The 72,089-nt window shown below is 47.2% G+C and overlaps 1 long non-coding RNA gene and 1 pseudogene across 1 annotated transcript; both read right to left on the bottom strand.

Annotated features, from left to right (window-relative positions):
- Window positions 1-25,870: 25,870 nt before the first annotated feature.
- On the bottom strand, window positions 25,871-26,050 carry LOC126518780 (U2 spliceosomal RNA; annotated as a pseudogene).
- A 4,534-nt stretch (window positions 26,051-30,584) lies between these two features.
- LOC129381761 (uncharacterized) lies at window positions 30,585-37,263 on the bottom strand. The gene is made up of 2 exons (XR_008609880.1): window positions 36,764-37,263; window positions 30,585-31,108 (listed from the first exon to the last, which is right to left on the bottom strand). It is a non-coding gene; the product is annotated as an uncharacterized lncRNA (long non-coding RNA).
- Window positions 37,264-72,089: the final 34,826 nt, after the last annotated feature.

Below are 72,089 nucleotides of genomic sequence, written 5' to 3'. Positions count from 1 at the left end.
TGTTACTGCGATAGCTGTGTTGCGCCCAATCTTGATATATATGGGAGGTGGTTGAAATCATGAAGGTGGAAGAGTTGGAAATTCTGTTGATGCTGATATTCAGCGTAAACTTCTTACAATTTTTGTAAAGTAACTGATGCGTCTGGAATACTAACCCTAAGAAGCAACTTAGAAATAATGCGCGCTAATAACGGTCCACCAGACGGGGATGCCCCGGTCTTGGATATCTGCGAAATGTTTCTAGAACATGTGTTTCCAAACAACGTCCACCTCCACACGCGCTGGGGATTGCAATATTGACGCGTGTACTTATCTTTATCGGGCGACCACGTTTCGCCGCCTAACAAGTGTTATCGCAGAGCGCGGGACGCGCCTGCATGTATCCGAAGTTCCTGGAAAGTTATCGATGCTTCTATTCGCTGTCTGTTGTCGCCGAACCTCATGTTATCTGATTTCATCGCCTGCCGCGAATGGTGTAGAACTTTGTGGAAGGCACGCGGGTCCGAACGATTAGTCTGGAACATTCGACGACTGCTGTATAAAAGCCGACGCGCTTGACCCGCTGATCAGATTTTCGACGATCGCCGACCGTGTTCGCCGCTATCGTTGTGCTATAAGTGTAGCCTGTTTTTGTGGGCACAGGTTCGCCCAATAAACGCTAGTTTTGTATTCCACCGTATTGCTGCTTTCTTCACCGTCACTGCCACGTGACAATATTAACGTCCTGGTGCAGAACAGTCGAGGAGGTGTGTGTTGTATTTACGACAGCGTCAGACGAATTATTTGAAGCCGTCGAAATAGTGACGCATTGGGCCGTTTTTCGCGTGTCCATCACAAACGAGAATTCTATCACATACACGTGCGTTCTGAGCCCGACACATGTTCAGGGCTCGTGAAATGAAGTGTCCGATCGGCGCACCGAACGAACGCGAGATGTGTGTGTTCCGTGTATGTGCTTCGTTGCGACGAAATGGTGAACTCCAGTCCTTTCACAACGTTAAGAAGGGATGACACGATCAGTAGCGATGAGCCGTATGACCTCTTCATCGGTTTTGCCGGCTGCGATGCGCCGTGGGGACCGCGACGTTCGAGCGGCGTTCTTGCTGTTACGAAGACTGTTCACAAGATACAAATTCTAATATACAGGGTGTTTCAGCGAACACTTTCAAAAATATTTTAAGGTACCCTGTGGCAGGTAATACAATTCTAGTGCGTGAGCTTGACTCGTAGAGCGTGGCATTATTTGCAGAAAAAATAAAATCCGTAATCGAATAATTAAGAAAAATTCATTAAGTTTTAAGTAATTACCTCATGGAACCTATTGCAGTTTTCCAATACGAGCGGTTGAGACTGCAAGGCATATGCACTTGAATATAACTGTGCGGATGACACAATTTATGAGAAATGAGTCATTAAGGTAGCGGTAAAAATGCACTGCCGTTCCACTTGCTTTGTGAACATAATGTCGTTTTATGCACCGACGGACAAAACTAACTGGACCACCAATGCATTTCTCCGCGAAGTTCGCGAATTACTATCTCGAAACTGGAGGGAGGGATATTCTGTAAGAGTCCATCTAGTGGACTGGCCATTTCGGCCGCTGCTGATTGGTTAGGCCGGCTCGTCTCCTCCTCTCTCGCACAGCTGCATCCAATCAGCAGCTGCTGAAATGGACAGTCAACTAGGTGGACTCCTACAGAATGCACTCCCCCCCCCCCCGTGGTGTCATTCTGGGAATTCGTTCCATGTGAATCCGCCTTGAGAAGTCACCGGCTAGAATTTATAAATTGCAATATGTGCCGTAAGGTTTTGGTGGAAACTTGATTAGGGCATTTTTATTAATTAGTCAACTATGCATTTTATTTTCTGTGCAGGTAATGTCCCCCTCTTTAGTTAGACCAGCTCATGGACTAGAAATGTGCTATCTGCCGAAGGAAATAACAAAAATTGAAATTGTTCTCTGAAACATTCGGTATATTGACACGTGTACTTATCTTTATCGGGCGACCACGTTTCGCCGCCCAACAAATGTTACCGCGCAGCGCAGGACGCGCCTGCATGTAAAAGAAGTTTCTGGAATGTTATCGATGGTTCCTTCCACTGTCTTTCACCGCAACTTGTGTAATCTGATTGCATGTATGCGCGACGCGAATAGTCTAGAACATTGTGGAAGACACGCGGGTCCCATCGGTTAATCTTGAACATTCGACGACTGCTGTATAAAAGCCGACGCGCTTGACCCGCTGATCAGATTTTTCGACGATCGCCGACTGTGTTCGCCGCTTTCGTTGTACAATAAGTGTAGCCTGTTTTGTGGGCACAGGTTCGCCCAATAATATCTAGTTTTACCTTTCACAGTATTGCTACTCTGTTCTTAACGTGACCACCACGTGACATCTGGTGGAGGTGCTTTACGTTCATGTACCGGACGCCCCCGACAAGCCGTAATTCAAGCCCGGACCGCAAAGAAAACACCAACGTAGTCTCGGACCATCGAGCAAGCCGCCGTCTTCAACAGCTGCCCCCGGAGCACGGACTTCTACCTCAGAAGACCAAGAAGATCGTGGCCAAGGCAACCGCAATGGCAGCCCCAGCGTCCCCCATCGTGCTGCAGCAGCCCAAGGAACCACCGACGTTCCGCGGTTCCACTTTTGAGGACCCGGAAAGCTGGCTGGAAACGTATAAGAGGGTCGCTACGTTTAACAGCTGGGCAAGCAACGACAAGCAGCGACATGTCTATTTCGCATTGGAGGACGCCACCAGAACGGGGTTCGAGAATCGAGAAGCCACCTTGACGACGTGGGACCTGTTCCGAAGCGGCTTCCTGCAAACATTTACAAGCGTCGTGCGAAAAGAGCGAGCCCAAGCTCTACTGAAGACCAGAGCGCAGCTACCGAATGAGACGATCGCTACCTTCACTGAGGAAATGAGCCGTCTGTTCCGCCACGCCGACCCGGAAATGTCAGAGGAGAAGAAAGTCCGCCTGCTGATGCGTGGTGTAAAGGAGGAACTTTTCGCCGGAATGGTAAGAAGTCCACCGAAGACCGTCGACGAGTTTCTTCGGGATGCGACGAACATCAAGAAGACACTGGAATTGCGGAACCGGCAATTCCACCAACGCACCAAGCCAACAAGCTACGCCGGCGTTCAATCAGTGGCCACCGACGACCTGCGCGAAACCATCCGGGCAGTCGTACGAGAGGAGCTTCAGAAGATCTTCCCTTCATCGCAACCTCAAGTGGCCTCAATCGCCGAAGCTGTCAAAGAAGAAGTCCAACAACAACTCGGAGTAGCCCCTGAATCCCCGCAGCCTCAGCCGCAAGCGATGAACTACGCCGCCGTCACCCGCCGTCAAAGTCCGCCTCCACGACCGCGCCAGGGCCCCGTAACGCCGCAATTCCGTTGACCGCCGCCGCCAGCACGCCCACCCGTCGCCCAGCGCAGCTACCCGAGGAAGACAGACGTTTGGCGCCCTCCTGACCACCGCCCTCTCTGCTACCACTGCGGAGAAGCGGGTCACGTCTACCGACGATGCCCATACCGGGAGATGGGACTGCGGGGTTTCGCCGTCAACGCTCCGCGCCCGCAGCAAGGTGAACGCCCTCGCGATATCGCCGACTACCTCGCCGCTACTCAGTGGAGCTCTCGACGACCGTCGCGTTCGCCATCAACAGGCCGCTACCTGTCGCCGCAGCGCCGACCATACACTGGCCCAGCCCGGGGCCGGTCAGCGAGCCCATATCCGGAAAACTAAAAGCAGCAACCCATGGAGCTGCGGTTGCTGTTCGTCGAACTGACGAAGATCCTCCGCCGCCGAAGAAGACGCCGAAGAAACTACCTCGACGACATAACGACATTCTCTGGGACGACTCCTATGCCTCGCCACGCCAGCTCATCTGTGAGACTCCACCAACAAAGATGCCGCGGAGGCACGTGCAGGTCAGAGGCAAGAAGCAGTGGCACTGGTGTCGACATTCACCCAATTACTTGCTTTTTCTTACACCGAGGCAGCCAGCACACCTCGAACAGCCACCTTGACTGCGGGTGTGTCAGCAGATTCCTGTTGTACATATGCTCATAATAAACTTCAGTAAACTTGAACTTGATAATAAACTTGAAGGCAAATGGGACATTGATGCATAGCTTCCCTCTATATTTTGCACCTTTAATTACGTATGTGTTGTGTGGCCCTCAATGTAGTTCATGTTGTAGCAGCTGCTTTGTCTGTGTGTAGCACATCGGCTTAAGCTTGCGATATCCACATACTTCTCTCACATATACAAAATAAGGTTCTATGTAGTCCTCAGTGTTACAATAAAAACTGAAAGTAAACAATCTGATCGTGGAATTGTGTTTATTACAGTGATTCCTATGACAGTTACTGACAAGTTGACATCTTGAGCTGGTCAATTCGTCATGGTAAAGAATTGTATGTATACACATAGGAAAAAAGGGGGTATGTGTGTGTCTGTAGGGGGGGGGGGGTATAGGATTAGGGCGGTACGAAAAAACGAACCTGCACCGTCCTTTAGACCCATTCCTTTAAGGTACCCTAACAAAGCGTATTACGCATGAAGTTCATACATAACTCTGATATTACTACACACGCCAGGCGACGCGAGCTACATTTGGCATGACTCGCATTCGCGACTGCGCCGGATGCCCTCCATATTATTCTGGTTAATCCTGCTCACTGCACCACGGCAAATGGAAGATCATGGGCGCAGGTGCCTTTAATGTATATCGACCTTGCGAGGCACCGCTACGCGTGCCAGGGGAGCTGTCCGTGCGAACACTCCCTGGTACACACCTGCCTCGGCGGACCCAACCTACGTACCGTTCTGCTTCGAGCTTTGATACCCCCACGGTCCCTTGGGTGCCCGGGAGTTCCTGCGCCGCCTGCTTTATTACAATCTTAGGTGCTCTCCTGAGAATTCCGTCTTTCGGTTACGTGTGCCCTACAGCTGGATCACTACTTGTAATAAAGAAAAACGATCTATCGTCGCGACGATAGATCGCGACAGCAGCTTCTGCAACAGACCGCGCCCGTGCGAAGAGAATTACAGAACTCCAACGAGAAATCTGACCACAGCTTCGAGCTCCTAACTCGTAACCTTGTCGAGTGACACTCCTGCAACAGATGTGACCGCTGAAAACCGCATACCACCGGAAACTTCAACAGGATAATCCTTCGCTTGCATAACTGCCACCTGCACGATCAACATGGACCACACCCACACCATCCCCCAGCATAGAATTCAGAACCAACTTAAAAAGCTCCAAACACAAGGCTGCACTCACACCACATACCACACTACAACCGCTGCTACGGTTGCCAGATAAAAACTGACTACTGTCACCAAGTGTAGCAAGCGTCTCAGGAACTGGCAACCTCGGCGCGTAGCAACATGGCGGCGCTCTTGCGGTTTCCGATTTCAATGCATGTGCCCTATGGGTAGCTTGTTCTCTAGAGTCAGTATAGTAACTCTATGGTGCCAACTATAAAGGAGCAGCGACCGTCCACCGCACTCTGTGGGCTCGGTGGCTGTGCCACAACACGGTTGCATGATACACTTGTCTTCGCCATGCAGGTGTACTCGCCCTCGATCATCTGCGTCATGCTCCCTGCTGTCTTTTGCGCTACCTGGGCGACCGCGATTGAGCGTGCGCCGTTGCGCGGCGCGGCTGACGGAAGGACATTGTGCGCAGCAACTCCCAACCTGCCGACTCAAGTCTACTTGACACTCGGCGCAGACTGGGAGGCCCCATCTTCAGCAACAACACTCACCGTGCCAACTATAAAGGAGCAGCGACCGTCCACCGCACCCTGTGGGCTCGGTGTCTGTGCCACAACACGGTTGCATAATCCACTTGTCTTCGCCATGCAGGTGTACTCGCCCTCGATCATCTGCGTCATGCTCCCTGCTGTCTTTTGCGCTACCTGGGTGACCGCGATTGAGCGTGCGCCGTTGCGCGGCGCGGCTGACGGAAGGACATTGTGCGCAGCAACTCCCAACCTGCCGACTCAAGTCTACTTGACACTCGGCGCAGACTGGGAGGCCCCATCGTCAGCAACAACACTCACCGTGCCAACTATAAAGGAGCAGCGACCGTCCACCGCACCCTGTGGGCTCGGTGTCTGTGCCACAACACGGTTGCATAATCCACTTGTCTTCGCCATGCAGGTTGGTAACCATCGAATTCTATTCACAAAAAAAACCAGCAACTACTTTTTGGTACAGCTTCCGAGCCCCCAGTGTTGCCTTGCTACCTGTATCCAGTGCTTTCATGTTGTTCGGTCCCTATTACTGATGTGCGGTGACATTGAGAGCAACCCCGGTCCCTACAAGCTAGACGTAGTCCTTGGCGAACTAAAAAAGATGTCTACTGGCCAGACAGAATTGGTTAAGGAAGTGCAAGAGCTTAAGAGCCAACTGCTGTCAATGTACCAGAAAATGACTAATCTAACTACGCGTCTCAGCGCCTCAGAAACTCACTGCGAAAGTCTATCTACACTCCGCAGGGATCTGGAGGAGATTCAGGCCACTTCGGCTGCAACGTCTCGTTTAGTTGGTGTGCTGGAAGCTCGTCTAGATGACGCAGAGAATCGCTCTCGGCGCAATAACCCACTTTTCTATGGTTTACCCGATACCAACCCCACTGAAACGTATTCTTTTACAGAAGACTTGATCATTCGCCACTGCTCTGACCACCTGGACACCCAGTTGAGCCCTAACGACATTGAACGCGCCCAGCGCCTCGGACGACACTCTAAGGACAGCAAACGCCCAATTATCGTTAAGTGTACATCCTTTAAAACTAAAGAATCAATTCTTTCTAAAGGTTCAAAATTCAAAGGTAAAGACTACAGCGTAGGTGAAGACTTTTCGCGCCGCGTTCAAAAGTGCCGGAAACATCTTGTCGCTTTTGCCAGGGCGAAGTCCGTGCCTTCTTCCCTGAGATTTAAAACTTTGCATATTGGCCCCAAACGTTACGTTTTTGATGAACTTTCAGAATCTGTAAAAGGAGTATCTTAACAATCAACTCATCCTTGCCGGTCATCGCGCTATCCCCCACTTACGCCATGTGCCAACGTTTCACTATCAGTAATCTGTACTAACATTCGCAGCTTCCTGCCGAAACGCGATATCGTATCAAACCTTGTAACTTCGTCAGGCCGCAATCTACTTATATTAACCGAAACGTGGCTGCACGACGATATCAATGACTCAGAAATTCTGTTTGACCTGCCCAACTTTAATCTTTTTCGCGCTTATCGCAAGTATTCTCGTGGGAGAGGAGTCCTAATTGCAGTTAGCGAACAATTGTCTTGTTCTGCCATTAATGTCGCGTCAGATTTAGAAATGTTGTGGATTATGTGCCGCGCCTCACCTCTGACGTTATTAATTGGTGTGTGTTATAGGCCACCTCGCAAAAGTCCCGACTTTCCCCGCAAGCTTCACAATGTTCTAAATAAACTAGTATCAAAGCACCCTAAAGCACACATCCTACTATTTGCGGACTTCAATTACCCCAATATCGACTGGAGTAACCAACCTCTGCCCATAGTTAGTCAAGAAGAGCCGAATGACTTCATTGACGTTTGCCTTAATTTTAACTTGACCCAAGTTGTATCCGAACCGACACGCGTCGCAGGGGAAGCGGCGAACACTCTGGATCTCATACTGACCACTCATCCAGACAGTCTTAATTTCATTACAGGCCTCCGAGAAATCAGCGACCATAAAGTAATCCATGCCAACTTTAACTTCTCACCTGAATTAAAACAAACTTGCCAGGAAACTATTAGGCTCTACGATAAGGGAAACTAGGAAGCAATCAACTCTGAAATAACGAACTTTCTGTCGGTTTACGAAAGAGTAATCGAAAGAGTAATCAAAAACCCTGATTCACAAAGACACTGAAAAGGCTCGAAAACAAGAAAAAACGTGCATTTCGTACAGCTAAACGCCACGCAAACCACCAGGCATGGGAAAGATATTATGAAGCTGAGAACGCATACTTGGCCGAGATTGGAAGTGCTAAGCACTCATTTTACGAAGTTGTACTACCAAAAGTGATAGTTGATAACCCCAAGAAATTCTGGAAGGTGATAAACCCGAAGGAAGCGCGCGCTATCACCCTCACTAACAATGCTGGTAAAATCATGGCTGATGCCGACTGTGCAGACATCTTTAACACTGCATTTTCATCTGTTTTTACCGACAAATCCGAAGCACCATGTTTTTTATTACCACTTATTATTACTACAGCCATGGACGCCATAACTTTCAGCAGTAGTGGAATTTCGTGCATAATAGATAAAATAAAAAATTCATCTGCCGCCGGCATAGATGACATCAATCAAAATATTTTAAAAAACGCTAACCCAGCCTGTTCCAGTATTTTCTGTTTATAGTTTTCACAATCGCTCTCCGAAGGAACCATTCCAGACGACTGGAAAGTGGGGAAGGTCGTTCCCGTGCACAAAACAGGTAATACTGATTCACCTCTTAATTATCGGCCCATTTCATTAACAAGTATTCCCTGCAAAATCATGGAACACGTCACTTACTCCCAAATCATGCAATTCTTAGATTCCAATAACTTCTTTCATCGGTCACAGCATGGTTTTCGTAAGGGTTTTTCGTGCGAGATTCAACCAGCCATTTTTCTTCATGACATTCGCGCCAACCTTGATATTAATCTACAAATTCACGCCATCTTCTTAGACTTCGCTAAGGCGTTCGATAAAGTACCTCACCAACGCTTGCTTCTTAAACTTTTCCAGTTAAACCTACATCCAAACATCATCGCGTGGATTAACGAATTCCTCACGCATCGCTCTGTCTGTCTTCATTAAAAACCAATCCTCCAACCCGCTCCCAGTCACCTCTGGAGTCCCGCAGGGTTTTGTCCTCGGTCCCTTGTTATTCCTCATTTACATTAACGACTTACCCCAGCGCGTATCTTGTCATATCCGCTTGTTCACTGATGATTGCGTTATTTATCGTTCGGTAACTAACCCTTCTGACCAAGAATCCCTTCAGGCAAACCTAACCTCGTGCTAAACTGGTGTTCGCAGTGGATGATGACATTCAACCCTAACAAATGTAAGTACATGTCTTTTCACCGCCGTCGCAACCCTTTTGTTTTTGAATATACCGTTTCTAACTCCCCTGTTGACCTCGTCCAGTCTTACAAATACTTAGGTATCACCATTTCTGATGACTTATCTTGGCGACTGCACGTAACTAAGCTAATATCATCAGCTAATAAAACATTAGGTTTCTTAAAACGTCACCTGAGGGAAGCCCCTCAACACGTCAGACTACAAGCATACATCTCACTTATCAGAACTAAACTGGAATACGCATCGCCCATCTGGAACCTTCATCAAGCATATTTAACAAATGCCATCGAAGCTGTAGAAAACCGAGCTACCAGATTTATTCACTCTTCATACTGATTCGACGTTAGCATATCATGTCTAAAATTAGTCAGGTTTGTGTGATCTTTCTACTCGCCGTCGCATTGCCAGTCTTGTTTTGTATCAAGTTTTTTTATTCGCCCCTAAGACAAGAACCATACATCTGCGCACGCCCACCACGCAGATCCCATCGCATCGGTCACCCTCTTCAAGTTTTGCGTCCACGAGCCCGTACTACTACCTTCATGAACTCATTTTTTTCACGAACAGCAACTGAGTGGAACGGCCTTCCCCACCATGTCGCTGCCATAACCTGTCCATCCACATTTTCGACTTCTGTGAACGCCTGCATCTTGTAAACCCCACCCCTTATGTAACACCCCAAAAGGGGTCTTTAAGGAAAATAAAGTGATGTGATGTGATGGAACGGTCGCAAACAGCCGATCAGCCCAAACCTCTGGCGCCACTGCTTCTTTCTTTTGCACGCCCTTTCAGTACGGCGTTACATTTTCCTGCTGGGCAGACGAAGCTCACCGACCGAGTCAAAGTGCGCGTTGATGGTACGGCTTCAATCGTGTGACGTGCACAACTTGCGTCTTGCGTGAACGGCGCTTATCAGCCGTCACTTTAGCGATGACATAGGTCACGTCACTCAAGCATTTGAGAATGATGAACGGGCCCGAATACTTGGAGAGATGCTGTTGGCATAGTCGCCTTTTCCGCACCGGTGTCAACAGCCACACGAAGTCACTGGTGGCGAATCTGACAGGCAGATGCGCGGCGTAGCGAGCCTTAGCACGAACATGCGGCAATAGGGTTCTGAGCCGGGCAAGTCTACGTGCTTCTTCGGCACAACAAAATATCTGCGCGACAGAAGCATCGTCGTTAGAGGAAAGAGGAAGTATGGTGTCGAGAAACCTTTGAAGATGGCGAGCGTAGAGGAGAAAGAAAGGTGCGCATTCTGTAGTAATACGGCATCTTAGTTCTTATGGTCCGCTGAGACATACATTGAAAGCATTTTGACGAGGGTACGATTGGTTCGCTCGGTTAAAGCGTTAGTTGGCGGACGGTAAGGCGTATAATTACGATATTGAGTTCCACAAAGGCATAGCAACTCTTCCACGACTTCAGCGGTGAACTGGCGGCCGCGATCACTTATCACCACACCAGAAGCTCCATGGCGGAGGATAATCGAATACAGAAAAAAAAAACGAAACATCGCACGCTGTAGTTGAGACAAGTGTCATTGTTTGAGTATAACCTGCTAAATAATCGACACACACGATTATCCAGCGGCAGCCAGTGGAAGACTTTGGGAAGGGACCGAGCAAATCTATACACACTTTTTGAAAAGATTACGTTGCTGGTCTAACCGGTTGCACAGTTCCTGCAGGACCTGCAGTCGGTTGTTTGTGGCGTTGACAGATATCACAGCTGGCGACATACTGTCCACGATTGAGGCCAACAGAAACGTTGTCGGAGGCGGTGGAGTATTAGAGCGAATCCAATGTGACCAGATGTAAGGTCGTCGTGCATGGCCCGAAGTACAGCAAGACGCAGGAATTTTGGGGCGACAAGCCGCAGTGGAGCACCGTTCTTTGAATAATTGTTGCGGTAAAGCGTCACGAATCACAAATGGCGTATCGCGTACACATGTGTGGGTTGCGCATCAATAATTCGCTTTAGTGAAGGGTCGCGCTGTTGTTCGTTCTTGAACACGGCAAAGTCAGGAAGGTTGCAATGTGGGCATGTTGGTAATGCATCTTCAAGGGGTGTACGGTAGCGCGATTAAAAGACGGGACAAAAGAAGACACACAGGGACGCACACAGCGCTGTGTGTGTCCCTGTGGTTCTTCTTTGTCCCCGTATTTTAATCGCGCTACCATACACCCCTAAAACTCAGGAAAGTCCGACGTGATTGTAGTTGAGTAGTCGTCGAAATCGTCACATCAGTACCCTCGCTCTGAGAGGGAAGACCAGATAAGCAGTCGGCATACGTGCGGCCCCGACCGCTTTTATAAGCAACACGACAGCCGTGGGTCACGCAGTCCAATACATATAAGATCTGAACTTGTGGATGGCCAAAAGAACAGCAAGACATTCCAGTTCCGTGACTGTATAAGTGTTCTCTGTTTCGTGAAAGCACGACTTGCGTACGCAACGACGTGTTGGCGTTCGTCATGAAACTGGACGAGCACAGCACTAACGCCCACACCAGTTGCATCAGTATGCACTGCAGTGAACGCCTCCGGATCTAAATAGCGGAGAAGTGGCCCGGAAGTGAGCAAAAACTTCAGCTGCTGGAAAGCAGTCTCGCACTGAGCAGATTATATGTAGGGAGTGTCCTTGCGGAGCACGTCAGCCAGTGGACAAGCAAGCTGGTCCAAGGTGAATCCAAGGTCACCTTTAATAAAGTTTTGAATAAACCTGCAGAAATAACAACAAAGGCCCCGAAAGCTTCTGAAGTCTTTCACTGTGCTCGTCTGCTTAAATTTGCGAACAGTAGAAATCTTTTGGGGATCTGGCCATATACCGTCCTTGTCGACGAGATATCCCAGCACAAGGGCTTCATGCTCACCAAAACGACACTTTAATTTAGAGCTTAAAATGAGACCAGGTGTTGGATGCAGTTCAAAACAACGCCGAGCCGCTGGTTGTGCCCGTGGAAAGTTCGGGCGAAAATAATCACGTCATCTACATATCACATACAAATCTCCCATTTGAGACCATGGAGGATGAAGTCCATAAATCACTCGAAGGTTGCTTGGGCATTACATAAGCAAAACGGCATGATCTTATATTTATAGCATCCGTCAGACACAACAACAGCGGCCTTTTCCATGTCAGACGGGTGCATCGGTATCTGCCACTACCCGGACCAAAGGTCAACCGACGAAACGTACTAGGCGGAGTGAAGGAAGTTAACAGCATCGTCAAAGCGTGGTAAGGGATACACGTCTTTGTTTGTGACGGCATTCAGGCGGTGGTAGTCGGCCCAAGATCTCCACGAGTTGCCTTTATTTTTCACTAGTATAACAGGACTTGCCCAAGGACTGCAAGACTCCTGAATAACGCCTTTCTGCAGCATGTCGTCGATCTGTTCGGCCATCACTTAAACTTGCGTGGGAGATACGCGATAGGGTTTCTGACGTATCGGAGTCGCTTGCCCTGCGTTGGTGCGGTTTTGCGTGCGGCATTCCGGCAACACCCGAGAACACTGGCGTTGAGCAAAATCAAATACCGACGTGTAACAGGCGAGCACCTGTTGGAGCACTTCCTGCTCGGAAGACAACAACGACTTGTTTATCATACGTTAGAAGCGATCAGAATAGTTTGGCAATGGTCGACTGATGTCTGAAGAAGCTGCCACTGTTCGTACATTAATTGTGGCTAGCTCCTCAAATGTTGCCAATTTACGTCCGACTGGCAAGGTAACAGACTCTGAAGAAGCGTTCACTGTACACAAGAAAGCCCGCCCGTCGATGGCGTGAACGAGGGACCAACACATACTTCTTAATCGCCTTGTTATGATCTGGCTCGACAAGAGCGCTGCATGATAACATCCGGACACGTGAAGAAGTCACGGGAGTAAACATGATTGTCCGACCAGGCAGAAACACACCTTGAGACAGCGGAAAGACGTCGGATCGATTGGTCTGGAATACAAGTATGGCAATGGGCAATGTGTTTCTTAGTAAAATCTCTTTAGTTCCACAGTCAAGAGAAGCGCTGCATTCATGTAAGAAATCTATACCTAAAATAACATCATGAGTTGCGTCAACCAATAAAGTGAACTCGGCTCTCAAACTCTGTCCTCCGATCGCAACGAAAACTAAACAAACACCAACTGGGCGCAACGTTTCACCTCCAACTCCGCGAAAAGTTTCTTCGCGATTACACACGAACCCAACTTTCTGTCTTAAGCGATTTTGGAAGCGAACGCTCATAACGGAAACAGCGGCACCCGTATGGACGAGAGCAGTAGTTTTCCTAGGTATACTTTGTGGCGCAAAATACATTTCTGGAAAAGGGACAGAAGAAAGGGAGACAGTGAAGCGCCAAACTACCAACTGTTTAATGACAGCCTGAACAAACGTATAGAAGAAAATACAACTTCCGCTCATGCGCAGGGAGCCAAGGTGTGACAGAACAACGTGGTCATGATAACATACTTTGTATGAAGCACATTTCTGCGGAATATAATACGATAGATGTATCGCTGACACAATCAGACCCTTTCTTTTTAATATAAAACGCTTCCAACAACTCCCTTGCAGTTTGGTCCCTACTTCTGCCAAGAATCAATACGCGCATCTTCCTGTGCACTGTAAAGCCTGTCGTTGTAGACCATGCTTTGAACGAGTATTGATTCTTGGCAGAAGTAGGGACCAAACTGCAAGGGAGTTGTTGGAAGCGTTTTATATTAAAAAGAAAGGGTCTGATTGGGTCAGCGATACATCTATCGTATTATATTCCGCAGAAATGTGCTTCATACAAAGTATGTTATCATGACCACGTTGTTCTGTCACACCTTGGCTCCCTGCGCATGAGCGGAAGTTGTATTTTCTTCTATACGTTTGTTCAGGCTGTCATTAAACAGTTGGTAGTTTGGCGCTTCACTGTCTCCCTTTCTTCTGTCCCTTTTCCAGAAATGTATTTTGCGCCACAAAGTATACCTAGGAAATCTAAGCACCAACTTGCCCAAGAAGTCCTTTTGAGAGCAGTAGTATTTACACCGATTATATACACAGACACCTTGTACTTCAGCATAACAACAGACGCAGCAACTGGTGAGTCTGACCGTCTCACGACTGCACCTCCGTTGGCCGCACCAGATTGTTTCCCAGCTGCGGCGGGGAAGGCAACCGACGACGGCGCGGGGATGGCGAACGGCGCAATCGGGTCGGTGGCGGTGTAAGGCTGCTGCGCTCGGAGGCAGGGGACTAATCGCGGAATTAGTACGACCACTGTTACCGCAGAGGATGGACTCCAAATGGCGCGGGCGCGTCTCGTGCACACGGGCTGTGTAGGCAGAAAAACGTGGCGCTCGCTGCGGGCCACGACGTCAAAAGCGCGCAATATACCCTCAGGAACCGCAAGCGTAGCAGACGGGTATGCCATGGTTGAAAGTAAATGGAGCAGGTACGCGTGACGCTGGGTATGATTCCGCAGGAGCATGTCGTGGCATCGGATTTCCCGCGGCAACACGTCGTGTTGTTGGGTAGTATTCTGTAGTGTCACGACGGACTGGTGAGGACTGGCGGCGACTGAGATTCGCCGGGAGAGACAGATAGCTCGTGCTATTTAAGTGTGGTCCTTCAGAAGGCGTACGGCGCTCGATGCGACGTTCTCGCGACCAGGACGGTGGTTCGCGAAGGCCCTCATCAAACGCGCCACTGATAACCAGGAAGTACTCCCTGAAGTCGTGCTCGCTCATCTTGATGCACTCGACGCACTATCGAAGCGATGTCATCGTAGGCTGCGACGTCCATACTTGCAACTGTAGTGACGTTGCCCAAGCGCCCGAACTTCCAATTCTGCTTGATTTCGGAAGGACTGTTCAGGTTTTCTTTCGTTATTAAAAAATTGTAGACGGCTTCAGCAATGCCTTTTAACAGATGTCCTACTTTGTCTTCATCCGGCGTATTCGCGTTTACAATTCCACATAGCTGCAATATTCCTTCGATATACGTTGTACACGCTTCACCAGGCAATTGGGCTCTGCGCGAAAGCGTTTGTTCCGCTTTCTTTTTGGAAGTCGTGTCGCCAAAGCAGGCTTTCAATTCGTGGACAAAAGTTTCCCAAGTGGTCAGCACGCGCTATGATTGTCTAACCAAAGTAGAGTGGTACCGGCGGGAAAAAATGCAACGTTCACAAGCCACACTGACGTACTCCACCCGTTATTGGCGGCTTACTCTTTCGTAGTGTCTCAGCCACTCATCCACGTCTTCATCTGTTTTACCTGAAAATATGCGTGGTTCCGGCGTCCACTAGCTAGTTTGCCTTGGTCACTGGCTGGCTTGAACGATGCCTTCTTCGATAGCGTTCGTTGACCGGCCTGCTTGGGCGTCGGCCATGCTTGTTGGCTCTGGCGGTAGTGCAGCCAGGCGTCTGCTTCTTCGAGGATCTCGTAGGAGTGAGTTGTCCAGGGCGTCCAATACCCAGCACGTCCACCACTTGTTACAATGTAGAATTGATTTATTTACAGTGAAAAGGGCACAGAAGACATGGGACAATCCGTAACAGCCAGTCACCCCAAATCCCTCGCGGCGTTTCTTCTTACTTTTCCACGCTCTTTCAGTGTGGTGTTACAATACTATAAAACGTACTGGAGCGCATTGAAACGCAGTTTTGCAGCGGGGAGAGGACACATCCGACGCGTATACGTACATTAGGGGCCCAGGTAAAAGGCGCAGCAGCGCCACCTGTGCGTTTCTGGGAAAACTGCTTCACCGCGGAGCTTTCCCACGGCCCACTAGCCCTAGTCTAGTACAACAAGCGTTCATGCGCCCGCTCCAAGACCGGTTTCGCATGGCTTGTCTGGTGGATTGGATTGGATCGAAGCGGCAGCTCTGCCTACGGAATGGTACGTTCGGATCCAATTCGCAGTCTTTCCACAAAATGGCGCTTGCAATGGGAGCTTCGGTTATTGCGTTGGCGTTGCTTGAGAAGGAGGCATAGCTGTTAGAGGTGTGAAATGCGTTTGAAGAGATGGCAGAAAGCGAATTCCGGTGCGTCGTCCTCAATTTAAGTAGAACCCTTTTCGTAAGCCTCCAAGTTTCTGCCCCGTACGTGAGTACTGGTAAGACACAGCTGTTATACACTTTTCTCTTGAGGGATAATGGCAACCTGCTGTTCCTGATCTGAGAATGCCTGCCAAACGCACCCCAGCCCATTCCTATTCTTCTGATTATTTCAGTCTCATGATCCGGATCAGCAGTCACTACCTGTCCTAAGTAGATGTATTCCCTTACAACTTCCAGTGCCTCGCTACCTATCGTAAACTGCTGTTCCCGTCCGAGACTGTTAAACATTACTTTAGTTTGCTGCAGATTAATTTTTAGTCCCACCCTTCTGCTCTGCCTCTCCAGGTCAGTGAGCATGCATTGCAGTTGGTCCCCTGAGTTACTAAGCAAGGCAATATCATCAGCGAAGCGCAAGTTACTAAGGTATTCTCCATTTACTCTTATCCCCAATTCTTCCCAATCCAGGTGTCTGAATACCTCCTGTAAACACGTTGTGAATAGCATTGGAGAGATCGTATCTCCCTGCCTGACGCCTTTCTTTATTCGGATTTTGTTGCTTTCTTTATGGAGGACTACGGTGGCTGTGGAGCCGCTATAGATATCTTTCAGTATTTTTACATACGGCTCGTCTACACCCTGATTCCGCAATGCCTCCATGACTGCTGAGGTTTCGACTGAATCAAACGCTTTCTCATAATCAATGAAAGCTATATATAATGGTTGGTTATATTCCGCACATTTCTCTATCACCTGATCGATAGTGTGAATATGATCTATTGTTGAGTAGCCTTTACGGAATCCTGCCTGGTCCTTTGGTTGACAGAAGTCTAAGGTGTTCCTGATTCTATTTGCAATTACCTTAGTAAATACTTTGTAGGCAACGGACAGTAAGCTGATCGGTCTATAATTTTTCAAGTCTTTGGCGTCCCCTTTCTTATGCATTAGGATTATGTTAGCGTTCTTCCAAGATTCCGGTACGCTCGAGGTCATGAGGCATTGTGTATACAGGGTGGCCAGTTTTTCTAGAACAGTCTGCCCACCGTCCTTCAACAAATCTGCTGTTACCTGATCCTCCCCAGCTGCCTTCCCCCTTTGCATAGTTCCCAAGGCTTTCCTTACTTCTTCCGGCGTTACGTGTGGGATTTCGAATTCCTCTAGACTATTCTCTCTTCCATTATCATTGTGGGTGCCACTCGTACTGTATAAATCTCTATAGAACTCCTCAGCCACTTGAACTATCTCATCCATATTAGTAATGATATTGCCGGCTTTGTCTCTTAACGCATACATCTGATTCTTGCCAATTCCTAGTTTCTTCTTCACTGCTTTTAGGCTTCCTCCGTTCCTGAGAGCTTGTTCAATTCCATCCCTATTATACTTCCTTATGTCAGCTGTCTTACGCTTGTTGATTAACTTCGAAAGTTCTGCCAGTTCTATTCTAGCTGTAGGGTTAGAGGCTTTCATACATTGGCGTTTCTTGATCAGGTCTTTCGTCTCCTGCGATAGCTTACTGGTATCCTGCCTAACGGAGTTACCGCCGACTTATATTGCACTCTGCTTAATGATGCCCACAAGATTGTCGTTCATTGCTTCAACACTAAGGTCATCTTCCTGAGTTAAAGCCGAATACCTGTTCTGTAGCTTGATCTGGAATTCCTCTATTTTCCCTCTTAACGCTAACTCATTGATCGGCTTCTTATGTTTCAGTTTTTTCCGTTCCCTCCTCAGGTCTAGGCTAATTCGAGTTCTTACCATCCTGTGGTCACTGCAGCGCACCTTACCGAGCACGTCCACATCTTGTATGATGCCAGGGTTAGCGGAGAGTATGAAGTCTATTTCATTTCTAGTCTCGCCGTTCGGGCTCCTCCACGTCCACTTTCGGCTATCCCGCTCGCGGAAGGAGGTATTCATTATCCGCATATTATTCTGTTCCGCAAACTCTACTAATAACTGTCCCCTGCTATTCCTAGTGCCTATGCCATATTCCCCCACTGCCTTGTCTCCAGCCTGTTTCTTGCCTACCTTGGCATTGAAATCGCCCATCAGTATAGTGTATTTTGTTTTCACTCTACCCATCGCCTATTCCACGTCTTCATAGAAGCTTTCGACTTCCTGGTCATAATGACTGGATGTAGGGGCGTACACCTGTACAACCCTCATTTTGTACCTCTTATTAAGTTTCAGAACAAGACTTGCCACCCTCTCGTTAATTCTATAGAATTCCTGTATGTTACCAGCTATATTCTTATTAATCAGGAATCCTACTCCTAGTTCTCGTCTATCCGCTAAGCTCCGGTAGCACAGGACGTGCCCGCTTCTGAATAGTGTATATGCTTCTTTTGGCCTCCTAATTTCGCTGAGCCTTATTATATCCTATTTGCTGCCCTCTAGTTCTTCCAATAGCACTGCTACACTCGCCTCACTAGATAATGTTCTAGCGTTAGACGTTGCCAGGTTCATATTCCAATGGCGGCCTGTCCGGAGCCAGGGATTCTTAGCACCCTCTGCAGCGTCGCAGGTCTGACCGCCGCCGTGGCCAGTTGCTTCGCAGCTGCTGGGGACTGAGGGCCGGGGTTTGATTGTTGTGTTCATATAGGAGGTTGTGGCCAAGTACTACACCAGGGTGGCCAATCCTGCTCGGGTGAGGGAGTGCGTAACCGGTTCTGGTCACCGGGGTCAGGCCGCACTCCAGGCCTGTTTATGCAATTCTATGAACACGCGGATTTTTTTTTTAATCCGGTGGAAAATTGCGCGGCACCGGGATTCGAACCATGGACCTCTTGCATGCGAGGTGGGTGCTCTACCTCTACGCCACCGCTGCACCCTTCCGGTGAGCATTCCTCGTGATCATCGGCTTGTCTCTCCTGCAAAGACGGAGGCCCTACTGATACACCGAAGGGCCGTCTCCCACCTCAGCTTCCACTAGCTTAGAATCGGCACCGACCCCCTTTCGTGGAAGCACACGCTGACCTACCTTGGTCTCACCATAGACAACCAGCTATCGTATATCCAGGCTATTAAAGCCTTCAGCGCTAAGGCGCGCCGAGTACATGGAGCTGTGGGCCGACTACTCCAACGAGATCGAGTATATTATACCAAGTATGCCCTACGCCTGAACAACTATGCAGCAACATCATCCTTGTTGTATGACACTCAAGGCACTCCAAGGTCGCCAGAACAGTGGCAGAGGCCGGTGAATGGCCACTGTCACTGCTCATGTTGCAGCCCATACTGGGGCACATTGACAGGCTACACCGGGCACCAGGCATATGGCCAAGCTCTCCTAGCCTGGCTGCGGAGCCTACCGTCTTCACAGATGGGCAGGCTGTGCCGCCTCTATGAGGCGACAGTTCCCCACCTACCTATGCCAGCGGCTCTTCCACCTCCCCATCACCGACCTCCGGGCGTGCACCTCTCCCTCAAGGGGATACCCAAGCGGAGCGCACCAGCCGCATTCCTGCAGCAAGCGGCAGCCTGAAAGCTCCAGAAAGAGTTGGAAGGACACCTGCTTGTGGTGTTCACGGATAATTCAGTCTCCCCCAGCAGGTCCGCTGCAGCGGCGTGCACAGTTACAGCCCTCTCCTGTGACAGGCAGTGCCGGCTCCCCTTTACAGTGAGTTCTACTGCAGCTGAGCTCGCGGAGGTGACCATGCTACCGACCTCCTTGCTGAGCATCCTCCCCTGCAGACGGTGGCTGTAGTGTGCAACTCTAAGCCAGCGCTCCAGGCCCTCGCCAACCCACGGCGGGCAGGACTTAAGGGGTGCTGCTGCTTATCAAGCTCACAGCTCTTGCCACCACCGGAATCTCACTATTGTAATGTAATTACTGTAACTGAATTTACAAAACAAACAGCTTTTTTATACCTGTCTGTGTTATGCTTTGGTCAAATATACCACACAGTTATGTAAGCAACGATCACGGCACCGTCATTTTTCTCAGAAAACAAGGTGCCTCGAAGACATTGAGGAGACATTCCCACAAGCGGCGAGCTGTATGCCTGCAGCCTCGCCGCAGCTCCCGGTTCGACGCCTCTCGCTGACCGCAGGCATCTCCCTCCGCCTCGATTCCCGCGTCTAACGACCCCGGCGGTGTACAGTAGCCAGTGTCGTTGAGAGAGTAAAATTGCCTTTCAAGGAGAAAGGCTGTGTGTCCGTTTGCTCCCCCAAGTTCGCGAAGTGCCCTCTATGCGTGGGCGCCGCTTGGGGCTAGTGTGCGCCTGTGCATTACTTTGCGTCGCGTTTTATGTTCCACAGTGGCACATTCGCGGGCCGCTGCCGACCAGAGCTACTTTTTTAACCAAGTGCGCGGTTAGGTAGCTGAGTCCGCGGTCGAGAATTTTTTTACAGTGATGTACTTAAGTTTGCCATTTTTTATCGCGTTACGGAAGTGTGTTGTCATTCTGTATTGTCGTCATAAAGTCGGCCAATATTATTGTACTTCGTTAGCATTTGGACCCATCACTAGCCCAGAAGGCTATGGGTCCGACGAACTGCGTGGGTACCGGCTTTCAGAACTGATAGTAAAGAGTATCTCGTAAAAAAACAAAAAATAGCCTTCCACTGGCTGCCCTCACGCGTCGGGATAGCCGGTAACGAGGAGACGGATACCTATGCCAAAGCTGCCCACCACGATGCAGTCCCGGTTACCAGAGTGGTAGCAGTTTCCAACTACACGAGATACTGGCTACGGTGCCTGCTCACCTCCATTCACCCGGACGCCCGACTGGCTGGTGCCAAGGGCTCCAAGCCGCTTACATAGAAAGTCCTATCCAGAGGAGGCCGTTCCACGCTCCTGCGCTTACGGTAGGCTTCACCTGAACTGCGGCCTGACTGTTCGCCAAGGGCCGCACCACGTCACCTGACTGCAAGAAATAAAACCCCCGAGACTCTGGAGCATCTTCTCTGTACTTGCCCATCCTTGGCGCAGGTACGCTTGATAGTCATCACCATTTACAGGCGTCACGGCCTTCCAGCGGCCACAGAGACTAACCTGCTATTCCCGGTGTATCCCTGGCTCCCTGCGCTCCGAATTTATACATTCCACTGGAATCGCCACCCTTTGAAGGCCCGCTGCAACCCTGACCATTTTGCTGAGGACGACCACCTGCTGGGCATAGAGGAGTCTATAAGGCCTCATCCCCCATCTTTCTGTGTCATCGTTCACTTCCCAGTCCCTTTCCCCTGATGACGCTTCTCCGTGGTCCCTAATGGGTTGCAGAATCAAGAATCTTTCCCTTCTTTAGATCGCTATGTCTAGTGTCTAGCTAGAGTCTCGGATGCGGTTTGGCTGGAAACACTCCAAGGGACAAACGCGCCTTTCTAACACTTTCAAGGCGCTCCCCATAAGGTTTAGCGCCCTTCGATTTATTCAGCCGCGTTGCCTTCTCTGCCGCATTCCTGACTCTTAGCATGCTTTCTGGTGCTCATTTCCGAGCCTTACACTCGAATTTCAGGCTTAACGGCACTCATATCGTCAATCGCGATTGTCATCTAAACCACGTAGTCTGAATTATTTTCGGGCAAATGACCCCTATCGTTGCCACCATCCCCTGACAGAGCTTAAAACACTTCGAGACAATGCAGGTATTTTCTTTGGCGGAACGTAGCTCGCTAACTTGGGAGCTGTTCACAACTGCACTGCCATGCCTACGTTGTGCTTTAGAGTACTTTTCTGACCGATTGAACTCTGTCCTGGTGCTCTTGTCTAATGAGTCGAGGTAACTTTGGACTTCTGCAAGAGCTACCTTGGCAACGTACTCCTTTGATAATGGTGCCAAATTGTCACAGCTGGCCTAGCTGCTTTTCTGGCGTTTCATTGGCACAATATCTCGTCGTGCTAAATCCGGTTGTCATAAACTGCCTCCTCAGCAACTACGCCACTGTAGGCATCTGGCATCACCCCTGAACGTGCATCTAAGGTAACAGGGATTAGCGTCTCTTTCTACCATCGGTAGAACCGTTTGTGCTACTTCTCCGCACCTTCTGTGCGCCACTTCTACGGGCACTTGACATTTCTGCTGCTTTGCCTGTTGCATTCCTTCAATCTCTTCATTGAGAACTGCCTTTTTTGCTTACCTGACTACTTGTTTACTGCCTAATGTCGTGTTTTTTCTTGCCGAATTCGTTCATGCTCCTGCCTTTCGTGCACTTCGTGTGCCATATTTTTTTTTTTTCAGTTTAGAATTCAGTTGTCGAAATATTCCATGTACTCCTCATTACTATTGCTTTCTGAAATAGCCTTAAGAATTTTTGCTTCTGACCTGTCATCATCTACCTTTACGTCGACCTCCTCACAGAAACTTAACAAGCTACCCCTCGTCAAACTCATGAGACTCATGGCCACTACTTTATGCTTTGGCTCAGCTGTCCCGCAATATGTACTTGCTGCGAAATCCGCAGAATTCACAATGCAAATACACAATGCCTGTGGTTTAGTCCTGTTTTCCCAAGAAAATTTGAAGCGTTGGCTGCAGGTTTCACCACTGCCATCCAGTGGTTGCGACTCCGCGTAGCGTTTTTTCCAGGAATTCTCCAGGCAGATGAATTAGTACGTCAGAAAAAAAGGAGCGAAAGAAAACGGGTTTACTTTACATATTTGAAATGGCTCCAGATATGGAAACCCACTCGATCTGGGAGCACTTAAACATCCGAGCACACACCAGGACAGCCTCAAGGCACCAAAGGTGTAACGTCTCCACACGGTCAAGGGCATTAACTAGACCTACCACGAGGCAACCCCCATTGATCAGCACCCATCCTGAACTCAATGCAGCGTTGAAGCCGAAAATTGACGGGTCAACAAAAGACCCCTTCACCAGCACCTGACAGCCTGAACTAATGATGAAAAAGGGTCAACATCGAATGCTACCGTGGCAACGGCATCGACATCGGATTCCCAGATTGCTATGTGCTTGCTAAATATGCGGGGGCGTATGTACAACAAGCGGAATGGTGCCGTATTGTGGGCTGGATATAGCGACTAATTTGACGACTGTGATTGGCCGCGATAGAGTCGTCAGATTCCCTATTCTAGTCACCTGTAGAAGACAACGGTATTAAAAGCAGATAATTTTGGTGCAATGAGGTGGGGACGACGTGTGCTGGTGTGAACTGAGACCCTTAACATTGTTTTCGAGGATCATAGCAGCAGACCCTAAAGAACACGGACACAGAAAGAACGAATAGACGTGGACGCAACTGCATAGCGTTCGTTGCGCAGTTGCGTCTATGTCTATTCGTTCTTTCGGTATCCGTGTTCCTCAAGTTATGCTACTAGAATCCTCGAAGAATGAACCAACTAGCTCAGTTAAACACCCTTTTGATGCTTAATGTGCTCCTGCATGAAGTGGACTTCCGTATCTGGAGCCAGTGTAAATTATGGAAAATAAACCCTTTTTCATTCATCACTACTACCAGACACGCTCGTTGATGGGCTTAGTGAATTCCTGGCCCAAACACTACCTCGAAACGCAGAAAACTGGTTGGAAATGGTGAGATTAAGAACGCAGTCCTCACGATCGAGGATCGACATACCTGGGAACCTTCGCAAGCACGAAGTAAACTGCGGACGGAAGCGGGACTTCTGTGGATACAGGATCTGCAGAGCTCCTCTTCAGGGCTCAGGGAGGCACAACCGTCGCAGTAAATGCGTCAACTCTTTGGCGACTCGAGGAAATTTCAAAGAAGACCAGCAGAAAGCAGTCCTCGCGATCTCGGATCGGCGGACCTGGGAACATGGCTCCGGCAGGCACGACTTTCGGAAGCTCGCGGTTGGGTGAGTGCTTGAGTGACTACGTTTTGCAGGACAATAAGGAGTTAGTTCTGTCGAGAAATTAGCTGTTATCGATCGGCTGCGGTGGTGCGGTCAATACAGGGAAAGTTGTAGTCAGCTCTCGGAAAAGCATGGATATCACAGTGTTAAAGAAAAAGCAGCTGTTGCTATCGACAGTAGAGCTCGATATGGATATTAACCGTAAGTTTTGGAAGCCCGAAATTCGTACAGCGGTTCGCGAAGTGGGTTCGAGAAGGACGAGCTCACGGATGCCTGGGAAAAGATATGTCGCGAGAAGGAAGAGAAGGAGAGCTAGTGGCAAGAAATAGTGGAAGAGAAGGATCACGAGACTAAAGAGAGAAAGAGAAGGAGCACAAAAGGAAAGAAAGAGAGGAAGAAAAGGAAGGCGAGAGGAAAGAAAGAGCGTAAGAGAACGAGGGGCAGGAAGAGATGGAACAAGCGCAGGACGACATTGAGCTCGCGAAAATAAAACTAGAGCAAGCGAGATTAGTGCGTGGCGCGGATGCAGCGCCGGCACAACCGGAATGCCTGAAAATGCCGAGTTCTCTTCAGCCGTACAATACAGGCGATGACGTCGGTCTCCATTTGATTAATGAACGGATTTCTGAGAAGCAATCATTTCACCAAGACACATGACCGGAGCGGTTGCTTGCGTTGCTGCCGGGAGAAGCCTAGCAGCCCGTAGCCCCATTGAGCGCAATCTATTGAGGCGTGTTCAGTTCAGTGAAGGAGAGTTTGTTCGCAAAATACAAGCTTTCCACAGAGGGACCTTGCGGAGATGTCGAGGCAGTAGCAGCAGTCTTCAATGGGCTACAGGAAGGCTATTCTTTTTTTCTCGAGAAAGAGAGAATAAAATTTATTCAAAAACTTTTTCTCTGCAGCTGTTCGCGTGTGACTTGCGTTTGCAACCACACGTTCTTAGGAATTTGGTTACGTTGCACAATAACAGCACCGATACCGTGGCTGCTGGGCACGGTATCGAGGTATATCATGGTATATGATGATGTGCTAAAAAGTAAAAACAACTTTCACTGTACACGTTTTTTTCTTGCACAGGAAGAAACACTGCGCATATTGGTTATCCACCTACGAAACCTGCACGGCATTACACTTTTGGTATCGTGCAGTCATCTTCTGTATCCCGGTCGCGGGATGGTCTTGGTTACTGAAGAAGCCATGCACGTACCGATTTCTGGACCTCATCATTTCATTGGAACCGACGACCACGCAGCGCCTCCTTCGAAGGACCAAAGATGTGATAATCCGATGACACAGCATCAGGGCTGTAAGCAGCATGGAGGAACCGCTAACGGTTCACAGCGCATGTCCGCCAGCTTGACGCCCTCCGACCGCAGCTAGCGCAATGCGGCACGTCATTCCTCGTGGTTTCAATCATGAAGTGTTACGTCCATATGGGCCACCTGTTTTCCTCGCGACACTCAACTGTGCAGGGCTGTGATGCATACTCATGCTTCCACATCACACCAAGTACACAGCTGGTGACGTCGGACGCACCCAGTCTTCGTCTGTTTTCGCAAAAATATGAAATTGCTTCGCCTTTTTTATTTACCCTCGTGTGCCGCGGGCGGTAGGTGCGCCACAACATAGCCTGTATGCGCGCTGAATGCTACTAGCAGCAAACGGGCATATACCATGTGTCACACATAATGTTAGCCAAGCTGTTCACCGAAAAAAAAAAGATTAAGAAAACACTGCGCAACATGCGATTATAAGACGAATGGTGTTCAGTCGTCAGGGGTCGGATGATCGACCATCGCAGTTCTTAAAATCGTATCTTCCACTTGTATTTTATATGCTTGATTTTCAGCGATGCTGCATATGGTTAGGTTCTGGAAAAAATTGCGTGTGTCTATCGAGACGTGTAGATCGAGAATTTCTCCGCATAAGTAGGCCGATCCTGAAGATAGTGCAATACCGGCCGACCCACGGCGGAGGTGAGGGAACGTTTTAAGCACTCTGCCGACTTGCAAAAGTAAATTTGATATCTTAGTTACAAACACAACTAGTATCGGATATTAAGCTGATAAGAACACATGCAGCCCTTTGGCCCGCGTCGGCCATGTCCACGTTTGCACCGCCCTCTCTTTGTCGGCGTTCCAAGCGTGCGTGTCACCTTTCCTTCCCCTCTCCCATGGTGGTGGTCCCGTAAGCCTGCTGCCCGCCAGCACCGTGAGGCGGGAAGAAGTGCGAACCATCCATGTTCCCCCGATCCCGTAAAGTTGGAACGTTTCACCGGAGCAACGGCCAGGTTTCAGAGCGAGTTTGTGGGGACCCAATTTTGTGCGGAATGTGTTGTGAGTGACCGCTGGTAGTTTTAGCCTGACCTCACAACCATTACTGCACTACGGAACGTCGACCAACGCACGACCGCCTTGGATACGGAGAAGCAGAGTGTGTCCTCGGAGTGTGGCGAGGTGCGTGTCTCTTCTACGAGCCCGGATTCGTTAGTAAAAGGTGTCGTGCCGCATTTCCCAACAGGTGATGTATAACTCCTGGTGCCTCACCATCTTCGAGGCTAAAGTCGCGCTTCGCTTACGATTTTATGTGCATACGGCGTTTGACGCACGGCAATGGCCAGTTCGCCATTAAGGGCGCACATACACACCGTCGCTTGTCATTCACCTTCACGGAGTGGAATGGCACAGAATTCTTTTCAGCAGCTTGCCTAACGTTAGCCGCGACGGCCTGTGAAGTAATGCCCAAGTGCGCATTTCTGCGCAGTAAAAATTAATTAGCTCGATTAAAGTGCAAGCATACACTGTCGATTAATTCGTATCTGTGAAGCGCAAGTATACCGCAAGGTATAAGATAGCCTTCGTTTGACTTGATTTTCGTCTATTTAGCCATTAGGTATGTACCACTGATGAAGACGTGGAATCGGTGATGGGTAAAGTGAAAACAAAATACACTGTACTGATGGGCGACTTTAATGCCAAGGTAGGCAAGAAGCAGGCTGGTGGCAAGTCAGTGGGGGAATATGGAATATGCACTAGGAATAGCAGGGGAGAGCTTTTAGTAGACTTCGCGGAACAGAGTAATATGGGGATAATGAATACCTTCTTCCGCAAGCGGGATAGCCGAAAGTGGACGTGGAGGAGCCCGAAAGGCGAGACTAGAAATGAAATAGACTTTATTCTCTGCGCTAACCCTGGCATCACACAAGATGTGGACGTTGGACGTGCTCGGCAAGGTGCGCTCCAGTGACCATAGGATGGTAAGAACTCGAATTAGCCTAAACCTGGGGCGGGAACGGAAGAAACTGGTACATAAGAAGCCGATCAATGAGTTAGCGGTAAGAGGGAAAATAGAGCAATTCCAGATCAAGCTACGGAACAGGTATTCGGCTTTAACTCAGGAAGAGGACCTTAGTGTTGAAGCAGTGAACGACAATCTTGTGGGCATGATTAAGGAGTGTGCAATAGAAGTCGGTGATAACTCCGTTAGACAGGATACCAGTTCGATATCGCAGGAGACGGAAGATCTGATCAAGAAACGCCAATGTATGAAACCCTCTAACCCTACAGCTAGAATAGAACTGGTAGAACTTTCGAAGTTAATGAACAAGCGTAAGACAGCTGACATAAGGAGGTATAATATGGAGAGAATTGAACGTGCTCTCAGGAACAGAGGAAGCCTAAAAACAGGGAAGAAGAAACTAGGAATTGGCAAGAATCAGATGTATGTGTTAAGAGACAAAGCCGGCAATATTTAAGTGGCTGAGGAGTTCTATAGAGGTTTATACAGTACCAGTGGCACCCACAACAATAATGGAAGAGAGAATAGTCTAGAGGGATTCGAAATCCCACAAGTAACGCCGGAAGAAGTAAAGAAAGCCTTGGGAGCTATGCAAAGGGTGAAGGCAGCTGGGGAGGATCAGGTAACAGCAGATTTGTTGAAGGATGGTGGGCAGATTGTTCTAGAGAAACTGGCCTCGAGCGTACGTCGAGCGTACCGGAATATTGGAAGAACGCTAACATAATCCGAATCCATAAGAAAGGGGACGCCAAAGACTTGAAAAATTATAGACCGATCAGCTTACTGTCCGTTGCCTACAAACTATTTACTAAGGTAATCGCGAATAGAATCAGGAACACCTTAGACTTCTGGGAAGCAAAGGACCAGGCAGGATTCCGTAAAGGCTACTCAACAATAGACCATATTCACACTATCAATCAGGTGATAGAGAAATGTGCGGAATATAACCAACCCTTATATATAGCTTTCATTGATTACGAGAAAGCGTTTGATTCTGTCGAAACCTCAGCAGTCATGGAGGCATTACGGAATCAGGGTGTAAACGAGCCGTATGTAGAAATACTGAAATATATCTACAGCGGGTCCACAGCCGATGTAGTCTGCCATAAAGAAAGCAACGAAACCCCAATAACGAAAGGCGTCGGGCAGGGAGATACGACCTCTCCAATGCTATTCACAGCGTGCTCACAGGATGTATTCAGAGAACTGAATTGGGAAGAATTAGGGATAAGAGTTAATGGAGAATACCTTAGTAACTTGCCATTCGCTGATGATATTGCCTTGCTTAGTAACTCAGGGGACCAATTGCAATGCATGCTCACTGACCTGGAGAGGGAAAGCAGAAGGGTGGGTCTCAAAATTAATTTGCAGAAAACTAAAGTAATGTTTAACAGTCTCGGAAGAGAACAGCAATTTACAATAGGTAGCGAGGCAATGGAAGTGGTAAGGGAATACATCTACTTAGGGCAGGTAGTGACCGCGGATCCGGATCATGAGACGGACATAATCAGAAGAACAAGAACGGGCTGGGGTGCGTTTGGCAGGCATTCCCAGATCATGAACAGCAGGTTGCCAGTGTCCCTCAAGAGAAAAGCGTGTAATAGCTGTGTCTTACCAATACTCACCTATGGGGCAGAAACCTGTAGGCTTACGAAAAGGGTTCTACTTAAATTGAGAACCACGCAACGAGCTATGGAAAGAATGATGGGTGTAACGTTAAGGGATAAGAAAAGAGCGGATTGGGTGAGGGAACAAACGCGAGTTAATGACATCTTAGTTGAAATTAAGAAAAAGAGACGGGCATGGGCAGGACATGTAATGAGGAGGGAAGATAACCGATGGTCATTAAGGGTTACGGACTCGATTCGAAAGGAAGGGAAGCGTAGCAGGGGCGGCAGAAAGTTAGGTGGGCGGGTGAGATTAAGAAGTTTGCAGGGACGACATGGCCACAATTAGTACATGACCGGGGTAGTTGGAGAAGTATGGGAGAGGCCTTTGCCCTGCAGTGGGCGTAACCTGACTGATTATTATTATTATTATTATTATTATTATTATTATTATTATTATTATTACTATTTACCACTGGGTTCGTGCGCAGTTGCGGCCGATCCTCCAGAACAGGGGTCTGCTGCTGTGACAGAATAAGTACCGAATACTTTAATGTAGCTAGGTATGTGTCGTACTTTGTTCCGCATGCCATCGCCATTGCATCCTCTGCGATTATCATACATCACCTTTGTCATCTTGACATCGCTGCGTAGGCGTCTGACGTTTTACATGCGCGCAATTTGGTGTTTGTAATTCAGCACAGCTAGTGAGCGGTGCCGTGGGTATATATAAAGACAGCTTCATTTAAATTTATTCTTTTGGGTTGGATAAACGTAAATCTTCGATGACAGTATACGTTTCATAGGATGAAAGTAAAGAAATTGCATGCATTGCCATTAGTTGCACGCTGCATGACATTCAATTGCCCGCATCACTAAACTTCGCCTAGCCTAGATTTCCAAATGTTCGTTACATTTTTTGTTATTTTCTTTCGTCTTTCAGTTTTAGTGTTGCCTTTCTAACGTTCGTCACTACAGTCATTGGTTTGGCCATTAAAGCTAATTCATTCTATTACGAAATGTCGAGCTCCATCTTTCAACAATGACGCTTTCGAGTATCTGCGTCGATAAATTTTTATTATGTTCCGTAAGTATAGTGCTCCACAAAGCCAGTTATTTTATATTATATCATGGGGAATATTCTAAAAATGTGATCACTGTAAAATAGGACGGTAAACTTTATTTAAAATCCTCGCGAAATGCATTTTTCTTAAAGAATGTTTCATTTGGAGGAGGATATGAGAACACACAAAGTAATTCGCATAGGGAATAACAAAGTGCAAGTAAATCCACGCTCGTAGATCAGCCTGCTTGCGCAAGACAAGCTCTACTCCAGGCTTCACTCGTGTATTCCTGCTTTTGCACTCTATGGCACCGGATGCTAAAGAGCATCTGTTGGAAGCACATACTAAAGTACAAAGGTCATCTGCTATTTTTTCCAAACTCCTGTTCAATTTTCTACCTGAGGGTGTCTTCGTTACCTCAGTATTACTAAACGATCCTTGAATCTAAGGTCTTCCTACAATCCTGCGAGTTGGAGGCAGCGCCACCTCTCGAGTGAAGAAGACACTAGGCTTCTAGAAAATTGCCGCATAGTGTCAATTCAGCAGTGACTACTTCTGTCGACTGGTGCCGCTGCCATCCTCTTTCGTGAGTCGAGGTGGAGGGCTGTGTGGAGAAGGTTTTCAGGATACGGAGGTTACTGTGATCAACAGTGAGCAAACCAGGGAAGCTTGAGCCTGAAGCCAGCTCTAGGCTGAGCGTTGTTTTATTCAACCAGTGCTGTTCCGTATAAATATTAAAGTTACGTCACTACTGTAATTTGTGTTGCAGTTTAAAAGCAAAGCTTTCTGCCGAAGTAGCCTCATGTTGTGAAGCAACCACCTTGTGATGCTGGAAGCTTGCATATGCTAGCTTCATGGGCGATTCCCTTATTGACAGTGGCTTCAACGAAAAAGGACAGTCTCGCCAGGTGTCGCATGTTTATCTCGAGTACCAGTGGACGGTTTCGATTGCCATAGTCATTCTGCGATGGCTGCTGTCGTTGCTTGCGGGAGGGTTCGGATTAGTGACCACCTCCATAGCCGCCGCCGTAGTGTCCCAGCGGCAGGTAGCCGTAGCCCCTGTGGTCGTATCGTACACTGATACCGAATCGGCCGTAGTGGTCCTTGTGCAGGGTCAGGTCAGGCCCTCCACCACCTAGGACACCGGCATCCGCAAAAGGCAGGATGAAGGCCGCGCAAACTGCCAGCGCGATCTGCGTGGCACGTTTAGTACATGGAATAACGGTACACACAAGCATGTTGCAGTGTGCACTGCACTTCGAATGAACATCAGCATCAGTTTGCTTTTGACGCACGGACCACGTCTTACCCATTGCAAGGATGTGAATATTCATGTAATCAACTCCAGAGAGAGAGAGAGAGAGAGAGACGAAGAGGAAAATGAAAGGAAATTAACCATGGATATGGCCTGTAGGATACCCTACAAATAAGAAAGATGAAAGGTAGGTAAGAAAATGAGAAGAAAAACAATAAACAGGCAGTCGTTGCAAAGACTGTCGCAAAATGTTCGGTAACAGTCACACGCGTTCGTACAGTCCGGTTCACTTCAAGAAACACAGTAGGGCTTTTGTGGCCTGGTGCATGACCATAGTGCTCAACTGTATCGTCACAACAGTAAAAATGATATGCGGTACTGAAAAGTAGATATAGAGCTTCTCGACAGTATTTTCTCCACCTAGCCCCTCCCATGATTGCCCTCAAAATGGCGAAAGTAAAAAAAAAATGCATTATGTTGAGTTTCTCACATACGTTTTGTTGAGCTTCACTTACACCGTCGGTTTTATCATTGAGTCTTTGTTTATTCTCAATCAATTAGGGTAATGAAACGGGTGGGGCCATGATTAACCTGCCTGCTTTTTCTTGGCATTCATTCTCAACTGTCGACAGACAATAGTCAATAGTGTGACCTGTTTGGCCTCCTGTTCTCTCTCTCTGCAAAAACTGTTGGCATAGAGGTTCAGCATAACAGTGATCTTAGGAACACACTTCTATGCTTTTGCGCAGCAAGACATGCTTTGTGCAGCTGAAGCCTATAGCCGCATTAACTTTTCTTTCCTACTTGAAATCAAGAGCTGCACGGAGGGCCTCTCCCTGCGATTCCATAAAAGGTCAGCTTTGCGCTGTGCGACCTGGAGTCCGATGATGTGGGAAGTTCGTGCACCGCGGTGCAGAAAGGATCATGGGTTTCCACTTGCCATTCAAGACCTTTTTTTAAGAATACGCTTACCTTTACATTTTGCACAAGAATGAGGAATGATTGAGATAAGATGTACCAGGCTCAAGCTCTGGCTGCCGATTCTCGATCACAAAGCATCCGTCTCCTCTTTAACTGCTCCTTCGTCCTGCTTACTTCACTTTCCCCCAATTCTGTGGCAGTGGATGGCTAACATTAGCCTCGGCGAATCTGTCGCTTTGCAGCCCTTTTCCTCCGAGCAAAGCTTGGCCCAAAACATGCACGTCGCTATGCACGAACAGGGGAAGAGCGAAACACACAAAGACCGTCTCCGACACGCATGTGTCAGTATGGGCCCGGTGGTATTCAAGAAGGGTATCTGTGACCGTTTCTCTCTTTTTGTAGTCTCCCCGATATGGGAGGGAAAAGGCAAAGGACCACAGGTCACAAACAGAAGAAAAAGGCACCATGAGATTGCTTGATGGAATTGCCTTTTGCAGAGTGCCCAAACTCATTTTGCGGTGATCAGCTGGTCACCATGAATCACCGCAGTTGGAACTGGCTCTGACGAGGGCGTTGGCTCGCTTACTATTCATCATTATTATTCACTATCATTATTCTTTTTGTGCATGCGTGCATTTTTAATGTATACTGTACGGTAATGTATGATGTTCCCACTCCTGCTATAGTACTATATTGGGCTACTGTATGTGTAAATGAACAAACAGATAAATATATAAATAAATATGGCCAGTTCGGGGCCACAATAAATAATAGGTGCTACGGGGAAAATATCTACCTATCTGTCTGTCTGTCTGTCTGTCTGTGTCTGTCTGTCTGTCTTGCCGCCTACGTCTTGGTGCTCTCCTGGTTATTTCGTTAACTTGGTATGTATCAAATTTGGCATAGTATGACAAGAGTGTATGACGAACGTAACAGATCCTGACAAGCATATCATGACATGCGTGTCATGTAGGTCATGAAACAGCCGCCTACGTCCTGGTATTGACGAAAATTGGCATAGTATGAAAAGAGTGTAGGCCGCACATAAATGACCGATCATGGCATGAATATCACGATATGTGTGTCATGTAGGTCTCGTAATTGGAGATCGCAGGGAGAGGTCTTGGTCCTGCAGTGGACAAAAAATAGGCTGACGATGATGATGACGTAGGTCATGAAACAGCGCCTACATTATGGTGCTGTCATTATCGTTTCGTTAACTTGGTGTGCACCAAAATTGACGTAGTATGACAAGAGTGTACGACCAACATAAATAATAGGTCATGACATGAATACCATGATATCTGTGTCATGTAGGTCACGAAATAGTCGCCTACGTCTTGGTGCTCTTATGATCGTTTCGTTAGCTTTTTTAGACTCCCTGCAGACTGGTCCGCATAACATCGATTCCCGCAGGTCATGAGAGTAGCCTGCTTTTTAGGCACGCGAATGGCCTGAAAGGTGCAGCCACCTGGTGCAGTAAAGCTCATGCAGACAAACAGAAAATATTGCAGTAAACAAGTGTATTCCACTTCGCTGGTAGCGTAAATTTTCGGCAGCGGTGCAATCGCGTTTGGGCCGAAAATTTACACTAGCAGCAAAATAAAATACGCTCAGCTACTGAAATATTAGCTTTGTGCTTGTCGGGCTGAGCACTACTCCACCAGGTGGCTGCACCGTGCAGGCCGTTCGCTTTTGCACCTTCGCTCATCCGGTGAGGCGCCCAATCCGCTTGCGTTTACCGGTATACCAGACACTCTACAACTATATTATTGCATTCTCCGCGAGCGACTGCTTTCGCGCAGTTAACGCCCCATCACAACATACCTAGCTCTTTTCTGTCCTGGACTGTGCTCCCCTTCCCCCTAAGCACTGATTCTGCATTTATAATAAGCTGCCTTTTAACTGTTCTACTGTTACTAAATAAGCAGCAATGCATTTTGCTCTCACCGCTGCTTTCCTATCCTTTCAGGTTACTCGTAGCTTTTTCTGTTATATCGCTTGTTTCGCACTAATTAGCTTATATTCCAGTTTTGTTAATAACCTTCATGTTACTGCACCATACGTTACTGCAGGTTCGATGCAAGGATCTTAGGTTTTTCAAGAATAGCGCTAAGCGGCAGGTTACGACTTGCCATATGCACTACAACTACATTTTTCCGTCTATATTTCCTTTTCCTTAGCTGGGTCCTCTGTGACTGGAAAAAACTGGAAAAAACATACCTTCCCGTAGGTTATACAGCCTCACTACCAATAGCGATTTCCAGCTGTCTTCTCAAGTTAATTAATGTTACCCTAATCATCGGCTTCTTGACATCCAAAGCTATTCTGAATCCCAGAAAACGCTGTATTATTTGTTAAAAATGACCTCCGGTATTGCTGAACAGGAATATGCCATCTTTAAACCGCAAGTTAGATGTTTCCCGTTGACTTACACATTGGGTCAATCCCCCGTTTAACAGATCGAAAGTCACCAGTCATGCAGTGAATAACATTTTAGAAATTGTGTCTTTTTGCCTTATGCCCTTCGTAGTCCGCATGCTCCCCGTTTTCTTGAGAGGAATTAAGGTAGCCCTTGAATATTTTTAGATATGCGCTGACATGTTGATGCATCCTTCCTGCGCACCTTGACAGCGAAATGCTTCAAAGACTGCAATGCCTTTAATTTTATTCAGTATCGGCTACATGAAAAAATTGCAGCATTTTAGATGATGACATCAAGCAAGAATACAGAAGACGTGTTCTCAAGAACTATTTAGATGTCTGTGGTGAAAACAGCAATGATCTCTGCTTGGAATGTCTTTCGAATCCTTGGACTGCACATATATGCTGACAAAATGCTTTGCTCACGTCTTCTTACATTTTATTGTAAAATAAATGAAATTAAAAGAAGGAGAATAGAATGACCTATCAAATTAATGTGTTGACAGGCGAAGAACCACATCTGAGGCACAGCACGAGCAATATTGAATTCTAGTATTGTTTTCCTGCCCGTATGTTTACATATGACGTTTGATTGTATACTACAGCACAAAGACGTGTAGCGAACGCCTATTGAAAAAATAACTGTTTACCATACAGCACCAAGCAGGCCGCAGTACTATTGTTGTTTGTAGGCACTCATGGCATAGAAGTCGGTGCATGCTGGCTGCCCAGTGTTCCAACGATAACAATAAGTACTCTCACTTATCCGAGTAAGAAAATGTTACAAGGTTCATCGCTCCTATGTTCCTATTTCTGCTAAGCCACTTGTAAAACAAAATGTGAATCGTACAAAACAAATACTTCACAATGAAAGTGTAGCACTCTGTATTACAATAATCAGAAATCTAGAAACAGACTGTGGTCGTTTCCGAGGCTTATTCTTTCACAGATTATTACTCTAAGCTGCTATATAAATAGCGGGTAGCCTATTATTTAGGAATACATTAAAACAAAATAACATTCAAAGACATTGGTGCAATTAAGTGTGGGTTTCAATATGGGCCACTTATTAGATAAAACACAAAGAAAGCATTTTACTGAAGGGGCGTCCGTCCTATGTATTTTCGCAATGGAAGCGCTATGAACCTGAGCATGAAGACTACATGCGGCCATTAAATCTAGCCCCCCCCCCCTCACCTACCCTCAGTAGAAGCCATAAACCAATAAAGGAAACTTCATTGGCGTGAGGATCACTCTTCCGTCGCGCGAGTCAAAATTTCTGGAGTGGTGCCTCAGTTATCAACTGGCATCGGTCACCAGGACAAAATTATGACTCAGCGGCTCGGGCAGATCGGGATACTTAATTTCACGAACTTTTGTATTAAAACTAACGCGCATGTTCATAGGCGAGCGCATGGAACTGCAAGACGGCTTTAAGCATTTCACGTTGCAGATTGCTATGTTAATTTCCTCAGTCAGCTGGCAGACTCTGCTATCTGAAATGATTTGAAACAAGAGGCAGTGCTGATTCTGTACAGCGGAGCCTAAGACAAAAGATTCCCGCCACCTCTGTTCCACTGTGCTTCTTTATAATACAGTGCCTTCCAGTTTAAGCTGCCCCGCGCCCAAAAACTTTTCTTGGCGACTTGTTTCACATAGTCGCAGGCGTTAATCGGCGTGAAGTAAACATTGCATGCACTCTTATAGCAATATAATTTTGCAGTCCTTTGTACATCGCCGATTTGACTATATGCGAAAAAGTTAAAACTAGAGTGACGTCTGTCGATGCACACGATCAGAGAGCGCCGCCTTTCAACGTATAACTCTTTTTGCGCAGAACACGGCTATCACATCTGTTTTGAGGCATTTTCTGTCACAACATGTAAAGAACCACAGTTTAATTAGCCGTAGTAATGATGCGATAAGCGCTCCCTACTGTTCACACGGTATCTCTTGTAGCGATGAACTTTGAAGGAGCACATACGCGCACAAAGAAATCAACTAGCTCATTTCGAAGCTTGCGTTACGAAGAAGGTAAGCTAAAGACAGTGTAAATTATTGCAACCAATGACAAGCTCCTTTCAGAGATAGACAAGCAATTGGCTCTAAAACAACTTGGAACTGAAACGAATACTTCAGTGAACTCCTGCTTCGTGCTCGCAGATCAAACGCAGCCTGTCCAGCCGCTGCGATACCAGGCAAGTCAGACGTAACAAGTGCTCCCGTGAGCTGAGAGACGTGTTCTTACCCAGGCCGTGTACTTCATTGCTGCTCCGAGGCTTCTGAGTGCAAGCGTTTCCACAGCGGCCGACCGTGCCTTTTGAGCCCGGCCGTTCGCAGCAAGGGTGGCGCACGCCGCGCACGTGGTTCGGCCACCGGCCGCGCTCAGCCGAGCATGGCGCCTGGCTGTTCCGGAGGGACGCGAGCTCCACAAAAGCGGAACGGCTGGCAGACCCCGGCAGTGCGTGCCTTTCGAGCTTCTTGCTGATGTGCGGGAAGTGGCACGGCGAAGCGGCGTTCTTAACAACATGCGAGCCAGTTATCTTATGCGATAATTAGGGCGCGCACTGCACTCCCGCTCTCAGTGGCCAGTTGCTCAAGAGGCACTTTCCTCGCAGGAAATGGGCACCTTTGTTGGGTGTTGCCGTAGCCTCAGCTTCAGAAAGTCATGTTTCCAGTACATTTTTGCCAGAAGGCGTGGTTGCCGGCACAAGTGGCGCTGACGAAACTTAAGATCCTGCAACAGGCATGGCTTCTCAGGACACGGATTCTTTACGAAACGGATACTGTATGAGAGTTGGCATAGGCTAAATAAAGCTCAAACCGCTACGAAATCGGCGACGTGCATTAAGCGGTGGCATCTTCTAAACACATATTAAACGGGAGCTGCAATAGAGAAAATGAAGTGATGTTATTCAGTTTTCGTGCGTTCAAACATGCTTTGACCCGACGATATGCGAATTTTATCGACGAACGCCAGTATGCTTCAGGCTATATCCAATATTCTTAATGTAACAAGTTAAGCGTCTGTGGTGCAACGTGATGGTATTCAACATCAGCTGAAGTCAGGGAATGCAACTTGACGGATTTATGAGGAGCACAAAAGTAGATGGTTGAAAAGGTTATTGATTTCAACGCGCATATCTGTCAGCGATATGAAGCATGCAGCGTCTACAATGCTAGCCTCGCCGTACTTGTGGTGGTCATCCAATGATGCTTGCGCAGGCTCAATCTTCTTGCAGTCATTTATTTTTACAATCAAATATGCCCTTCAGGTACCGCCTTAAAGCCAAAAACGATGAAATCACTCGACCAAGTGGCGCTGTTCCTGCGCTCATTTGCAGCGGCAGATCGCTTTTCCTGATTATGCAGGAAATGAAAATAGCGCTTGTGGAAATAGAGGCGTCAAGGATATAAAATACATCAGGGGTCCAAATTCAGAATGTATCGATGTATGGCGCTGAGTACGGCCCAATTATCGTTACCAAGCGGCTCTGAAACGCTGAAGGGACGCCGTTGATTTAAAGAGTATTCGCACTTTTGTGTGAAGCGTGGCTCATCCAGAAGTACATGTAGCTGGGCTAGTCGGTTCATGTCGCTGAGTAGCCCACAAATATGATCGCTTTGGCGCAAACAAGGAACGACGAAAGGGAACAAGGGGGGCGTGTGCCCTTGTTCCTCGTTTGCGCCAAAGCAATCATATTTGTGGCTCATCTATCCTGACATTTTTAATCGCAGGTTACGAACTTCGGTTGCGTAGACAAAAGTAAGAGCACCATTAAAGAAAAACAAACTCCAGCTGCTTGTATATGTTGCTTTGTGTCGTTTTTATTATACAAGGTGTCCCACAGAACTTGAGCCAAGCATTAAATATATGCAAATGCCACATAGCTCGACACAACCAAGTTAATGTTGTTTCCCGTCGCTTGGAGATACTCAGATAACTTTTTTCATTCCGCCTAATTAGATAATTATTCCTAATCAATTATTCAGCTCCTCAAATATTATTTCATTGATTTATTTGTTTTTTACAATACCTCAAGTACCCCTGCTGGAGGGGTTCTATAGGAGGGGCGGGCGAGCATACAAATTAGCACAAACACAATACCACAGCAGTAAGCAATGAAATTAGTTAGAATGGAAACAGCAACGAAGAAAAACGTAAAAACTACAACATTTTGCACATCCACAGGTTAAGAAATAGGAAAAGGCACAAGAAAAACACAAAAGCTTATGAAATATGACAATCGACAAGTGTTGAACGTGTGTGTTGAATGTGTACAGAAAGTGGCAGTAACGTTTTTCTAAGTATGGAACACGGTAAGTAAAAACAGGCAGACATCTGGATAAACATAAGAGATCGACAGAAACACGTTTAAAAGAATGCTACAGATAATACGAGCAGATGACGCAATCAGGCAAGTGATTGCGAAATATGCGAATGAATGCGAAATAAAGGTTGATTGATTTATTCAGTGGCGGGCCTAAAACGCGCCGGATCACCATGAAGAATGACGCTGACTGGAAGGTTATTCCGATCGATGGCTGTTTGTGAAAAGAAAGAATGAAGATGAGCAGTTGTCCGCGCATGTGGTGGATAAGCTGCTTTATGGTGGCTGGTATGGCTTGAAAGACGGTATGCTGGTTTGATAAGGGGGTTGTCGGGAGGGAAGGTATGATAGAGCTTGTGATAATGGCAAAGTCTGAATGTTTTGCGGTGCCTATCTAGTTTGAGAAGATAAGCCTTTCATTTTAACTGAGTGACACCTGTATGATATGAGTAGTCAGAAAAGAATAATCTGGCGGCACGATTTTGTACCGACCCAAGTACCTTGCTAAGGTTGTGTTTATAAGAGTTCCAGATCGCGCACGCATATTCTGACTTACATCTTACAAGAGATTGATAGGCTAATTACTTAACGGAGGGCGGCGAAAGTGCGATATTACGTCGTGGATAGCTGAGGGTGCGGTTAGCTGTGTTTGTGATGTGCGTGACGTGTGATGACCACGTGAGGTGACGGGTGATGTTAAGTCTTCAATATTTGAGGGAATCTACTGAAAAAATGATCTCATTTTTAAGCATGTACATGTACGTATTAGTTTGATATTCTTGTCGTCTATGAAAAAAAATAACGGAAGTTTTTTTTTTTTTTTTTTTAATATTAAGGACCATGAGCCACGCATGACACCAAATTTCAGCGTCTATGAGGTCACGCCGAAGCATTAGTTTATCGGTGGGATTAGTGATGGAGTGGTAAATGACACAATAACCCGCTAATAGATGAATGTTTGAAGAGATACACGCGGGGACATCATTGATGTAAAATAAAAAAAAGTAGCGGGCCGAGTACTCTTTCCTGTGGGACACCGGAGGCGACAGCACACAAGGTGGAGTTGACTTCACTGGCGGAAATGAACTGTTGGCGATCGCTGACGAATTCTCTTGTCCATTCAAGCACTAAGGGGTGTAAGTTTAGTCGCAACAATTTTAGCAAGAGTCGACGATGAGGTACCTTATCGAAGGCGGTTTCATAATTGATAAATATGGCATCTACTGTAATGCTATTGTCTAAACGAGAACTGATATTGTTAATAAAAAGAGCTAATTGAGTTTTGCAATAAAGGCTTTGCTTGAATCCGCTTTGGTTAGGAGTAAAAGAATAGACAGAAATTAAAAATTTAACAACGTGTGAGACTCTCGGAAGATTTGTGCTAAAATGGTGCTGTCGATATGCTTATATGCTTATAATTGGATGAAAAGTGTCAGTGAGAAAATTGTAGAGCAACGTGAAAAACTCCCGGTATAGATTTCTGTTGCTCAATGCGTGCTACATGAAAGTGTCTTTGCAAGCGGGAAAGAAGCCAGTAAATATATACAATATTGCCGCGCGACTGGCGGCTCGAGGCATTTTGCATGTATTCGCGGGCATCTTTCATGTTCGGAATAACACTTATTTGGCACGTATCGAGCAACAGAAAGCTGTATTCAGAGTTTTTCATGTTGCTCTACAGTTTTCTCATTGATACTTTTCATGTAATTATAATATTGGGCAAGTTGGTTAAGTAATTAGGATTAGTTATCTAATTAGGCGGAATGAAAAAATAACCTGAGTATCTCCAAGCAACGGCAAACATTACCTTGGTTCTGCCCAACAATTTGGCATTTGCATATTTTTGATGTTTGGCTCAAATTTCGTGGGACACCCTACATATGTGATAAGTACTTTTATGTACGATCACAATAGTGAAATACCAGTGAGATTTGCGGTCAATCTAGGCGCGCAGCAGTCCATTTTGTCAAGTCGCAATATTGTTGACCGGCAGTGTACATAGAGAGCTATTTACTTAATGAAAATTTAGAAAAGGGTACCTACTACGGTAGCTTAATTGCTGTGGTGTAATGCGCTGCTCAGGTCGAGGGTTCATTCCCGGCCCATTCGCGAGCCTACCACATACATCCTACAGATAAAATCCTCGCCATTTGTCTCGCCTACCGACTCTAACTTCGTTTCATCGAAAGGGCAGAGAAGCTCGCTTTCCGTTCAACGCATTATAGGGTCTCTCTTCCAACCATTTTGTTTTGCGGAAGCTTTCGTGTAATATAACCCTAATTGAAAGAGAAAAAATGTTCTTTATCTATACCTAGCAAAAGACAGCAAAAAATCTTGAAGCATGAAAAAAAAACATATAGACCATTCGTTTTGCCTAAATCTTCTATGACCATAATTTACAAAAATAAAAGGCAAAAACTTATCGCTTTGGCGCACTGCTCCTGCTACGCTGCCAACCCGATCAGCCGAGACCACTTTTTCACCCCTACGATGATGATCATAATTTATTGGCATCCCCTGTGGAACGGGGTGGTGACATATGGTCATCTAGCCTATTTGACTTAACCACGTATGCATTCTTTTCATTCAAGCATTTTGCATACATATCCATAATCTTTTTTTTCCCTTCCTAAAAACTTCTCTATCAACCTTGTACTGCTATCTATACCTGTAGCGGATCGGGTCGTATCAATCTCCTGCCTGTGCGATTTCCCACTAACACTCTAAAGGTATTTTGCTTATCTCGACTTCCAACCGGTTTAAGCGTCTGCACCTTTAAATTGAAGCGCTTCTGGGAGGTGTACGGTATACCTACGGGTCTCAATGGGTGAATCCCTTGGCAATCTATTAGGCCATACGGAATGCTCTTCAAATGTTTGCTTCTGTATGCACAGTTACCTCATATTTACCTTTACAAATTTCTGTGCAATTACTTTGCCAATTACTTAATTTGCAGTTATCTCATCCTGTTGCGAATATTTGCTCCGGTATGTTTTTGTCCTTAGGAAACCAGCTCGAGCCTCAAGTAGCAAGGCATTGCTCTTTCCCTTATCGCAAAGATTTTCCCATCTTATTTCTACCTTCGCGCTCTTGAAAATCACTGTCTCTTTTTGTTTCCGCTCTTTGCATCCCATTCACTTTCGCTGCTTCGCGAGTCGCAATAAAGGAGCGGCACCTTGTGGTAATAATGGGAGTAGTAATTGACGTACTGCTCGGATGGGGGCGATGGTGGCGAAGCAAAAAACTAAAGGGGTTAACAAACTCGGGAGAACTTCCGAGGATGCGCAGGTCGCAGTATGCACGATGCCAGAGGTTGAAAGGAAGGGTTGCGAAATTAATAGGGCAATGCTTGCAGTAAGAAGAGACATTTGAAAGCTAGTTAAAGCAATGCACTTTACAATCATTGACATCAAGCGGAAAGTGACACTAGCGGACCGCGCTGGCGCTTTTGTGTGTGACGGAATAATTTTACCAGAACGGTAGCTGCGCCATTCGGACGTCGATTCGCGGCATGCGCACCAACTTTTTTATGGGGGCCGCATCTACTCAGTAAGGTGTATTTAACGTAGCGACGCACAAGCAGGAAGCAGAATAAGGCCCCAATGAGTTAAAAAACGCGAAAAATAGATCTGCAATAGATGTAGACACCGTCAAATTTGTTGCATAAACATACGGGATGGTTGCAAGCAGAATAAATGGTTGGAAAATCAAACGCAACTGATTGAGGAAGGTCTTGGCGTGAACACCTTCGCCAAAATGCATCTACCACAGTTGGAGCAGCTGCCTGTTATTCAGAAGTTTGAATGAAGAGGGTGGAACAAACTGCCTGTGTCAAGGAAAGGCGGACGTATAGGTATGCTAATGAGGCGCGGTATGAAGTGGCAAGAAGAGGTATAAAGTAGGTGCTGCTGACTAATGCGATGGGGAAAGTGAGTAAAGGTAAGCAAATTACGCTTGGGTGGAGTGAACGCAGGATAAACCTTGTCAATAAGGGCTTAGATGATAAAGATCAAGCGAACTCGTAGAGGCCAGGTACCAAAACGTCCGTGATGTATAGAATGGCAATGCAAGCCATTTATTTATACCTGTGGAAGTGGATGGAGAAAAGCGACATATTGAGAAAACTACAGCATATGTTCACACTAAGCAGGCGCTCACACAATATGCTTGTAATGATGCGGTTCATATGGATTTGAACAGCAAATAATAGACCTTTCTGAAAACTATTTCATATTAGATTGCCGTGGGGATGTTTTCAAGCATGAGGGCATAGATGATGATTTCTTGGACCGACCGAGTAAACTGTCTGGGAAGGCCGGAAATGCGATGAAGTTAAGTAACTGCACCTAGGAATAAAGCAAAGGTGTCCCTGGTTTCCATTGTTGTTCACGCTTTGTGGAAAAGGCATAGAAAGACAACTAGAACGCACTGATTTAATTTTGAATCTGTCTTATATCCACAGCGGGAAAGAAGTGCAACAGAATGTCAGTGGGGTGGTGTATGCGGACGACATACTGCTATTACGGGACAATTGAAGGGATTTACAAAGACTTGCGAATATAAATGACAATGCAGCGACTAATCTAGGCCTTATAATTAGCAGAGAAAAAAGGGAATTATGATCTTTATTGAAAATACCAGTAATGACATAGTATCAGATCACCAAGAAGTGCTATAACCATTGTCTATAACCTTTGTCTATGCATAAACGAAGGAAAGACCTACTGAAGCGTCCATTAAGATATTCTAAAAATCAAACGGAAGCGGACGGCTGGAATTATGAAAGATAGAACACTTTGGTGCTACAATAAATACGTACGAAGTGGTGCGACGAATTTACAAAAGTGTAATGGTGCCAGTGCTAAAGTTAGCCAATGCTATTGTTTCCTATAAATGAGAAATCTGGTCGGAGTTAGGGAGAAACCAGAGGGTGGCGAGCCGACTGACTTTTGGCGCCTGTGTTCATTTATGCATTCTAGGTGTTGCGCCTTGGTGCTTCCACTAAAACACAAGGCTAGCTGAAAACCACATGCAACAGTAGCTTTATCAACTGAAGGTAACATATAAACTAATGCCCCTGTCACACTAGCGAATGTAGCCACGGTATGCTTAACCGTGGCTTGCAGTGGTAACTGCGGCTAACGAGAGCGCGGTTTGCCATTGCTACACGAGCTTAGTTAAGCAAACAAACGCGATCCCATTGTCATCGTGTGAGCTAACTTTTTTCGTTATGTTCGCGGCTTACAACAACAAATGATTGCCAGTGTGCTAATATGTAATGTAATAAAATTTACGTTCGCTGTTTTAATACTGAAAGCTATTAATAACTCGCTAATATTCAGCAACTTGGCGATTTTCAGAACAAGTCTCTCAACACTGGTTGCCGTAGCCAGTAGAAGAGCCAAAACTATCCAATATATGTTAGTAGAATCTAGACTGTCGTGCGGCGTCGTTACGGCGTGTTACCTGTCGGTGCGCATTGTTTCTTCTGCTTCACGATACGCCCAAGTGTTGTGCCTTAGGTTCTGCTGGGAATTCTGCTGGGTTTTTTTCTCTTAGCTCAAGTAGCCTGTGTGTATCTGTGCGTGTTATTGTATGCCACAGCGTGCGTGATTTGAGAGATTACCCCTGCGGCGCGGTGCGATGGCACTGGTTGAAGCAGCAGCCAACATCGACATTGAAGACGCCAAGCTTGAATTTTGGGTAGCATTTGCGACTTTTCAAGCATCAGTTCAGCGGCGGCGTATGTAGAAACGGTGCATCACTGCGAAACTTGAAGAACTGGATGCTGGCCGTAACCGCGCTCGGCGCAGGAGCCAGAATCTTTTATTGGCAGCTGCAGCGCTTTCTTCCGACAAACGTTCGATTTGGGCGCTCCCGTAGGAAATTTCGTGGTATGAGGCAATGCTTCCGCACCTTCCGGACAGCGCATTGAGAGAGAAGTTCCGAGTGAACCGCTCCACCTTTGTCAGTGTCTGTGTGTCTATGGGACGGGTAGACACGAACATGCGAAAGGATATTCCCCTAGATAAACGTGTAGCGATAGGCTTTTACCACCTCGCTGTCGGTGCTGCGAATAGAAGTATAGCGAACATCTTTTCCGTTCGACAGTAAACCTTGCCTTTCGCGAGTTCAGCACAAAAATTGTGCGCAGACTGTAGCCGGGTTACGTAAGGTTTCCCAAAGCACACGAAGTTGTCGAACACTTGCGCCGGTTCGAGGCTGTTTCCGAATTCACTCAGGGCATGGGTGCACTGGACGGATGCCACATTGAAGATTGAAGTATGTCCGCCAAAGATCCATGTCACTGATTACAATAATTACAGAGGGTGGTACGGCGTTATATTGTTGGCTATTTTTGATCACACGTACAAGGTTATCTGCACGAATGTAGGATCTCCTGGAAGGAACGACTATTCAAGCCTCTATTACCAGTCACGCCTTCGAAAAGTGTTAGCTGTGAGCTTCTTCACAAGCGGAACAAAAGTGTTTCAAGTGTTGAAATTTGTGCTGTATTGCTGGCCAACCAGGCCTTCCCTTTGCAGCCAACAATAATGAAGCCGCGTGCGCGCCCTCGCCCGATTGGGTCACCTATACACATTTTCAACAATCGCTTGCCGAGCGCGAGGCACGTGGTTGAAACTGCATTTGGCCGGCTCAAAGCACGTTTTCGCATACTCCATAACGTCGAGTGTGACATTGACAATGTCGACTGCATAATCCGTGCGGGTTGTGTGATGCACAACACTAGTGAGCAGCTTAATCACCGACAGAAGGCGACCTCAGCCAACCTGCACAGCCAAAAGGGTCGAATCGTCGGGTGCTGTAATAAGGAGTGGTCTTGCCAAGCACCTCCATTGCAACATATGAACTAATGGTTGCTGAGGCTGTGAAATGGGAGAATTTCTGTTTAATTAGTAAAAAGTTGTTATGTTTATGTAGCTCAGCTTACAAACTGAGCAATAACTTTGTCTTAATCTGGTACAGGCTTCGAGCATTTACTAGGTACTCTTTCTGCTCCAATGACTACAAGGCACTCTTTGTAATGCTGCAGCTTTGTGTATACCTCTTTCATTTTCTGAAAATGCATTCGTACAATCCTTGAATGATCCCACAATTTCAGCACTTACAACGCAAGTAACGCACTCTCCAACATACGCAAGCTAACTTTTCATATGTTCGTTTGCCTGCAGCTCAAGCCTGCCTCTTAATTTTGGTCAGCTTAGCAAACCAGCCAAATCACCTTACTGAAAGCGACTCAAAATAGGGCCACAAGATTTGTCTCGTCTAACTAACTACAACTCAAGTAATCAGAAGCCAACAAACACTGACATCACGGACAAAATAGGGGAAATTACTTGAGCTTAATAAATGAAATAAAGAAACGATAAATTAATGGAAATGAAAGTGGATGAAAAAACAAGTTGCCGCAGGTGGGGAACGATCCCACAATCTATGCATTTCGCCTGCGATGCTCTAACAATTGAGTTGCCGCGGCGCCGTTTCCCCGTCCACTTTCTTAGGTATTTATGCTTCCTTGTAGAACCCTGGGACTGTTAGCCAGCGCCACCACTCACAGACCTTGGCGGCAGACGTGGAACATCCTTTCTGCCGCAGGCGTCACGAGAACGTGATCTTTTTTTTTGGTGAAGGCAGCCGGTCGATAAACCCACACAAGCTACCTGAAGGCATCAATGTTGCCGGACCAATCCCACAAACTTCGCGAAATACGAAGGTTGTGGGATCGTTCCCCACTTGCGGCAAGTTGTTTTTTCATCCACTTTCATTTCCATTAATTTATCGTTTCTTTATTTCATTTATTAAACACAAGTAATTTCCCCTATGTTGTCCTTGGTGTCAGCGTTTGTTGGCTTCTTATGATATGAACAACAAAAATCGAGCCCCTCGGTTAACCCCCTTTCTTCTCGTTAACTAGAACTCGGGCATCTTACATACAACTCGCCCTTTCACTTCTGCCCTTAAGTTCTTGTTCGTTGTGGTATGGCTGTTTTTCCATTACGTTAAAATATGTTCATACCAGCAGAGATCGCCACTTACGTCTGTAAGTTTCACCTTGCTCATCGTGCAAGTTAAATAATCTCGGATTCACACGCATCTATGAGAACACCACACATTCAATTGGTCGGCACTTCCTCGTGCAGTGCGATTATTGAACGCTCTTCCCCATTCGATCATCTTCTAAACAAATCTAGATAATATCCGCCAGCTCCTAAGCTTATATTTCAGCACAGGACCACAAATGGTATGCTTTTTTATATGAATTTAATACGCTGTTTTGTTGAACATTTCTGTGCATGCTATTGCTTTTCTTATTGTTTTTTATCCTTAATTTACGCTTATTTCTCGTTGTTTTTCCTTGCTTTATAGTCTGTATCTGTTTGCCTTTTTTGCGTAATATGGCTTCTAGTGTTTATTGTGTGGTGCTCTGTTTGTATATTATGTTTACATACATTATTATATTACATAATATGCACATATGATGTTATCTGTCTTAAATAACTGCTCACTATTTATTTCCCTTAATGATATAATGTACCAACTAAGGTAGATAACTGAGCTGTTTTGCAGTTGGAAATAAACCCCATACAACACCTTATGCTGCTAACAGACCCCACATCTGAAAAAACATGAGCAAGTCTTTATTTATTTTATTTATTTATTTACTTATTTATTTATAGATACTGCAGCCCCAATGAGGCTATTGCAGGAGTAGGATGAACAACTAACATGAAAACATTAATCAACAAGCAGGCATGTATTGTTTCACTTATAGTGAACGGATGTTGCCCGGCAAGGAGTGCCAGATTTCAAGTGTTGATGGAAAAAAGCTGTAATTGAAGGAATCAGCGCGGGCAAGAAAGGTTGAGATATTTAGAGCATGGTGACTCCTTGTAGATGCGGGTATCGAAAGAGTCAAATAGTTATCTAAAGAGGAGAGACGAAGAGAATTGATTACCATGTGAAGGAATTTTAGGACTTTGCGACGCTCTGCAAAAGTAGTGAGACGAAGTAGAGGAAGAGAGTTAGACGGCGAAAAGTCTTTGTCATAGCTCCTACAAACGAAACAAACTGCCTTTTTTTTGCACAGATTCCAGTTTTTTGACGTCACACTGTATGTACGGATTCCATACAATGCAGCGATATTCTAGGTTGGGGCAAATGAGAATTTTATATGTTAAATGTTTAGTTTCATTAAGAGCAAGATGATGTAAGTAACCTAGTCTTTTAAGGACCCTGTTGAAAGGGGCATCAATGTGTTTTGACCATGACAAAGCTGTGTACAAAGTAGTGCTGGCCACGTAAAAAACCATGCTGGAAAGCGCATAACACTTTGTTAGTTTCAAGAAATACCATAATATATTTAAAGATAATGTGTTCGACTAAATTGAATAAATGTGCTGTTAAGGTGATGGACCTTTAGTTAGATTACAACTGAATGTTACCTCACTTAAATAAAGGAATCAAGAATTGAAGTAAGTTTCCACGAGGTAGGAAGGGTGGCGGTTGAGAAAGATTTTCTAAAGGTAGTTTTTAGATATCTGCTGCACCAAAGAAAGTATCGAATCAGAAAAACGGTCGGGAGACTGACAGGACCGCACGACGTCTTGGTGTCTAAGTTGAGGATTAAGTTATGTACACCGTCAGGAGACAGCGATACATCGTCGATTGGAGGGTATGGTTCAGAATCAAAAACACGGAATACCGAGTTATCAGTCGGAAAGACAGAGTGGAAACAGGCGTTGAAACAAGAAGCTGTTGTCTGCAACAAAAACTCCAAAATTGTTAGTTATCAACGTACTCAGTGTGACAAAGGTGGTAGGAGAGATTTCCAAAATTTACGGGGATTAGTCTTCATTAACATGTTGCTTTTAGCGCAAAAAACACTCGAAAAAAGGAATACATTGAAATGCGAAAGGAAGGGAAATACGAGTGCTCGTCTTTGCTTTCATTTCGCCTTTCTTTTCCTTTCCTTTGGCCTCTCACTGTCTTCATTTTTAAAGTTTTTTTTTTTTTTGCGCTAAAAAGCTACATGTTAAGTAAACACCAGCTTGCCCTAGAAGTTGTTCTCTAGTCTTCATTAATTTCTGCAAGGTTACCGTGTGACAAAATTATTTTGCAGCAACCATTTTAGATCAAAGTTCCTTTTTAGCACTATTAGAACTGCATGAGTTTTGTTGGTCGCCAGAGCGTTTCGATCGACGCAATCTGGCGACACGACGTGATAGATGCAAAAGGTCCCTAGTCATCCAAGGAATTTCAGTGCTTGTTTTCTTTGTTTTTAAAGGATGAAAAGGCTGATACACTTACTTACAATACTTTCGAAGATATTTGTTAAGATATTAGTATCACTAGTGGTACTTATTAGTTGAAACTCATCAAAAGAATCGCATAAGGCGTCTGTTATTGCCAAATGATCAGCGGGGTTCAAGTCAGAAAATGTGCACGAGATATAGCGGGATTTAGCTACGATGCGTGAAACCGAAATTAACAGCATTGTGGTCAGGATATTCCATCAATACCATCGAAATTCACAACCGGCGTTAAAAAGATATGTAGTAAGAAAAACAAGATCAAGGACTGAAGTTTGCCGAGTGAAAGCCTGAGCCATCTGCTGCAGGCCACAGGACAATGAAATGTGAACCAACTCCAACTCGATAGCTGCTTCGTGTCCACTCATTTTAACATGAGACCAATCAACACCAGGAGCATTAAAATCGCCCATGCAGATAACGTTGGATGAATAGGTATAATAACTATGCAAAAGTTCACTTAGATTGTGTAAATACTCAATATTAGAACAAGGCAGACGGTAAACGATTCCTATAATCAAAGACATATCTTAAAGTTGAACTTTACAACACAATTTTAAAGATAAGGTACAATAATAATAATTATAATTGGCATAATAAAGTACGATATCTTGCTGCATAAACTGTCTAGATACAGGGTGCGGGGGGGTTGTACTAGAGCTCAAAAAAAACACTTTGAATGACCACTATCAAATCGTGCAAATAAAAGACACCATATCATCAAAGCTAAAGTTAACACCAGGAGTTCCAGAGGGGTTAATACTAGGACCGTTTTTATTTTTTGTTTGCATTAACGACATCGTAACTATTCCCAGCTCTCCTGAACTTGTTATGTATGCCGATGATACTAACATCATTTTTTAAGTCCACAGATCTAGGAAATATAGAAAGAAGGGCCAACACCAACTTTGCGCCCCTCTTGGCCTGGCTCCGGGAAAATAGGCTGCGGCTTAACATAGCGAAAACAAAGTACATAATATTTCGTGTACTTGACAAACTTCTAAGTAGGGAAATAGTTTTAGCGTTTGAAGGGCAACAGATAGCCAGTGTTAAGGAGGAAAAGTTTCTTGGTGTTTGATTCCAAGAGCACCTTTCATGGAATGTACACATTAATAAATTTAGCTACCGAACTCTCCTGATCTGTTGGGTGCTGGTATAAAATTGCATACATAAATCCTTTCTGGTTGGAACAAAGCACATATACTTCGCCGTTATACTCCAGATTATTGTACGAAATATTGGTATGGGGGAGGGGGAACCAGAACAAAACTAACTACAACAGGCTAATTATTCTACAAAAGAAGATATTGCGCATTTATGAAAACTATAAGGAACCATGCTATGAACTAAGCGCATTACGATTATTCTTAAATACGGAAGGCTTAAAGCTAACGACGTTTATGATCTTAAAGTACTACAGTACATACATAACAATGCACTATATATACACGAAAAAATTAATGAAGCCCCGTACGATATGAGACTAAAAAGAAAACGGACACTAAACACAAAGAACAATTATGTTGAACAAACAACCGGCTACCATGTATTTGGTAGCTTGGTAGCATCCTTATTAAATAAATTTCATGAAAACGGTGTCGAGATAACTGACATTACTAGGAAAACAATACGAGACTTCCTCATTCAAACTGAGTAATTATTTTTAAACGTTCCTTTCGCTATGGGAAGTCACTACTTACCTCCTTTAATGAAGGGGTTTACGTTTTGATGACATTTTCGCATATAGGATGTAACGTGCAAGACATTTATACACACCTTTATTTGCTATGTTTTCGTATGTGAAGAGAATGTTATATGATAATTTTTTCAGCGATTGAAAATAATTATGTATATATGTTATATATGTGTCGGGCATGCGCTGTCTGCGCTACCTTATCAGGAGAGCACTGATATCACGCGTGCGTCTGCCTATTTAAGAGCGTGCCAATAAACCCTTCGCTGCTTCTTGTTCCTGCCATCGTGTAGTTGCCTCGATCTTTACCAGACCCTCGACGCACACGTTACATGGTGTCAGAAGTGGGCACTTGGGGTCGAAGCGTGGATCCGGCGGAGCCCCAACGATGGAACTACTGAAGGCACCGCCACCCTTGCAACTTACCGGCAATCTCTCTGAGCAATGGAAGCGCTTCAAACAGAAGTTTGACTTGTTCATAGTGGCAACCACGACGAAGGAGCAACCCCGCACGGAAGCTGCAAAAGCGGCACTCCTTCTGAGTGTGGCTGGTGACGAAGCACTTGACGTGTTCAACACGTTCAAGTTTGAAGCACAAGAATCCAAGGAAGACTACTCAACAATCATTGAAAAGTTCGAGTCTTACTGCTCCGAGGTAAGCAACGAAGTGCATGAGCGATATCTGTTTCGCTCGAGGAAGCAGGCAGATGGGGAACCGTTCGAAAAATTTCTTCGTGACCTAAGAAAGCAAGCTGGGCAGTGCAATTTCGGAGAACAGCGTGATTCAATGATCCGGGATCAAATAATGTTCGGCACGAATAACTCAAAGTTGCGCGAAAAGATGCTTCGAAAACAACAGTTGACTCTAGTGAAGGCGGAAGAATTTCGCAAGGTCACCGAATCTGTGGCGCAACGAAACGAGGTCTGGAGGGCCACGGACAGCCACATTGACACTATTGCGGGGCCCGCAACTGCACCGAAAAGCAGAAACGCCCAAGATGGCAACTAGCAGTACCGCTGCACAAAGTGCGACCGGCGGCACAGACCAAGGCAGTGTCCTGCATACGGAAAGAAATGCAACGTGTGCCATCTTGCCCAATCATTTTGCGGTGTGCTGTCGAGAAACGTCCAAAATCGCCGAAGTCAGCAAAGACGACTTTGACGATAACTTCGACATCCTAGAAGTTGGTGTTGGGAACAGAAATGCCAAAGACTGGATAGTGGAAGCTGAGGTCAAGGGCAAGAAGGTCTCCTTCAAAGTAGACACCTGGTCACAGGCCAGCTTACTGCCGTTTTCGGCATACCGGAAAATGCGTGCGGCGGGACCGTTGACTGCTGCTACCTCGGTACTACGGGCCTACAACGGAGGCGTCATAACACACTTCGGAGCAACGTCGCAGGAGGTGACGGTAGGAAATACTTCCGCCACAGTCCAGTTCTTTGCCGTAAAACACGGCAGTCAAGCCATACTAGGACTGGAAGCGAGTGAAGCCTTGGGCCTTTTTCAACGCACAGTGGCCACTGTAAGCGCCTCAACAGACTACGAAGCAGTGACGAATTTCCAGCACCTCTTCCAGGGATTAGGCTGCTTGAAGCAACCATACAGCATGGTCCTGCAACCAACAGCGGTTCCTGTCGTTCAACCAGCGCGGCGTATTCCCCTGTCCCGGCGGGGCCCTCTTCAGGAAGAGCTGCAAAGACTGGAGCGCGAGGCCATCATCGTAAAAGAGAACGACCCCACGGACTGAGTAAGCCCTTTGGTTACCGTCAAGAAAAAGGACGGCAGAATTAGAATTTGCATGGACCCCCGGAAAATTAGTGAGAACATAAAGAGAGTACACTTCCAGCTCCCAAGGCGCGAGGATATGGAAGGGGAATTGGCCGGGGCAACTGTATTTAGTTGCTTGGACGCAAACTCCGGCTTCCACCAGATCGCACTTGACGAGCAGACGTCGAAAATATGCACTTTTGCTACTCCTTTTAGCAGGTGCCGTTACCTCCGATCGCCCTTCGGCATCGCCTCAGCGCCTGAAATCTTTCAAAGGACGATGACTCAAGTATTTGAGGGCCTTCCCGGTGTACATGTGTACACTGACGATATTTTGGTATGGGGAGCAAGCAAACAGCAGCATGACCAGAGACTGGTTGCGGTCTTGAAAGCGGCCGAAAAAGCCGGCTTAACGTTCAACGCAAAAAAATGCCGGTTTGGTGTTACGCAAATACAATTCCTGGGCGATATCATTGGACGTGACGGCATCTCGCCAGACCCAAAACTTATCAAAAGCTTGCTTGAAACGCCGGAACCCAAAACCAAATGTGATGTTCAGCGCATGCTCGGTGTAATCAACTACGTCGCAAAGCACGTGCCACGGCTTTCTGAGCGGACTGCGCTTCTCCGAGCGCTTATCAAAACACACGCAGTATTTGAGTGGACTGAAAACCACAGAAAAGAGTGGAAATGTATCACTCAAATTCTAACCATGAAACTCGTACTCGCCATCTTCGATCCGCAAAGGCAGTCTAAAATAACATGTGATGCATCAAAAGATGGCATGGGTGCAGCGCTCTTGCAGTGTCACGATGGCGATAAGTGGCACCCAGTGGCATATGCATCCCGCGCGCTAACACAAGCTGAGCAGCGTTACGCGCAAATTGAAAAGGATACTCTCAGCATTTCGTTCGGCTGTGAGAAGTTTCACCACTTCGTGTACGGGCACAAAGTTTTTATTGAAACTGACCATAAACCGTTGCTATCTATTGCTGCGAAAGGGATCTGCGACATGCCTCCCCACCTTCAGAGGTTTTTTTTAAGACTTCTGCAATACGATTTCGTTTTGGAGTACGTACCAGGAAAACACCTCGTCTGGGCCGACATGCTGTCAAGGTCGGCTCCGGCTAGTCACGAGGACATCGCTGGCGCCGCTGACGACGTGGAAGTGCACGCAGTGCAAGTTCTGGGCTATTTGGTCACGGGCGCTACGCGACAGAAGCTGGTGCGAGAAACAGCGCGTGACGGGTACTTGAGCACTGTCATCTCCAATTTGTCAAGCGGTGAGAGCCTGCAGGGTGAACTCAAGCCGTTTTCGTCAGAGCTTTCCGTCGTGGACGGTATATTGCTGAAAGGAACAAAAGTGGTCATACCCTAAAAGCATGCGACGTGAAATCCTAGGACGAATTCATACTGGGCACCTAGGATTGCAGAAATGCTAAGAAAGAGCACGACGTTTGGTTTTTTGCCCTGGGCTAAGCAGCGACTTATCCCTACTGATTCAGAGTTGCTCTACTTGTCGGAAGTTTTCATACAAGCAACCGAAAGAACCGTTATTCATGCGCCCAATCCCATTATGCGCATGGGTTCGAGTTGGTGTAGACATTTTTTCTTTTGAGGGAAGTTCGTACGTCGTAGCGTTTGACGCGCATTCAAACTTCCCGGAAGTCCAGAAGCTCCAGGACACCACTGCAAGAGCAACAATTTCCGCACTTAGCGCAATGTTTGCCAGGTGTGGCGTACCTCTGGAGGTGTGAACGGACAACGGGCCGCAGTTTTCTAGTTATGAATTTGCAGAATTCGCAAGAAAATATGACTTCGCTCATGTCACATCCAGTCCGCGCTTCCCACAGTCCAACGGTCTGGCAGAGAATGGGGTACAGATCGTGAAACGCCTCTTGAAGAAAAGTAGACTCACGCGAAGACTTTTGGCTAGGCTTGTTGGCCTACCGCTCTACACCACTTGTGGACGGCCGATCACCTGGAGAACTTCTTCAAGGCAGGCGTCTCAGGTCGAATGTACCCGATTTTGGCGACGTGCAGCCTACGCCAGTCAAAAAACATCGTCAGAACAACGGCGGAAAGCATTTGTCACCCTTGGACAAAGGGTCAATCGTAAGGCTCAGGGACACAACATGGTCCCCGAAAGGTATTGTGATGGGTAGAACGTCTCCGAGGTCCTACAACGTGGAAACAGGTGGTCGGGTGTTTAGACGAAACAGACGGCATCTCCTTCAGACTCGCGAACAGTGGACAGCAGATGAAAATGATGATGATGACTGCGGTTCGTCTTACAGCTTGTGCACTGACTCTAGTGCAAGTAGCTCCGTTGATGTTACACCATGCCAGCCTACACACCCGCATCCTCAAGCGTCGTCCGCCGATGGCCCGGCACCAACTACAGCGCACCACGTGCTATCTCCTCCTAGGCCGACGCTAGTCCCAAGAAGGTCGGGTCGCACCAGTAGGCCACCACAGCGGCTTCGGTATGACGCGGCCTTTAATCAAGTAATCTGAACTGTTGTGCTTCTTCGTTACCCATCAGGGGATGTATCGGGCATGCGCTGTCTGCGCTACCTTATCAGGACAGCACTGATATCACGCGTGCGTCTGACTATTCAAGAGCGTGCCAATAAACCCTTCGCTGCTTCTTGTTCCTGCCATCGTGTAGTTGCCTCGATCTTTACCAGACACTCGACGCACACGTTAGAATATACTGTATATTCATATATGTCATTTGTACTGACTAAACACACTGCTTTGTATCACTGACTTTGCATTTCGCCTCACACATTTTCGTTTATACATTTGTGCATTGCACACACTAAAGTGTACAAACTTTATTTTATTATGCCCCCATTGTCATGAATACGGGCAAGAACCTTGTCAAGCTGCAAAAAAGCCGATTTTATTTCTTGCCCCAGCGCTCATTTTTTGTTAATCAACGAATGCGAAATAAAGATTAAAAGACAATCCTCAATAAGCAAGAAGATAAGATTGATTTCAACATGACTAGAAATGGCTTTAAAAACCACGTGAAGGAATTGTTAGTAACACAGTGTTTGAGATAGTGATTATTGCAACATAACTATATTAAACATCGCTTTTTTCGTTTTTTTTTTCATTTTTACGTGGATAGATACACGTTCACGGTCTTATGCAGCATTTCAGTGTACTATGGTAATTTACATGTACAAGCTGTAGTTTACTGTTTGTGGACAGGGAGAGGAAACGGGAAGAGGGGGAAAAGGGGAACATTTATTATTTCACCGTCTATATTAGTAAACCAACTGTAACCCAATAATTTCTCAATTATTTGTTCTAAGTTTCTGTGTAAACTCATGTACAACGTGTGAAAATATGCAACGTTATGTGCGTTCGCTCACTGCCAAAAAACTCCGCTAATTGATGTGTAATACACGCGTACATTGCTACTACAGGGGCGCCTGCCAGGCGCTGCGCGCCTTTTGCTGCAGCACCTTTCTTGAAATAGTATTTAAGATGAAATAAACATTCATTCATTCATTCATTCATTCATTCATTCATTCATTCATTCATTCATTCATTGAAAGACTTAGTATCAAGCGAGGCAAGGAGTAAAGCAGAGTGTAGGTGAGATTGATAAAATACCGCAACACCGCCTCCTCTCCCCAATTTTCTGTCTCCCCGAACCAGCTTGAAGCCAGGGAGGGTTAATTCAGAATCATGCACACCCTTATGTAACCCGGTCTGAGTAACACAAATAATATGTGGCCAGTAAGACAAGACCAACGAAAAAAATTTGCATAAATTGCTGACAAGGCTTCTTGTATTCACGTTTAAAATGAAAAGCTTATTGCCAGTACCCTGAAGTCAAGGAGATTTGAATCTAGGAATTGTTTTGGCCGGTTAAGTTGAGCCAGCAGATGATCTGACGAGAGTATTGGATGTGCTATCCCAATACTATCGTACCCTGTCAATAAATACATGATCAAATTGAAGTTGGACAGATGTGCCACTATCCCTATGAGAGCAGGACGCTTCCCAGAGCTTCTTGTGAATATTGCGAACCTGGGGCTAGAAGTCTTCTGAAACACGAAAGCTAGTGTTTTTAAGTTTATAGCAATTCTTCGCCCCAGTACCTTTCCTGAAAATCAAGGAACGGAACGTGACCGGCCTCTATAATTATTGCCGAGTCTATGACACATTTCGATACGCGAACGTGCGATTTTAAGAGTGTCCTGGAACCACTTAGCAATCTTGCAAGAAAGTTTCTCATAGTTTTCGTTAAAGCCCTCGCTGAGACCATGTATAGTAATGTTGTAATGTTCCTACGCGACCTGTTTTCTAAATTGTCGTTTCCGCAAGAGAGAGCTGAGATAGCGTTTCGTAATTCCTGGATTTCAGTGGCATTAGAAACATGTGCACCACTAGACGTTCAGGGTGACTCCAGAGAACATACACGAGCTTTCAAGGTATCAAACCTCATGTACACAGATGACTGAAACATTTTTATTTCTGCAATATCATATCGAGAACCAGTTTCCTTCGCCATTTAGGAGTTCAGAGAGCATTTCCTCTACCTCGTTTTGTTTATCAACATCTGTCAACTGGGTTTGGGAGGCAGGAACACGCTGAGAACGAGCGTTGGGACTAGGGTTCACTTTCACATCGCCGAACAATAAAATCCTGCGGGCAGCATTTAACAGAGTAGAATATAAAGAAGGGTAGACAAAACCATGGTAGCAGTCATGTGGGCCAGGGGACAGCAGCATACATCGGTCATCAGAACGCATGCACCGAGACTTAACAAGGTAGCATAGCTGCGTGATTAACAGACAGCCGGTCAACATGGTGCCACGCCGCTGTTGCCTCGCCCACTGAAGACGGGAACCGTTGCGGATGCTTTTATAGCCGCAAACCATGTCGTCGTGGAACTTAGTCTGTCGGTGATTGGTCTGTGGATGGTGACGTTAATCTTCTCCAGAGGAGCATGCGGGATATGGGCCGATGAAGCGAGGAGCAAGCTGTCGCTGTTATCCGCAAGGAAGATTGGATCGACCACCCGTTGACCACCCGGCACATCCATAACATGGCGAGGGAACGATGATAGCGCTAAGCGCAGCGTGACTTCATTGACAGGAACAACAGCATTCTCGAACATAGAAGCAGCAAGGTAGCCGGCGAACTGTGTGACGAACTGACAGCGTATCAAAACGTGGTCGCCACGCTGCTGTTTCCTCTCCCACTCTGGTCATCTCTACATGTGCGAGACAAAAAGCTTGCATATTAGCAGCTCGACTGGCAGAATGAGAAGTGTGCTGGCAAGGAATGTCATTTGAGCATTTACTTATCCCTCACTTTTGATGCAAAGGACTTACCCATCATGAGTGAGATGCTCCCGTACACGTCACTGGTCTCTACTTGCAGCTGCGCGATCTTCTGGGTTATATTGAGCCGCTTTTTGTCCGCCCTTCGCATGTGTTTCACTTCCTCCTCGGGCATGGTTATGAGGACCTGCACTGCTGTCGCAGGACGTTTGTGATTCCTCGCAGTGCTGGTTATTCGATTATTGCCACTAGGTGTGCAGCCATCAACATTAGTTTCTGCGACATCTGAAGGGGCATTTGCAGAGGTCATGTATTCTGTAAAACCTTCATTGTTTCCGCTCTCCTACGATGCAACAACAATGTCATCTTCGGGAATGTCACTAACTTCTGGTACCTGTCACAAGGAGCCGAGAAACCTCATATATATATTATTAAACTGCACCACAGGCTCTTTTATTGTACTGACAATAAAAATAGATTAGCATATCTCTACATCTTTGGGCATCTTGAAAGGTTTAGTAGATTGTCAGTGTATACTAGAAAACGAAAAAGTAGGTCATGAACACAATTATATGTTGGCATGCTATCATTCAGCGTTGCATGAACAAGGCTGCCACAATGCAAACTTATTCCTTTTCTAAACAAAAGGTGCTCTTCATCATCCAATATATTGTCATTTACAATATTTCTGCATACTTATGTAGTATACAGCTCTTACTGTCAAGACTTAGCACACGGTTTAATTCATAATTATTAAAATGCAGGAATAGGCAAAAGTAAAAATCATTTTGTACATTCTTCCCTGTTTGATCTTCATTAATATTATGATTGACATGCTGCAACGAGGAACAAGGTGGAGGAATACGGTAGTTTTGTTGAGGCTAAAATAGCGCAATACACAGGGCAACGAGCAAGACAAAACAATACAAGTGCCAACTTGCCACTAAATTCACACTGGGAAAGCCGTTCTTGTGAAACAGTCGTGCATGCTATGCGAGATTTGTAGCAGTGCTATGACTTAACTGGGCTGTTCGATCAGCTGTCGGTCAGATATTATTACAGTGAAAAATATAGTATGCTCTCGGTTTATATAAAGCTTGCATGCATTTACTATCATGAATCCATGAGACGAAGCAAGTCATTAAAAAAAATATGTCACTGCAATAGTGATCTTGACAATTTGCAGAAAGGCTTGATGTGCGCATGTGGCTGCTCGTCAAAGCGAACATTGTAAGTTAGCAAGTTGCAAGTTAAGTGCTGATATCCTTTATAGTCTTGCTCACTGTCCTATGTACTTCACTACCTTACACCTAACAATGTTACACCAACTGGTCTGCCATCTGAACGAAAACAAGACCACATGCGGTGCACCTCCCTCATTCTACGGACATTTTCAAAAAATAAACTCATGCCTACACGCACAACTTGCTAGAACTTTTACACTTGCTGCGTCCAATTTGCAGCGTCTTTCAAAACCGAAGCAGTCAGTCCTATCATCCATCTATGAATTGCACATTCCCCCAATGATTTTCTTCAACCAGAAGAATCTTCCTTCGCTGGCAATGATCCCAGAAGGATGTGTACACACCAGTAATACGGCCATTTAGATGCGCCAGCTCCTTTACGCCTGCAAAGCAGCCTTTCCTTAGTGGAGAAAAATATAAATAGCACTGCGTTCAATTTGAAATTATTGCAGTGGGGTTTGTCTTTTCGTATACTTAAGATATTCTCACAAGACATTCCTCCACGTAGGCGTATTATCACAAGTAGTTGACAATACGAAGAATAATGTTTCCGCTGATAACCATAGCAGTGACGTCCTAAATTTCAGTCTAATCAACAAGGAAATATCACATTCATTTGTTTTCTTGCATTACAGCGCTTTTATAGCTCTCCCAAGAGGCGTAATTTTTATTTGTAGCTCGCTACACGAGCTCGCTATACCAACCTGAGGGGGGGGGGGGGGGGCGTCATAATCTGTCGAGATTCATTGAGAACAGAAACGGATAGCGGCCCGCACAAGCTTCTTACAGGATGGCATGTTGAACACCGCGGTGAATAAAAATTTACCATACGTCCTTCTAGGATAAAGGAGCTGTGTCGAACACTACAGATACGGAAACATCGGCTCCCGCCTTCTCAAACCTTTTCGGCCGCGAAATCACCACTAATTCCGGATAGAAGTGGCACATTCGACGCCTAACATCAAGCGCAATCCATCGACACCAAATGTTCAGTGTTGGGTGGATTTTTCCCAAATTTGATAGGTCTTTTCTGTCCAACCACGCCGCCGCGGTGCTAGGCCTAACGCCAGTTAAGCCTACCCGCTCGTAGGGGGCTCGGCGATAGTGCCTGTACGGCGTTCTTCAACTGATCCAAGATGGCTACGGCGATACAAGTCACTGTTGAAGGGGAGGATATCGTTCTCGAAGATATTAGTGAACGCAAGGGATGAACTACGGCGCTTTCAAAGCAGAAATCGGCACCAGCGAGCCAGTCTGGGGATGGTAATCAGGGCCCTATAACGTAAAAGTATTCCAATATGTTTTTATTCAACTCTCCTGACGTCAAATTTGGGTAACCACCGACGCAAGCATCGGGCGGTCACCCACATGGTTGTCTAAACAGACAAATATTACGCCCTCTTAATTTATAGCAGGTCACTTTGCTTTGAAAACGGATAACATTGCCTGCATTGAGCGGTTTTTCGTTCGTAATTGGCTGCCAGGAGGCGAGGAGTACGCTCAAGTGGAGAGGGTGCCGATGGGGCCGAGCCAGCGCACTGAAAATAGATAACCAGATGAAGAGGACGGCAAAGGCGTCTGCGATTCGTCTGCCTTCCCTTACTTAGCTTTTGGTGGCTGGTCGAAAATCGCGGTGACATACAACGGAAGCTTAAGGATAACGCTAAAACGGATCCTCAGCAAAGAAGAGTTGGCAGGAGATCATAAACGTGCCGAAATTGCTCAAAAATGTTACACGGTGACCCAAAAAGTATTATTATACGCAAATAAACCCATGCTCTGCGACAGGTGCGAGTAGCCAGTGCCTGAGCGATCGGTGCCAGCCATCTTATTTTCCTTTGGGAACGGGGCAGCCTGCTGCTATTCCGAAGGAAATTCAATTTTGTTGGGCATATTAGTGCATCTTTTACGCGTACACGTCACTTTGACGTTGTGCGTTTTTGCGGTTTTGTGACGTCGCGGGGCAGGGAGATGAAGTAGGTGCAGCCCGAAAAGTTTTGACCAATAGCCGACGGCTAATGGCGAAAAGGCGCCGAATCAGAAATAACTATTTTGCTCTTGTTCGGTCAAATTATGCATAATCAGTGTGTACACGTCATATCAGATGGGGAGTTCTCCCGGTTTTCGTGACGTCGCGTGATAGACAGGTGAAGTGGGGGTGGTCCAAAAAGTTTTGGACCATTCGCGGATGGCTGATTGCAGAATTGGAACAGAAAAGTTTGGAATAGTTTTACGTTATAGCGTCCGAGCCCCACAATGTGCTACGTGGCAGAAACAAGGGTGCGGCTTTAACCAATGTCAAGAGGCGGCTTACGGCAGCGTGAAAGCTCCCTCACCTTCAGAGGGAAGATAATAGAGTCATCTTTCGACCTTGTGTTGGCCTGGATATCACGAAGACGGGCCATGTCAGGATAGCCCAGGCCCTCATTGCGGCCTCAGGGCTAACGCATCGGGGATGTACAAGAGGCTATCATTTGCCCCAATATGGTCCAAAACAACGTGGTGGCAAGTACACATGTTGTGGATAGTCCAAGTAAAGTTCAAACAAGAGCCATTCTGGCGTTGGACCTCAAGGGGGTCTTCGATAACGTCTCATATGACCTCATACTAAACAATCTTGCATCCTCCCGATGCGGAAAACATATCTATGATTATGTACGAGGCTTTTTATCTGACCGCACAGCCACCATCGGCCTAGGTGATATTCGGTCGGATATCTTAAAGCTTTCCGGCAGAGGGACTCCCCAGGGTTCGGTTCTCTCACCCACTTTGTTACGTGGTGATGGCAAAGCTACCACAGCTCCTCGAAAACTTCAGAACGTGCAGCATGGCCTGTATGCCGATGATGTTACAATCTGGGTGACCACAGGGTCAGATGGCGTCATTCAACACGCACTACAGGAAGCAGTAAATACAGTACAAGAGTATGCAACAGCCGGAGGACTCACCTGCGCAGCTGAGAAGTCGGAGCTCCAGCTTGTATTAAAAGAACGCAATAAGGCCGATATTCCCCCAGCCATCACATTGCATCTCAATGGCAACGTTATTCCAAGCGTAGATGGACTACGTGTACTAGGCTTTCACATACAACACAACGGTAAGCCCACACATGCCCTACACATGCTCCGCCAACAACTTACCCATGTAACGCATAAGGCGCATTAGAAACCGCTGAGAAGGACTCTAAGAAAAAGGTGTACTCCGAATTGTACAAGCCCTCATAATTAGCCGATTGACCTGCCACCTGACTCAGACCAAAATGTCTGACTCAGACCGAAATGCACCTGATTGACACCCTCATCCGCACGCCCCCAAAGGCAGTGCTGGGACTACCCCAACGTGCGTCTACGCAGCTCCTACTACGACTCGGTGTGCACAACACCATCCGTGAACTAGTCGAAGGTCATCTTAGCAGCCAATTGCAACGTTTGCAAAGAACACTGCAAATGTGGCACATTCTATCCCGGCTAGGATACCAAACACCAAGAAAACCACAACAGGAAAACCGAACAATTCTTGCCCTTAGCATTCGCTGCTAAATTCACGTGGCCCCAGTTCCCCGGAATATGCACCCTGACCGTCATAAAGGCCGAAGAAAGGCAAGAGCACAAGCCCTGGCTTGCCTCTTTGGCGATGACACATCGAAAACACCGGTCCTACACACCGACGTGGCCCGCTACCAACAGAAACGTGCCCTATGTCTAGTCGTACTAGATAGTTCAGACATTCTGAGGGCTTCGGCCACGCTCAACACTGTGGACAGTGGCACGGCGGAAGAGCCTGCTATCGCCCTAGCCATCGTACACGCTTCAACCATGCCGGCACCAGATGAACCCATCACACTAGTCACTGATTCACAGACCGCCTGTATGACTTTGGCACAAGCGAGAATGACACCGTACACACACCGCATCCTTACATCATTACACCCCACAGCGTTACACAGAGTGCATATCGTCTGGACACCTCGACACGCCTCTCTCCATTGTAATGAACGCACTAATGCGGTAGCCTGAGAACTCGCTAGCCAGGCGCCATTCGAAGAGCTGTCCAACCCAGACGACGCACCGACAGAACCACTGAACTACATTGAAACTCTACAATATTACAGAGATACCAGATGACCCTTCCCTCCACCACATAATTCCCTTAACCGAGAAGATGCCTTCGCGTGGCGAAAGCTTCAAACTAATTCATTTCTCTGCCTGGTTTAACTTCACCTCTTCCACACCACACAATATCACTCATACCGTCCTTATTGTGGAGCAAAACCCACAGTATGTCATTGCACCTGGGAGTGCCCACACCCTCCGGGATATAACCTCATTCCTTCACTTTCGCCTTCCTCCTGGGAATCTGTGCTGACCAGCTCAGACCAGCAAGTGCAGCGACGGCTGATCCGGCGGGCACACGGAATGGCGCGACCCAATGTGGCCCTGAACTAAGGGCTACACCTTACGAGGAAGTCACCCAATCTTATTACAAATAAATGTTTTCTCTCTCTGTCTCTTTCTTCGGAGAGAAATCCCAGGGCTTAGGCAGGGTAGAATCTATCAGGATCGGCAGTTCAAACTATGAAGTCAATGCTTATGTAGCTGCTCGGAGCAATAAGTGCAAGGGGGTGATCCGGAATATCGATCGCGCCATCACCCAAGACGAGCTCACAAAGCTTATTATCCAGTCGAGTAATCCGACTGCTATATAGGTGATATGAATTAAAAGCACAAGCACGGTCATAGTCCACTTTGACGGATTCAAAATGCCAGACTATGTGAAATGCGGTCCCACCCTGGTCAAGTGTTCCCTATACCGCAGGCAAACCGACGTTTGCTACACGTGTGGACCGTTAGACCAGAGAGCTGATGTTCGCCCATCCCCGGAAGATGGGAGCTGCCGAGGTACTGCCAGTAACCTGGATGATCAGCACAGATGTACCCCGAAGTGTGCTCTCTGCGGGGGTCTTCATCTCACTGCGGATAAGGACTGCAAGCAGATATTTCAAGTCCTATACATCGTCAGGCAAAGAAGAAGAGCTAGATGAAATGAAGAATTCCGAGAACCGAACGACTCGTTGTACGCGGACAGTTCCCCTCTCAAGTCGGCCATCAGCAAGAAGTCAAGGTCCAGGAGTCTGGAGCTCAGAGGCAGCCGCTATCAGGTTCTGGAGGATGATACCAGCCCGAGCCCGGACAGAGCTTCATTCAGGGCTCGCGCAAAGGACCGGTCGTCCTCCTGGGGCCGCAAGAGTCCCAGGTGACGCTCTTGCTCGAGAGGGCGATCCCTTTCCAGGAGCACATCCAGGAGCAAAGGTCGCTCCAGCTCGCGGTCCCGCAGGCCGAGTGTCAGCATCCAGAAGCCAGCTAATCAAGGAGCTATTCCCACATGGGTGGATGAAGTCAAGGGAAAGCCCAATAAGGTAACGGGAGGTTCACCGCCAGAGCATAGTAATGCTAGGGTAGCGCAGCTTGAGAAAGAAAATGCAATGCTGAAAAGGGCAACGGAGTAACTCAAAGCCGAGATGGCAGACCTAAAGAACATGACGAAACGTAATTTAGCACAATCTCCCGCGTCACCACAGTATGTCAAGCGCGAAGCTCCCATGAAAGTCCCAGTTGAGGAATCACACAACAAACGTCCGGCTAAAAAGAGAGCCATCGCGGGACCAGAGCCTAGCACTTCTCCCATGAAAGCAAATTCAGAAATCAAAGATGTTATTAAATCATTTAGCATTACGATTGGGCAATCAAAGCCACGCTTGACGGTTTCGTGGCAAGTTTCAAATCACTTGGTAGCAGACAGGACAAGCTTGAGAAGCAGGTGTTTGATATGAGTGAACTACCGCAGCCTACTAAGGGGAAAAAGCCAAGCTCCACCTCGACCGAGCAGACAGCGGTTGCATCTGGCAGCATCTTAACTGACCAACTAACTTCCAAGTCTAATCATGGCGGCAAACGGTAAGCGAATTAGAATCTGGCAGTGGAACTGTAGGAGATTCCAGCGAAAGAAGAACGTCCTACAGCAGTTTATCCGATTACATCAGGAAAAGCCGCACGTCATCCTTCGGGAAGAAACGCTCACCAGTTCGGTATCGTTACCAGGCTAAAAAGCGTATATGACACACAGTAAAGGGAAAGGGAAAAGGGGGCATCAGTACTCTAGTAACCAAAAGAAGCAGTTTCATCTCCCTTGACATAAGCGGTAATTCTAGAAATGTCGAGTACTCTCTGGTAGAAATTATACCGAGGAGTCTAAATAAGCACACTATCTTTATACTCAATATATACAGCACACCTGTATACCCCAGGTAGAGGTTTGCAACGTTTGATGCGAAAGCGGCCAGAAAACCAAGATACTCCCCCCTAATCGTTGCCAGGGACTTCAATGCTCCGCATTGAGCGTCGGGGTACCTTAAAAATATCCGCAAAGGTGCCGACCTATGACAGAGTGCAGCTCATCCCAACCTAACTTTTATTACCGACCCCGCATTCTCAACTAGTCTCGGTAATTTCTGCACCAGAGATTCTACACATGATGTCACCTTCGTCAAGAACGTTGATTCGGCGAATTGGACCAACTTGTCAACGCACATGCGTAGCGATCACATCTCAGCAACTAGGAGTAACGTGGACTAGAAACGACTCAGAAATTTTAGCGTCCCTGATCGGCACCTCTTTCGCAAAATCAGAGCAAAATGTAAGCAGTTCATGGACTCAAACCCTACCCTAGACCAATGGTCTGAGCAGCTCAAAGAAGATGTCAGGGTGGCCAATAAGTCGAGCCAGACCAACCTCGAAGTTGACAGGATGGACATTCGTCTGGCGCATCTTCTGGAAGTCAAGAAGTCGCTCGTCGACGGGTAGGAGGGATACAGATTCAATCGCAAACTCAGTAAAAAGATTGCAGAACTGAAAAGAAGTATAGAAGAGCATTTTCAGGAGCTAGCAAAACAGTGGCGGGATGAAGGTTGCAGCTCGGTGGATGGTCGAATGAGAGTACGGTGTTAATGGAACCTGTTCAAACACTTCTTAGATAATATGAACTTCAAGTCTAACCAAAGGCAAGTGATTGAGAAGGTTATGCACGAGGTGAAGCAATCGGAAACCGAAGCTACTATTGCAGATCGGCTGGAAAGCAGATATCTTCCGGTCGAGAACGTGTGGGGACCCCTTTGGATTCCTATCTCCTGTTGACACGCGACTTGGGCCATTCGCTAGCGTGATCGCTTGCGTCACGCAGTTCCAGCCTTATTCTGGATAGCCTACATTCCCAGCGCGACGCGCAGCCTGATTGTTGGTCGCGCGGCTCACGTTACGCCGTGCGCCGCGCCTAGGAACAGTGCCTGAGGAACGGGCCCCTCTTGCCCTCTCTACGGCTTCTCTCTCCTTCAGCATCGGAGGCACGCGGAGGCCTTCACCCGACAGATCGACTTTCGGTGCTCTTCGCTGTCGGACGTGAGACCTACTTGGTCCCACGCCCCTCTGAGCAAGGCGGCCCCTTTCTGTGTGGCGAACCTGCTCGGAAGAAACAGTGTGGTGGAGCAGATATTCCGGAAGCTCTCACCGTAGTCTGCGACTGGCACCCTAGTGCTGTGTTCCTGTATTTTACGCGCATTTGTACATAACATCGAAAAAAAAACCCATTCGTTTGTACCACGGTGGGAGTCGTCTCTACGCCTTGCCGGTGAGTCAGCGAACCCGCCGCGGTGCCCGTTTGCGTGCGCTGCGGAGTGGGAACGAGCTACGTTTCCCCTTAGACCTTAGCTGGCCGGGTCCGGGCACGTTAGCCTGAACCCCCACATATCTGGCGCCAACTAGGTTTCGGCATGGCGTCGGAGCAGCCCCCTTTGCGGCGCCCGTTGCAGCCTGAGAACTTGGTTGCGGACCTTCTGTCGTTTGAGGCAGCGGACAATGCTGTAAGCTTTAGGGATGCTCTTCGTGGCAACCCCATGCTATCAGATGCCAGTCGTGACCCCCTAGGGTCACGTCTGGTATCCAGGATCTCAATACTACTGCGATCTGCTATCCGGCCTCAGTTGGCCTGGAGAGCAACCTTCTCGCAGTACCGTCGGCCAGCCTCCCACAGGCCTGCATGACGTTTCTCTGCCGTTCGTCGGTTCCGTAGGGCCATGAGCGAGTACATCCCTGAAGGCACCCTGTGAGCCTCTCGCCCGGACCAATCGCCGATGCACAACGCAGCTACTATCGTCCCTGATGGAAATGGCGCAATCTTAGGCTAGTGTCTAGCCTCCTGTGGTGGACCTTAATCCCCCTTGGCCTGCCCTGCCGAGCAACTTCAAGGTACATATTCCGAAGTATAGCACTTATTCAGACCGCATGAGCGCTAAGGAATACCTGGTGCCTCTATACTAATACCAGAAAGCGAGTAGGATGGAAGACAGCGTGATTATAGGCACCATATTACCAGTCTCACTGACCGCCCAAGCTACACAGTGGTACCGCCTAGTCCGCAAGCGCGCTCGCAGCATGGAGGCGTCTAGGACGCTATTCAGCCATGAATTGCTTCTGACTGTGAGCGACGCATGTAGTTCGAGCTGGAGCTTCGAATTCAACACAGGGACGAATCTCTGCTCGTGTACGTGAGAGCCATGCAGGAGCTTTATCTCCTAGCAGAGCAACCGGCGTCGAAGTCTTCGAAGGTGGAGCGGGTGATTCGGCAAGCCCTTTCAACCTTCGCCGCTTACCTTATAAACGGCCGGTTCCATGAACTGGATGAGTTGGCCGCTGAATCGAAGCCTATTCAGGATGACATTCTGGACGCACGGGCCTACCGCCCGGCGCCGCCAGCTTCTTTGTCCCTTGAACCCCGGTGCGCTTGAAACGGCGGCAACGCACCGCCCGCCCCTTTCCGGCAAACCGACGCAACGGCAGCCCTGGTTGTACAAACGGAGCGAGGCACTTGGGAGCTTGCTGACCGCGCTTTTGACCCGTACTCGTACGCCAGGCGGGCGCGCACGTTAGCCCAGCCCGGTCGAACGCGAAACTGGGACCGCCGAAGCGGCCCGGCGGTGGAAACTGATACCAATGCCCACGCTGCGCGACAGAAACCACCACCGACGCGGAGCGCGCCGCGAGCTGCTCGGCCTACACGCAGCATCGCCTGCTACAACTGCAATGACACGGGTCACATTGCCCGGGAGTGTGCAAACCACCGCACTACCGACGGGCACGATCGCTCGACGGGAAACGGCGTGCGATTTGTGACCAACCGCGCCGCGCTATACAGGCTCCATTGACCTCGTTGTTGAGGAAGTCTACAAGCTGGAGCTGGGGTCCGGAGCAAGATGCTGTCTTCAGGGCTCTCTCTTTAAAGCTCTTGTGGACACAGCCTAGCTGAAGCTGCCCGACCGGAACAGGGAGTTAGTAGTCTAAGCTGACGCGAGCGACCTAGGAATTGGTGCCGTGCTGCTCAATGAGCATGAGGACCTCCTTCGGCTAGTGGCCTTTGCCAGCCGGTCGTTGAGCCCGCAGAGCGTAAGTGTTCCGTGACTGAACGTGAGTGTCTAGCGATAGTGTTCGCTCTGCGTAAGTTCGATCACTACGTTGACGGAGTACCTTTTGTTGTTGAAACGGGTCACATGGCGCTCACCTGGCCGAAGCACTTGCGCGAGCCTTCAGGCCACCTCGCGTGCTGAGCATTGACATTACAGCGCTACAAATTTGTTCTTCGCTATCGGAAGGGGTGCACAAACGTAGTGCCCGACGCCTTGTCGCGAGTCCCTGTTTTAGACCCGGACACTTTTGACCGGTTCCCCTCCAACACAACGCTTCCGAACAAAGCCGGAGCTCTTGTCTACAACGGCACGACCACAGTGAGTTAGAGCGACAATGCGGCCCATAAGCCGCCATCGTCGGACAAAAGCGCGTACCTACTGGACCGTGTAACGTCCATGGGTATCGCCTTCAGCAGACAGGTGTTGCTGGAAGCCCAGCGAAACGACCCATTTTGTAGCAAATCACTCACGAGCTCTAAAGAGAGCATAGCCCCGAATGGGAGTGAGGCGGCAGTGCCGATGGGCGCAAATTGAGAGCTGTATTGGTGTTGGCGCTGGGTGCGAAGCAGCTGGTATTGCTGCGGGAATGTTGGATTCGCAGCTGCTGGATGCTGATGGAGTGCTCCTGCGCTATATCCCATCTGAACAGGCTCCTCATGAGTCCTTTAAGGTGGTGATTCCCCGCAATCTACGAAGCGCCACTTTGAGCTATTTCCATGATTCGCGGTTGGCGGGAGACGCGACTGGCCGTAAGAGTTATCTTAAGTTGAGCCGCTCCGCGACCTGGCCTGAAGCGGGGTGTACTTCATTATTCTCGCTCATGCCGCGTTTGTCAAAGTGTGAAGCCCCGTGGTGGCAAACCCCCCGGACTCGCGCAGCCGATCGACAGCCAGCTACCTTGGTAAATCGCGGCCTGTGAAGTTATGGGACCTTTCCCAAGGAGCCCGCGAGGTCACACATTCATGATGGCCGTCACAGATAATTTCACGAAGTGGTTGGAACTTTTTCGCCTTCGGAAGCTTCGTATATTTATTTTTTTATTTAAAAAGACATTACAGGCCTACGAAGAAGCATAGCGTGAAGTGGGCATATGGTACAGTTTATCACAAGATACAATCGGTAAAAAGATTAATAATTAATAGTCGATCCCTAGTATGCGTTAGGGGTATGCGAACTTAAGAACCAGTCCTGATGCCAGTGATACAGAACTCGATATGTATCTCTGTGCCAAGCAAACACCTTCACACCTTGACCAGCACAAGATATTCGCTCCAGCCATTACACCTACTCTGCGGCTAGATGACATCCCTGCAGATATCTTTTGTTCTTCACTGACCACAACACACCGCAGTGTAGTTGCGCGCACCTCAAATGTGCGTTCAACCTGGACCACCTTGAACGGTAAAAATATATCGACGCATAAAGGGATTCAAACATTGGCACAAACCATGAATTTAAATCTGTAAAGAAAGATGTCAAAAACAAAGGAAAGAAAGGAATGAATAGATAAGCATTGCATAAAAAGTGCAAGAACGGCAAGAAGTATTACATAAAAGCAGCAAGATACTTTGCCTTGAGACGTTATATACAGCGCAATGTAAAAAAAACAGAAAACAAACATGGCATAACGCGTGCCAATGCATTGAAAACGTAAACGTAATGGGATTGATAAGTACCCGTGCACTAACTTACTTAACTATGCGACAACATAGCACAACTAATTTATGGGACAAGTTGCTCGAGGTATTCACCTGCCTTGGCTTTCCGGCGGAGCTGACCACTCACAACGCTCCTATTTCACGGCCAAAGTGTTCTTTGATGTCTGTGCAGTCTTTGGCATAAAGCACCGCAAAACAACGACTTATCACCCTCAGGCCGATCCCACCGAGCGGATGAACCTAAATATGAAGCCCTTGCTTGCGGCCTTTGCACAGCAACACAGGGTCTGAGGCGCCTGTCTCCGCGAGATATGTTTCTCTTTGCGCACATCAGTGAACCGTTCGACTGGGTACACGCCCGCTTTCCTCAACTTTGGGAGAGAGCTGCCAAGCTCTATGGACCGCGTTCTGCTAATCCGCCGCGGGGCGGACGCCGCTGCGTCGGGTCTCTCCGATTACGCGGTGCAAGTGCACGCTAGGATGAGCGAGGCCCTTTCTCATGCCGGCACTAACCTGGCGAAAGCACGCGCTGGACAGAAGGCACAATACGGCCGGTGGCATAGACAGGTACTATCGTGAGCAATATGAGCGGCAACATGCGAACGCGGGGCAAATAGCCTTGAAACCGAGTCAGAGCGACATGCGGATGGCGCGGTGGAAAATAGAGGGAAAAGGGGGACGCTCTTCCACTCACTGTTGGCACTCCCACCCCGCCTGCGTTTGTCGAAAACGGCACCTTGCGGCATCCCACTGGCCGCCGATAGCCGATAAGACGATTACGTGCACAGTAACTTACACCGAGTCATTTTTTTTAGTAACGCTTTTTTTTTTTGTGAGAGTGCAGCTCTCGTTGAGCGCAAGGTGTTTTCAGCTATACCCCATAGGACTTGATTTATATATTATAGAGCGCATCATGTCACGCGTTCCAAACAGACAGACAAATTTCGCAGAGAAGTAGCTCTCGAGTGTTTATGCTTCAAAACGGTGCTGCTATTGGCCACGCTTCGCAGGGAAGTAGCTCTCGAGTGTTTACACTTCAAAACGGTGCTGCTATTGGCCACGCTTCGCTGCACAAAGTTTCCAGTAACCGCAGTATCAAACAGCGGTATCAATGTGCGCTGGCGATGTCAAGTTCCGCACTCTGTATAAAGAGACGCACGATGGGAGTGCAAACGGTTATTAGAACAGTGTCATTATTTCCACTTTGTTTCCGATGGCAGCCGCACGTATTGCCTATAGCAGGGTTTGAGGGTATCTGACGCGCGCTCTTGTGTTCCCCCTCATATTGCTTACGATAATACATTATCAAGTAGGTGACCTCGTCCTCAGACGCAATCATGTGCTGAGTGACGCTACAAAGGGCACCTAAGCCTTCCTTTTGGCCAAGTGGTTGGTCCCATGCCGAGTGGAGACCAACAAGTCACCTGTTGTGCATAAGCTGGTGGGCTCAAACGGTAGGCCATCCGGCGGCCCAGTGAGCGTCTCCGACCTCAAACATTTCGTTGCCAGAAGCAGCGATTGGAAAGAGCAATAGACAAGGCAGGCGCAACCGAGCAAGGCGGCAGATCTCAATCCGCGTACTCGCCGGTACAACGTGCGAAAACGCTCTTAGTTGCTACTTCTGGCTGGTAGGCAGAGGAACCTTATTCCTAGCCGGACTGGCATGGCGCTCTTTGCATGGCGCTCTTTGGCCATACCTGGCCCTTGCGCCATTAAACCTCAAACATCA

The sequence above is a fragment of the Dermacentor andersoni genome, chromosome 1 (genome assembly GCF_023375885.2).
Source record: "Dermacentor andersoni chromosome 1, qqDerAnde1_hic_scaffold, whole genome shotgun sequence".
Taxonomy (NCBI): domain Eukaryota; kingdom Metazoa; phylum Arthropoda; class Arachnida; order Ixodida; family Ixodidae; genus Dermacentor; species Dermacentor andersoni.
Note: the sequence above shows the minus strand (reverse complement) of the source record. Positions and strands in the feature narration are given on the sequence as shown.